Here is a 72,089-nt window from a genome sequence, read left to right on the forward strand (position 1 = left end):
TCACCCAGCATTTTTTCAGTGTAAGGTGACAACATAGAGTAAAATAACCATATAATTATATATTTATACTTAACATTTAAACCTTCAAACCATTTTTAAAGAAAAGGCATGATCATAAGTGATTTTGTATTTTATATACAGTATAATTGCCCTGAACAAAACAGCAGATGGGCTGAATAAAAATGCACTCTGACAGTAGGTGACATTAGAACAGCAGAAATAGAGAAGTTACCCCAGTACACAAAGCAGAACTGCACTAATGAACATACTTTATTTTAAACTTTATTCAGCATTATACAGAGGTATGAAGAAAAGAAAACACCACTGAAACTTTTCTCAAGACGGTCAATTCCCACATTTATATAAAACACCCCCTTCCAAATAATAATAATACTAAATTGCTTTATAATTGTACTGACATTCCATTTAATTTTGGGCAATGCTTCTTTTTATGAATCCGTGCAACTTTGGAATGGCCGAATCTCTTGCCACATTGATGGCATTGATACGGCTTCTCTCCAGTGTGAATTCTCTCATGTCCTTGAAGGCCTCCTAACTGCTTGAAACTCTTTCCACAAAATGAACACTTGTAAGGTCTTTCTCCAGTGTGGATCCTTTGGTGCACTTTTAACTGAGTGGCTGTAGTAAAGGCTTTACCACAATCGGAGCATAAATATTCTTTCAGACCAGTGTGTATTTTCTGATGGTCTTTAAATGGTCCCAGCCATGAAAACGCCTTTCCACAAACAGAACACAAGTAAGGCTTCTCTTTTGTGTGAACTTTCATGTGGTCCTTTAGGTCCGATTCCTTAACAAATTTCTTATCGCACTGATCACAATCAAATGGCTTTTCTCCAGAGTGAATGAACTTATGAACTCTTAGACTATTTGACCATTTGAAACTCTTTCCACACTGATCACATGTGAACGGTTTCTCTTCAGTGTGTATTTGCATGTGAATTTTAAGGTTTTTATAGCTCTTTCCACATTGAGGGCAGGTAAAAGATGTTTTGGCCTCTGCTCTTTGAGGTAGTTCTTGTCCTTTTTTTTCTCCTGTTCTGGCATCATGAAGATCCTGAATCTGATGTTTATTCTCCATTTCATTCAATTCTTCATTTTCCTCTTGCACTTTCATTAAGTCTAAAATGAAAATATAATTCATTTAGATGTGATTTTCAAATATCACTTCTGTTTGTTCTTGGCTTATAAACAATGCATTTAATGCCTTTATCTTTCACAACACCCGGGATCCTACGGTTCTGTTAATCTTACAGAAAATTAGTTACATTCATGTTTTTCAACAGACATTAATGAAGAATCAAGAATGGACACCAACCTCCTTGTTCCTCAGTATCTTCATCTTTCACTCTGCATGCTTCTCCATCTTTACAACAGCTTTCAGTTGTTACACCTACAGCCAGACTGAATCCAAGTTTGATAAATGGCAGTGGGAATGGCTTGAGCAGTAATTGCTATAAGGGTATGGAGGACCAGATCTGAAAAAAAAAAAAAAGCGATTACAATATACATTACTTCATTCAATTAATTCCACTTCATTTTTATTCAGTGATTCAGCATAAATTTAACACATTTTAAAGATTCTTAAATGGGACCACTGTGTCTGACACTGGACACAAAATGAAGTAATTGTAACATTTGGGTGTGTGATATGTATCTTCTACATATAGTAATTGTTTTAAAGATTTGGAAGCAGTGCCTTCATGTGCCTCGTAATCTTTAATCAAAATAACTTCCCCTTCCTCTTGCAGTGACATCTCTTCTCGTCTCTGATGACGTGTTTACTGGTGTGAGGGAGGGGCAACCTGTCACTCACATGAGATCGACCAATAGCAAACCACAACCATCCGATCAATTCCCCATGGACAAAATCAAGCCCTGCCCCACATTTGTTTTTGTCCGAGAAGCCGTTTGCAACTTCTGTTTCATGCCAGAAGTATTGCAACTTCTGTTTCATGCCAGCTTAAAGCAATACCACACAACTAAGTGTGCTGTTTTTTCCTGAATATCAGCACAATTGAAAATGTGATATTGATTTTATACAACAGTTACCACAGTATTGTGGTACATTTAAGACTTTTTTGCTCTATTTCACAAATGAAAATAGTTCTAAGACACACAGAACTGTTGTGGATCCCTGAGAAAAAGAACAAAACAAGTCCTCTGCACAGACCTATGACCAGCTGTATCTCCATGATGGTATGATGAATCTGATCCTCAAGCAAAACAAACTGGATGAAATATTTGAATGCTCCTGTGATCCACAATCTGAATTCTGACTTGTGATTCAACCTGAAACATATTACATAACAACTGAACTCTGTTTGCATCATTGAACAATTGTCCTGTTATCACTGTAAAGCTGCTTTGAAACAATCTGTATTGTATAAAGCACTAAATAAATTAAGGTGACTTGACACACTGTGGTTTTTCATTCCTGAAGGAGATTTAATAAGCACTTTTGAACAAATCAATGATTCGAGGCTTCAATTACACATACACTGTCAAAGGGGTAGTTTACCACTGGCAAAATGGGCTTTCAACTTGACTGCTTATGTGGTAGAATAGCAAAATTTTTAAATCGGTGCTACCTGATTAGAGAAAACAGAGAAAAAGGGCTTGTGTTTTCCCTTTTGCCAAATAGGTAAGAAATCTTCAACACCAATAATACACTGTGGAAGTGGAAGAGGGAATGGGATGGTAGTCAGGTTGATCTGGGTGTCTGGTGAGACTCAGAGTGGAGGCATCAGTGGAACATGACGGTTTTAAAACGCTGCTAAAAAACCATTGACCCCAGATACCAGATACCCAGCCGCAAGTACTTTGCAACTAAAGCTCTGCCAGAAATGTACATGGAGGTCAGACGAAAGCTTTCCAACCGGCTCGCAAAAGTCACTCATTTTGTGCTGACAACTGATATATGGTAAAGCAGGACATGTGAGCCATATATGAGTTTGACAATACATTTTATTGAAGACTGGGAAATGAAAACTGCATGTCTCCAGACCAGCTATTTTCCCCAAGACAACACCGGGGAGCATATAGCTGAAGTCCTGCAAGATGCACTTACGAACTGGAAGCTCAACGAAAAGGGACTGGTTGCTATAACGACCGACAATGCAACGGCAACGTTATCAAAGCGGTGGAACTGCAGAAGTGGCTGAGGATGCAGTGCTTTGGTCACTGACTTCATCTGGCCATTGGTAAGTGCTAAGTTTGTATTTGATTCGGGAAAAAAAAAATTTTAACTTGTGAAGCATATTGTGCAGGAAAATAATTGTTTGCAGTAGTAACTGCTTAGTATGCCTAACCAGTATAACAAAAAAAAATTTGAAATGTTAAAGCAACATTTAAACATGTAGTAGTTTTATCACACAAATCTATATTAAACACAGGTGATGATTGTGAATGAATTTTAATTAATCAACTATAATTAATTAACCTACATTTGTTTTTCTTGCAGGAACAACATTCATATGCTTTTAATGTTTCCAAACTCTTTGGGGAAAAACTTGTGACTGACTGTATGTGTCTATGGGTAAAAATAACAGTTTTGGGAAATGAAACTAGACAGTCTGTTAGAATCCTGTGATTAACAAATTAAGTCATTAGAACCTTGTGATAAGTAATCACAAGATCAAAGTTTGCTTTACCTAGTAACAGAGGGGTTTGCATATGAAAAACCAATCAAATAGTGGGGAAATTATGTAATGTAGCCTGACATTTATGTCATACCTCTATACTATAAAAACTGTTTATGTATATGTATTTTTCGGTGGGATTCTCAATGGAATTTGTCTGAGATCCTCCGGCCTTGCTTCTTGAGAGAGATTCCCTAAGAACTGCTCGGGAAGATCTCCTGGCCGTGATTAAAGCATTTAAAGGACATTTGCAGGTCTGTTTGTCTATTATTCCTGCGCAGAAAGCTAGTTTAGGGAAGCAAGTTAGTTAGAAACTCGGCCAGTTGTCGACTGAAGACGCAAGAGCTAGAGTATAAAGGTATTGGGTGTCGATTTGGAGACGCCCCAGTTAAAGGTATTGGTGTCGAGTGGAGACGCCAGAGATATTAAGATCAGTTGGGTGTCGAGAGCAGACGCCCCAGATAGTTAGGTTTAGGGAAAAATCTACCACATGATCTTCCTATTCAAATAAAAAAAAAAGTAAAGAAACAGATATTTATAACCTCTCACTTGCATATCTCTGATGTTTTCACTACTTTGTTAAATCAGATGTGCAAATGTAAATGTGTGACTACAAATGCACACACAACTGCTGTAATTGTTGTTTATAAACTGCTGTATAGCTCAATTAGTTATAAATTATTTGACCATAACATTACTATAGTTGATATAGATTGGTGTGCATTTCATACTTACCTCCAATGTTTGGTTGTTTTTTATTTTTCATTTTATTCATTTATTTCTTTTGCTTTAAGGGCATGGCATGAATGACAACCGCATCACACGGGCCATTTCTCTGTGTAAGAAAGTTGTCAGCAGCTTCTTCTATAGCTGGAGGAAGAGAAGAGAGCTAGCTGAAGTCCAGATTCAGCTGGGTCTGCCAGCTCACCAGCTCATCACTGAGTCAGCCACACGCTGGGGATCACGGCAGCAAATGACTGAGAGGTTCCTGGAGCAGCAGGGAGCAATCACAAAAGTCTTGTCTGCAAACAAAAAGTCCAGACATCTTGCTCCTACATGGCAGGACATTGAGGTCCTGGAGTCAATCCAAAAGTCTTCAGGACTTCACAGATGCTCTGTCAGGTGAGGAGTATGTCACCATGTCATATGTCTGACCTGTGCTTCACCTTTTCAACACAAGTCTCCTGGCACATGAAGAGGGTGACAGCGAGCTGTGCAAATCAATCAAGACCTGCATTGTTGATTATTTTAACGCAAATTATGCTGACCCAGCAACTAGTGACCTGTTGGACATGGCCTCACTTGTGGATGCACGGTTCAGGGACAAATACATACCAAGTGAAAAGATCAATGTGGTGAAAAAAGTTGTCTTAGAGGCAGAATCTTTGCTGGCCGATCAGGGCAGCTGTCAGCCTGACCCAGCTTTGCCCACTGTGGCTCCACCAGCAAAGAAGAAAAAGTCACTGGCTAGCTTCTTCAAGCAGAGCACAGCAACCACAATCAACAAAGCACTGACAAGGAGGGAGGCGATTGAAACAGAACTTTCAAGCTACTTGCAGTCAGTTTTTTACCTTAACCAAACAGCTTCAGAGTCATTGAAATGGTTATATGACATTTTTCGGGTTGAATGGTGGTCGTCTCGCACCCCCCCGAGCGCCTGTGAGCGGAAAAACCACACTTGCAACTTTGGGCCGGCGAGATGCCGGCCTCAACGTCAGGAAGTATCGCGTGATATCAGGTCTCGCGATGTAACAAATTGCTTTACGGCACTGCACACATACACTATCTACACATTTATTTGCTAGCCTTCTGTGTATCATACATACCTCAGTGGACATGGCTCCGTGCGTTCGCCGGCTTCTTTGAAAACAAATGCACATGACCAGAGGGAGAAGATGGGAGGGGGGAGAGTCGCCAACGAGTTTTGACGACAGTGTTGTCAAATATCTATTCTGAAGCTGTAGGGGGAGCTCTATAGAGAAACCCGCGAGCAAAAAGCGTGAAAACAGTGAAGAAATTGGCAAAGCTGCATAGTGCCATAGATATCATATAAAGGCTAGATGTCTCGTCTGCGCTGCTGGCCAATGGAGGTCGCCGTCCGCACACGGCGGCCATCTTACCACAGGGTGCTCGCTCACTTGTAACATGGTGCATGTACTTTTAAATAACCATAACTTGCTCAATTTTCTACCGATTTTCAAACGGTTTGGTTTGTTATAAACGTCAGAGATGTAGCTATGAAACTGCATACATATGAATAATTATACAAATGGACTTCCATATGAAAGAATTATAGCCACGGTAATGACGTTTGTAAGAAACCAAACCGTTTGTAAATCCGTCAAGATTTCACCGAGATAAGAGGATTTGTGTGCGTGCTGCTCACTCACCTTAATTCACAGAGCCCTGTGGTAAGATGGCCGCCGGTGATGCCGGAAGTGACTACGCCTTAAGACATCTAGCCTTTATATGATATCTATGCATAGTGCTGCTTTAATGCAGAGAGTGACACCGATCCTCTCAAATGGTGGAAGGAACATGAAACACTCTTTCCAGCACTAAGCCACCTGGCAAATAAGTATCTTTGGGTACCAGCCACCAGTTCCCCTTCTGAAAGGGTTTTCAGTTGCAGTGGTAACATTGTTACCTGCCACAGGGCATCTCTAAAGCCTGAAGCTGTTCATAGGCTAGTTCCCTATCAAGGCTACGGAACTCGACATTACGGATGTCGTATATGGGAACTCCTCTCATCCTTCACTTCCGCTGAAATCTTATAGGCTAACGCCAGCAGAGCTGGCCAATTGACGCAAATATGCAAATACTGAAACACTGTTGCAGTTATAAAGCAAGTGCAGCGTCAATTCCCTTCAGAATCTCTCTCTTCATGCTTAAATCGTGTGCTAGAAAGCTGATATTACAACTACTGGATTATATTCGCCGTCGTTGAAGTTGCGCCGGAGATACTCGCACTGTCTCCTGCATCCGATGGCAGCTACTTGCAACCTATGCTCGGCCCCCATCGCCCCCACTGACACGCACCTGTTCTGCATCGCGTGCTTGGGGCTGGCCCATGCTGAGTCAGCCCTCGGGGACGAAGGGTCCTGCGACCTCTGCGCGGACATGCCCCTTCGAGCCCTCAGAGCCAGGAGGGAGGAAGCTCGCGCAGTAGCGGGGATTGGGCCTACCGCCGCCTCTGAGCCGCTGGTAGCCCCCCCCCAACCGCAAAGTCGAGGTCCGCTCCCCGGTGAGCTTCCCCGACCCCACCTTTCAACCCCCGCGCGACGTCTCTGACTTCGTTTCCTTCGGGGCGAGAGAGGAGGACAACTCCATGTCGTTGTCGGCCTCCGAGATCGACTGGGGTGCGGAGCAGGCCGCGCCGCTGGCGGCCGCGGGGCTGGACGCCCCGGCGGACCTGCAGGACGAGCTCTTTCGTATCCTCTCGAAGGCCGTCGAGGAGCTCGACCTCGATTGGAAAGCTCCTGAGGAACCATCAAAGAGCAAACTGGATTCGTGGTTCCTCCAATCGAGCCGCCGTCAGGCCGCTTCGAAAAGAGGAACACCGTTTTTTCCCGACGTGCACGAGCACGTGGTGAAGTCTTGGGCAGCCCCGCAAGCGGCGCACACCCTCACTTCCACCCAGGCCATGTTTGCCCCCGTGGACGAGGCGGGGGACCACGGCTACCTCAGCATCCCCCCCGTCGAGGAGACCGTCGCCGCTCACCTCTGCCCGTCGGCTCCCGCCCTGGGCTCGGACCGCACCCTGCCGTCCCGAGCCTGCAGATTTACGGCCCACCAGGCTAACAAGGCCTTCGGTGCCGCGGGGGAGGCGGTATCCGCGCTGCATGCCATGGCCCTTCTCCAAGTGCTGCAGGCAAAGCAGCTGAAGTCTCTGGATGGCGCCGCCTCTATTGACGCTGACGCCATCCGGGATCTCCGTTCGGCCACGGACCTCGCGCTCCTGGCCACGAAGCGCTCGGCCCAGGCGATCGGCCGTTCTATGGGCTTCCTCGTGGTCCTCCACAGACATCTGTGGCTCACCCTGTCCGACGTGCAGGAAGCCGACAGGAAGACGCTCCTGAATGCGCCCATTTCCCCTGCAGGCCTGTTCGGTGACGCTATGGAGAAAGTCACCGAGCGTTACTCAGAGACGCAGAAAAAGGCCAAGGCTATGAGCCACGTCATTCCTCGAAGGGTGCCGCCGCCGCCACAGCCGCGCTCCCGTTCGTCCTCAGCCTCAGGCCGCCAACCCCAGGCTGCGGCCGGAAGACAGGCAGCGCCCCGCTCGGGACAGGACGCCCGTAGAGGCCGCAGCGGTCAGTGGCAAGGGGCAGGTAACAGGAGGACGCAGAGGAGCCCGCGCAGAAAGCCCACCGCATCGCCTGCGAGGCCCAAGCAGTCGTCCTGACCGCTCGGGCAAGAGGAGGAGAAAGCGCCAGGTCGGCCCCGCATCCAAGCGGCGCGCTCTAGTGCACTTGGTCCCTCAGAGTTCCATGAGCGACGCGTGCAGTTGTTTTGTGAATGCAAATGTTGTCAATGTTGTTTCAAAAATAAAGCAAATCACTACTTCACAAACAGAGCTTTTTTCTCCTCTTGCACCACACACTGTGTTACCCGCCCTGCCTTCGAGCAGCGCAGAGTCACGGTCAATAACTACCCCCAGCACTCACACAGCGGCCATGACCGCAGTGGCGATGACCGCAGGTTTAGATCAGCCCACGCTCAGTCGTTTTCAGGCAGCGTGGGAAGCTATTCCGGGCATTTCACCGTGGGTGTTGAATATAATTTGGCACGGGTACACACTTCAGTTCAAACGCAGACCACCCCGCTTCCGCGGCGTAATTCAGTCATTAACTTTGCCCCAAAACGCTCATGTGCTGAGGCAGGAAGTGTGCAGCTTGCACGAAAAGAAGGCTATAGAACCAGTTCCCCCGAGCGAGCGGGACAGTGGGTTCTACAGCCGCTACTTCGTTGTGCCGAAGAAGGGAGGGGTCTCCGCCCCATTCTGGATCTGAGACCTGTCAACAGAGCGCTTCACAAGCGTGCCTTCAGGATGACAACACTGAAGCAAATCCTGGCGCAAGTTCGCTTCAGTGGATTTAAAGAACGCTTACTTTCATATTCAGATAGTGAAGCGTCACAGACGATTCCTGAGGTTTGCGTTCGAGGATTCGGCGTACCAATATACGGTACTTCCGTTTGGACTGGCCCTAGCCCCCCGAACGTTTTCGAAATGCATAGACTTTCACCCCTCAGATCGAGCGGAATGCGCGTCTTGAACTATCTGGACGACTGGCTAGTTCTCGCTCAGTCGAGAGAAACGCTGATCAGCCATGTGAATGCCCTCCTTCGACACTTAGAGATGCTCGGTTTGAGGGTGAACGTCCAAAAAAGTGTGCTCACACCGAGCCAGACTACAACATTCCTGGGAGTGTGCTTGGATTCGGTGAGAATGAGAGCGCGCCTCTCCCCCGAGCGAGCGGAGGCTCTGAGTTCTTCTCTCGGTCTCTTCAGACCGGGCAGGCTCGTCCCACTGAAAGAGTTTCAGAGGCTACTGGGACAGATGGCAGCGGCTTCTTTGGTGTGTCATCTGGGGCTGATGCATATGAGACCGCTTCAACTCTGGCTGAAAGCGCGCGTTACGTGTACGTGGCTGCTATTGCCGCGTTTCACCCCCCTGTTGACGGACAGTCTATCGGTAGACATGCGTCGGTGACACGGTTCCTTAAGGGAGCTAGGAGATTGTGCCCTGCTAGGCCGCCTTCTGTGCCGCCGTGGGATTTAGCTTTGGTCTTGGAAGCTTTGTCACGACCGCCTTTCGAGCCCCTTGCCTCGATTGCCATTAAGGAGCTATCGGCTAAAACGGCTCTGCTTCTCGCTCTCGCCTCGGCGAAGCGGGTTGGGGATTTACAGGCTTTCTCTGTAAGTGAAGATTGTATTCGCTTTGGACCGGGAAACTGTAATGTTACTCTCAGACCGAGGCCGGGTTATGTTCCTAAGTCGCTCAATACCTCGTTCAGAGCGCAGATCGTTTCTCTGCCTGCCCTGTCCGCTGAGCCATCAACCTCTCAAGGTTCGGATGCTCAGAGTGCTATTTGCCCAGTCAGAACGCTCCGAGAATACATTTCTCGCTCGGCCGCATTTCGACAATCGGACCAGCTGTTTGTGTGCTTTGGTGGATGCAACAAGGGACGGGGGGTCTCAAAACAGAGGCTTGCTCACTGGATTGTGGACGCTATTGTTTTGGCTTATGATTGTCTGGGACAGGAATGTCCCCTGAACATCAAGGCTCATTCGACTAGGGCGATTGCCTCCTCGTGGGCTTGGACTAAGGGTATGTCTATTCAGGATTTATGTCTTGCGGCTGGCTGGTCTTCTCAGAACACGTTTGCCAGATTTTACAAGTTGGATTTGCCCTCTGTAGCGTCTCGAGTGCTTTCGGTGAGTTGATCACTTACACAGCATTAGAGAGCTGCTCTGCGCTTTGCTCATGAGTTGTTCTGTGTGCTATTGTGTGTTGTACTATTGTCACCGCTATGCATTGGCTTTCTCTGTTGTTGTTGCCCTGTTGGTCTACAGTGCAACCTTCCCCCATTTATACTTCTCGGGATATGCAAATTCCGGTAGTGTTTGTGAGCTTGTGATTGGTCCCTTTGGACCTATCGGAGGTTAGAGGTTCACTATTGGTCAATCTCGGCCTATCAGGCGCTTACATTCTGGGGGCGAGGTTTGTATTGGGTCTGTTTTCAGTGGTTTGCTGCCACGGCGGGATTCTATACAGTTCCCATATACGACATCCGTAATGTCGAGTTCCGTAGCCTTGATAGGGAACGTCTCCGGTTACTTTCGTAACCTCGGTTCCCTGAAAGGCAAGGAACGAGACATTACGCCGTGTTCGCTATTGATTTAGCGTTTGTTCGATTCTGAAGGGAATTGACGCTGCACTTGCAATTATAACTGCAACGGTGTTTCAGTATTTGCATATTTGCGTCAATTGGCCAGCTCTGCTGGCGTTAGCCTATAAGATTTCAGCGGAAGTGAAGGATGAGAGGAGTTCCCATATACGACATCCGTAATGTCTCGTTCCTTGCCTTTCAGGGAACTGAGGTTACGAAAGTAAGTTTCCTTGCACACAATCTTTAAGTGATATATACTATAAAATACTTTGTTCAGTAAAGAATGTTCTACCTCAAATAACCTACTTGTTCTGACTAAGTAGTTAAGTTTTCTACTGTTCTGTTTACATTATTTGCACATCAGAGCTGTGTATTTAGTTAAACAGGAGGAATTGTACTCTATTTAATTTAATCAGCTGTTTTTGCACATTTCCAGAGATAGATCTATGTTAGTTATGTAATATAGTTTTTTTTTAATTCACAGGTTTATATGTTGTGCATCTGTATAATTTCAAAAAGGGAGGAAAAACCTGTTTTGCATGTTATTTTGATCATAACTGCTTTAATAAAGGTGATTGTGACATCTCACATAAGGCTTTGACTTGCAAGTAAACATTTATTCCACATTGTAGAAAATACAGAGATATATATCGTATATCGCTATTTATCCCAAAAATACTGAGATATGAATTTTGGTCAATATCGCCCAGCCCTAGTAATGAGTCAATAGTAAGTAGATTTTACTTGATAATAACAGGTAGCCTAAGTTGTACAGCGCAGTAGCATTAAAATACTTAAAATGTTTTAGTGCAAATTGTTACGAGGAGTAAATCCTATAAGTAATTCTTCTCAGTGTGCTATTTAAAGAGTAGACAAAGTATGATATAATTTTCAGTGATAAAACCACTCTAAAGCCCGGTCTTGTGTTGTATACAATAACCTTTGATATTTGATATTGTTTTATCAACTTTATTAACAACTCTTAACTACATGTTCACTCACGTAACTATCATGACATCTTCTTGTTCTCATCCTAGTTCTTCACTACACCCGGTTCACACTGCCAGTGACACGCAGCAACTAAGCGACATGATCGCATATTTTTCAATGGAGAGCTGGCGATTTCCGGCTGTGACCGTTAGCGACAGGATGTAGGCGTGTCCAATAATGCGACAAAGTTGAGATAGGTTTAACTTTATACAACTGAAGGGTGACTTTCGAGAGCGACAACCAACAAGAGTGAAGCCAGTGTCTTCATATTTCAAGCAATTCAAAACCATTGTGGTGAACATTGCGCATCTGAAGTGTCTCAGCTTAAGGAAATAATCCATTATTTATCGGCTTTAATATATTGGCCAAATTTACTTATCGGGCTGATAACGATAACATTTAAAATGAACATATTTGCTGATAACGATATATTGGCCATCCCTATTCAATATCTAATGAATGTTTGAATACATCTGTAATGTTTTTATGACAGCCACCATTTAAATGTTTTTATTTAAAAAAACGAGTAGAAATATTATCATGTCAAGTCAAGTCACCTTTATTTATATAGTGCTTTTTACAATGCAGATTGTTTCAAAGCAGTGTTAAAGTGGAATCAGGAATATAATGCAACAAAGTTTGTTTCTGCTGTACAGCAGATCTAGAAGAAAATAGCATCATAGTCCAGCTTAAGTATGTTCAGTGTTGATTCATTTCTGTTGTAAAAAATTAATTATAAATTTAGTTCATTTATCTATACAGCACCTCTGGAAAAAACAGTGATGTCATCGTCCAGCTCAGTTCAGTTCTCATCCAATAGTCTCAGTGCAGTCAGATCAATAATATTGTTGAATATTAAGTTTCCCCAACTAAGCAAGCCAAAGGCGACAGTGGCAAGAATCCAAAACTCCATCAGTGACAGAATGGAGAAAAAAAAGCTTGGGAGAAACTTGACTCAGTCTGGGGGCCAGGTCTCCTCTGGCCAACATGTCATTAAAAATACAAATTACTACAACACTATTATAATAAAAACTTCCTTTTGTGTAATTTAAATGCAAGAATGCATTTTTTTTACTTTTAATATTTTAGTATAGTACCAACTGGGGTTCCCTGTATAGTTTAAAGCATTAGTTAAGAGATATTTTTTCCATGAGAATATTTTCCATGTACTGTACCCGATACACACCCCAATTAATCAATATCAAATCAGAATTTAATCGAATCGCAAGCTTATGAAATCGAAATCAAATCGAATCGTAAAATTTGTGTCAATACCCAGACCTAAACACAACTCACTCCAGACAATGTGGTCACCAAAGCAGCTTCCTGGCATTTGGCATCTGCTATTTTGACCAAATTAATATTACAGCAATTTTGCCAATATTATACAAACTATCATAGAGTGTTTTTATGCTTGGAAGGCTGATTCTCAGAGCTCTCGAGGTGTTGCAATGTCCACTTATAAGCGTTTTTGGGCTTGGCTCATTAAGCAATCCAGTTTATAGAATTAATAAAGGGGGCAATTGCGAGTATTCATTTATTTTATCTTATTTTCAAAATAAAGCATTGCAAACTATTTATGTTTATTATGGGCTTGTTCTTGTTTGTGGTTTTTAATAGCAAAATCGGTCAACACTCATGAGTCGAGGCTCGTACATCTTTCCCTCTGGTTTTCTTGCACTGCACACATACAGAAGAGAGACACAGATCTGAAGTGCATTTAAATATGTCAATACACTGCATAGAATTTTATAAATACATTTTTTAATTCGTAGAATGAGGTCATCGCTTCCATAAATTACTGAACTATGAACAGAACAGGATTGAGACTGAAAGGTGAATTTAGCTGCGGTAGGGCATGTGGCCCTAAAGGTGTGTTGCCGTTTGAATGAAGCGACTTGCCACCACCTGATGGTTTTAGCCCTTTTATTTAAAGTATAATTTAATTTTAACAAAAATAACCTCATATTTCAATCATCAATGTACAGTAGTCAACATTTGAAGTGGATCAAAACCTTTAATCAAAGTTGCATGAATTTTGAACAATACCCGTTCTTGTCTAAGGACAACTTTGATTAACTTTTTTGATCCACTTCAAATGTTGACTACTGTACTTTAAAAATATTAATCTTAAAATCTCTCACGTGCCATTTCTGCAGTGCTAATTTAATTTAATTGGTAACAGCCTTTATTTATCTAATTTAATTTATTAAGTCAATGTAAGAATTTGACATAAAAGATGATGCATGCATACAAGGATAAAAAAATGCCATTAAAGGTAAAATACCTTTTTTTTTTTTTTTTTTTTAAATCAACTGAAAGTGGCAAATAATGAAAAAGTAATTTCCGGTCATTGCTGTGTTATGACCAACTCACAGAAAATGAAAATCTTCAGAAGTCAGCCCTCCATGACAGCCAAGATACCAGAATTTTTTTTTCCAATTTATTGTTATCAAAAATTGTTTTGGTCAATATCACAACCACTGTAGAGTCTGCAGAGTTTGAAATTCAGAATTCTTTAGACTACAAAATGCAATATTGCATGTCACTCTTTAATTCAGCTGAAACAGTCCTCCAGTCCGAAATCTGTTTTGAGTTGCTATGAAAAAAATAAATTCAAACCGGAGTTATGAGATTTTCAGTTTCTGTGGGTGGAGTTTCCCAGAGATGCGCTCACTGAAATACATTTAATGACATAATTCACAGAGGTAATAGTTTTATCACCACGAGAACTTAGGCTATGGTTTACAATGAAAGCGTTGTTTACCTTCTTGTTGCAGTTTGGAATGTTTTATTAGTCTGCTCATTTTGTGCATGATTGAATGACAGAGATCACATCGTGTTACTGTTTTTGGTGTAATAGTCTACATATTTTCTGCTATTGGAAATTAATACAATCTAGCTGAAATCATACAGTTCATGACACTGAACTTATGATATAGTACTACGCGATACTTTAAGCCAAAATAAATTAGACTTGTATTTTATTTTATTATTGCTTCTAAGAAATATGAAGCTATCTACATAGCCTATATTTAAAATAATGTAGGCCATTTTTGTACTGGTAAAATCAGACATTTGGCATTATCAGGACCCACAAATATACATTATATTAAACAACACAACATATAGTAGTTTAATGTAGTACTATCACTGAAACTCTTTCATTTTCTTCTCACCCTCTCATGCAGTACATTCACACTTTCAATCAGCTGGGATGCATTATAGATCTAGAAGAAATAATGGGAAACAATGAAACTTCAGCAACATGTTTCAGAGGTGTAATGAGAACACATGGATCATCACACCAGTATAGGTTACACAAATATTATGTCTACGGATACATTCATACAGGTTTATTCCAGTTGTTATAGGCAGTGATGTATTCAATAAAGGATAACAAGTCCCAAACTCCCAGTTTTAAAACATCACAATGTACAAACATCATCACTTAGCCTAACTGAAACCAAGTTGAAAGCTACACGAAGTCAATTATGCAGGACTGCACAAACTGAGCAATACAACTTTATAAACTGCAACGACAAGGTAAACATTTTCATTGTAAAGCATAATTTCGCGAGACGCTGAAACTATACCTTTATAAAATAATTAATTAAACGTTCTGATACACAAGGAGCGCACATCTGGAAAACTCATGAATATGAGATTTCCAGGCAGCATTGAATCCATTTCAGAGACAATAAGACATTAAAATTGCTCCCAAGAAACAACGAGAACAATAACTTAATTGAACTACAACCAGCAGCACTTACAAAAAAGACCACAGGGCTGAAGAGTTCGAGTTGTTGTTGTTGTTGTCCTGCTTCTTCTTCTTCTTCTGTTATTATCGGCGGTTGGTAAAGACACTTAAGTTGAATTACCGCCCCCTACTGAATGTAGTGAAGAGCTTGGACTAGCCTAATCTGTAAAAATATGATGAATTTAGGGTCATATTTTTTCATATCATACGAACTAAGGTCCTTTGCACCATGGGTCCCACACGGGCCCCTAGTGTGTTAGCCCATGCGGGGCCCATAGCAGTTTTTCCCATTTGGGCCACCATTAGGATTTACTTCTTGTTTTTTTCTCACTTTAGATGCTGACACAAAAAACAGCCAGGCCGCAGCATCCGAAGGGGTTGATCCTGATCCTGTTAAATCATAATGCAAGAGACTGGGATGGTGGAAGGAGCAGAAGAACCAGAAGACTGGAGATCTGGCAAAGATCTTCTGGTATCCGACAGGATTTATTTATTTTATTAGAGGATTCATAATCCACCAATGTGTTGTGATGTGGTTTTATATGTTTTTTTTTTTTTACTTTTTTTTTTTTTTATTACTCAAAATCTATTTAAAATAAATGCTGCTCTTTTGACAGTTCTGTTTTTCATTTTTTTTTTTTTTTTTCACGATTTACATGCTGACGACTGGATGCTGGCTACTGAAAATTAATTTTTAACATCCCAGGAATAATTACTTTGTAAAATAGATTAAAACAGAAAACAGTTATTTTAAGTTGCAACAATATTTCAGAATATTACTCTTTTTAATGTATTTATTAAATAAATGCAGCTTTGATGAGATGAAAGGATTTCTTTCAAAAGTATGAAAAAGAATTTACTGACCCCAAACTTTTGAACGGTAATGTATTGTATTGTGTGTGTATATATATATAACTATATATATATATATATATATATATATATTTTACATGACTGTGAATAAATTAAATTATTTGAAACATATGACTTCTAATGTACTACTTCAACTTTCAACAAGTGCAATTATTTTGCATGTTGTGGCATATGCAAAGTACAACCAAACTAATATTGTTGCTTGTTAAGGCCACAGGTATATTACGACACATCTTTGCATTGTCCGCAGTATGCCCACATTTTTCCCAGTGCACCCACTGTATTCCCACACTTTTCCCAGTGTATCCACAGTATGCCCACACTTTTCCCAGTGTATCCACAGTATGCCCTCACTTAACCCAATGTACCCACAGTTTGCCCACACTTTTCCCAGTGTATCCACAGTATGCCCACACTTAACCCAATGTACCCACAGTATGCCCACACTTTGCCCACAGCGGAAATAATACAAAAAGCCTGTAAAAGTCCTGGCACTAATATTTTGTTGGTAGTACCAGTTCGCAACAATTATTAGTTAACACTAAGTTGTCAAAATTTCGGAAAAACTACCAACTAGTATTAGTTGGTACTACCAACAAAATATTAGTGCATTCCTGGAACTGGGCGTCGTTCCACTACATCCTTATGCATCGCTTTCTGCCAGGACTTTTACGGGCTTTTCTCAAATCAGTGAAGTGACCTTGACGTCCAGGTTAGCGGTAGCATAAGCCATCAGGAAAATGTTATTTAAATAAACTCCTAATGTACTTACAAACTTTCCAATGCCTCGTTTTATGAGTACAGAACCTATTTGTACTACTGTACAAGTTTGGTACCATTCTGGGCATTATTAGTGGGATAATTTACGAGATACAACCTTGGATCCATTAGCGCCTGCACTAAGCCATCTGGCTGATATCTCTAAATAAGCTCAAACTTTAATATTGTTCGACCAAGGGAAAAAAAGCTTCTGGGAGGTGTTTGGCTCGAGGTCATGGTGCAAAGGACCCTAGGTTGAAATTACTCCGAACCATCCCTTTAAATATCTCTCTATCGGCTGAGACTCTCGTTTTACGGCCATACCACTTTGAGAACGCCCGATCTCGTCTGATCCTGGAAGCTAATTTAGGTTAGTACTGATTTCTCCCAAGTTTTTTCTCCATTCTGTCACTGATGGAGTTTGGGTTCCTTGCCACTGTCGCCTTTTTCCATCTTTCTTCACTTTTGTTGCCATTGACTTTTGACTTGCTTAGTTGGGGACATTAAATTTAACATTTAATTTAATATTAAACAATAATATTGATCTGTCTGCTTTGACACCATTATATGAGAACTGAACTGAGTTGGACGATGACATCACGGTTTTCCCCAGAGCGGCTATATATATATAAATTAACTAAATGAAAGGGTTAGTTCACCCAAAAATGAAAATTCTGTCAGTAATTACTCACCCTCATGTTGTTCCAACCCTGTAAGAATTTAGAATTTAGACCAATTAAGATATTTTTTCTTAAATCTGAGAGCTGTCTCACTCCTCCATAGGCTTCTCTGTAATTGAAATTTGCCTGGCCTAGAAAGTTAGTAAAGACAATGTTTAAAATAGTCCAAGTGACTACAGTGGCTCAACCATAAGTTGATGACCATAAGAAGATGAACGAAAGTCTTACGAGGTTGGAACAACATGAGGGTGAGTAATTACTCACAGAATTTTCATTTTTGGGTGAACTAACCCTTTAATAACTTTTTTACAACAAAATTAAACATCACTGAACTTACTTAAGATGGACTGTGACGCTATTTTCTTCTAGAAACAAACTTTGTTGCAAACTGTTATCTCTGTAAAGCTGCTTTGAAACAATCTGTAGGCTTTTGTAAAAAGTGCTAAAGAAATGTGACTTTATTTTAATATAGGGCTGCGAGTATAGGGCCTATTGATATTATAATATCGTTTTAACTCTAATTGCACTGTAACAAATACTGTGCCCGTTTTACTCAATACAATTCAGGCAACTATTTGCATAAGCTTTTTAATATTTTGAACTCATTTTATTTGCGTTTATCCTATTAGACTTTACATGTTTTCAGCTTGGACTCTTAAGTAATGAGAACTCAATTTTATCAATTTACTCTCAGCCAGTTTACTTAAAGGTTTATGTTGGATAAACTTAAAACTAAGTAATGTTTAAACATTTCTCTTTGTTAGGCCCCACACATTTTAAGTTACCTTTTTTCCAAGTTACTTATATTTTTTAAATGTATTTAAATGTTTCAACATTTTTCTAAAAGTGCCATGAAACAGAAAACAAGCATCTCAATACAAAACGTTTATTCACTTTACAATGTTACAGTGCAACAATGCAAAATAAAGGACTTAATTTTTTCACCTTTACATAAAGTTGACTTTATGACTTTTTAAAAAAACTTTATGAGTACAACAAGAGGGTCGCAACAGTACTTATTTCAATGACCACTGGTCTGTTTAACCCGCTGAGAATAGTAATTCAGTTAGCTACCTAAAACATTGTTTTGACCAATATTAAAACATCAAATTCAATTCCATCATAAACATTACATCAGCAGATAAAAATGAATCACTTATAAAAGTGAACACAAATTTAATAATGCTACATGCTAGACAGGTGTGGAATGACATGAGGGTGACAGGGGAGATTCCAGGATTCCAGGGCACAGGGGGGACCAAGAACCAGTCTGGGGGGGGGCCCATGGGAAATCAGAAAATTCAACTGGAAATAAATACTTAGTGTATTAATAGTAATACTTAATATTAATATATTTAATTTATACACATAAATGTGTCTGCTTGAAAGAAGAAAGAATGATGTATGCAAGTTGTTATAAAGAAGGCATATATCATTAATTGAAAAGAAGACCGTGTTCTACTTTAGGAGAGGTGGTTTATTTAATTTTAAGATATTTTTTAATGTCACAGCAGTTAAATCTGTGTCTGTATAGTATGTTCAAACTTAAGAATCATTCATATTAACAGGTTAATAGATGTTTTCTCCAGGAGTATATAATGGGTTTGGAAATTAGAGAAATTCTTAATTAATGCACTACAATTATCTAAACCCATTAGATTTAAGTCGACTAAAATCATATTGTATTTCGTTGACTAAACCTAGACTAAAACTAAAACAATTCAGATGACTAAAATATGACTAAAACCAAATGGCATTTTAGTCATAAGACTATGACTAAAACTAAATCAAAATGTGTTGTCAAAATTGACAGTTGAGTCTTCAGCCTCAGAAGGCTCTAGGCCACCTCTTAGGCTCTGTTGCTGCGATCGGTAACTCGTCCTCCTCGCGAGCCCCAAATGATAAATTAAGCTAACCTTGGGCCGAGCCACCAAACTTATCCGGGAACTAAACTGGAAGACGTGCAAACATGGCCACGGGAACTAGGGGTGCTGCAGCACCCCCTGCCAACAGCTGTTTCACTACATTGGAATTTAAGATGACACGACTTAAAATAAAGTTTTGTTTTTCACCATGTTTTTATTTTTCCACTTTTATTTATAAAATTACTCTAAAGATTATTCTGTGTTTCTAAGTTGTCGAACATGGTTTTTGACTTTGAGAAATGAATATAGTCTATTTCATAAGCCGATCTTGCATGGATTGTGTGACGTGACTTCACTGGTAGAGGACCAGCATGTCTCAGAACTCATTTGACACTTATGCACGTTCACGCTGACATTGGTGAAAAACTATTGTCACGGGGTGACAAACAGCCCCGGAACAATTCCCCTTTGGAGAATTGTTCCCGTTGGGACGTCTTTAGCGCAACACCGTCCCCGGACCTGTATGAGTGTTTGTCGTCATGACAACTAAACGGCAGATTGGTGACAGGTGTAAGGACTTCACGCTGAGTGTTTGATTGAGACCACTCCCGCTTCTTGACAGGATAAAAACACACAAGGAAGAGAAGGCTGTGTTGTGCTGTGTGGTGTTGCGCTGTTCTTCTGCCCCGTTGATCTGGATTGTTCTTCCCCCTGATTGTTGGTGGCTTCTCTCCCGTGGGGATTTGTTTATGGAACTGCAGTTGAGGGGCTGTCTTGAAGGAAAAGGAGTGTTATTTGAGAGGACTCGGGGACGGTCAAGAGGAATGAAATTCGCTGACTGAGCTGGGGAAGAGAGAGATGAGTAGTTATCAAACTGAATCTCATAACTGCATGTGTTTTACACTAAATTGGGTATTGGATTGAAGTGTTTGGAGCATGTGTACACCCTTCACCGAGTGAAATGTTGATTCCTGTTGATTTCCTCATCTCCTCTCCCCGATTGGAGTCCAGCAGAGTGAAGTCCGTCTGTGACCGTGAAGACCTATCTCTCGAGTGATCTGTCCGCCCCTGGCGATCATCAGTCCAGTAGACCAGGATCTGTGGGTGAGTGCTGGCCTTATGCGCACTAGAAGAGTGGAATTGCAGTGTGTAAATTGACGTTTCTCCTCACGAATACATGTTTAGAGTTGGATTGCAGTGTGTGTGTGTGGAAGAATACCTGTTATTGCCCCGCAACTGCCCATGTGCCCTGGGGATCTACTATTTACCATGAGAGCTGAGTGAGATTGCTTACATCTACGTCCGGTGTTCAGAAAGAAGAACCTCTGTGAGATAACGTTCACCCTCTGTGAGAACTGTGTAATTGCTGTTGAGAACTGTACACTGCTGTTGAAGTTGATTCTGTCTGTCCTAGAGAAGCCCCGTTCGGCCTGCGACTGTGTCTGCTGCAGCCCTAAGCCTACCTGCATGGTGTGAAGTTATCTGTCCCCTGCAATACACGTGAGAACTGTACACTGCTGTTGAAGTTGATTCTGTCTTTCCTAGAAGAAGCCCCGTTCAGCCTGCGACTGTGAGTCTGCTGCAGCCCTAAGCCTACCTGCATGGTGTGAAGTTATCTGTCCCCTGCAACACACATGAGAACTGTACACTGCTGTTGAAGTTGATTCTGTCTGTCCTAGAGAAGCCCCGTTCAGCCTGCGACTGTGAGTCTGCTGCAGCCCTAAGCCTACCTGCATGGTGTGAAGTTATCTGTCCCCTGCAACACACGTGAGAACTGTACACTGCTGTTGAAGTTGATTCTGTCTGTCCTAGAGAAGCCCCGTTCAGCCTGTGACTGAGTCTGCTGCAGCCCTAAGCCTACCTGCATGGTGTGAAGTTATCTGTCCCCTGCAACACACGTGAGAACTGTACACTGCTGTTGAAGTTGATTCTGTCTGTCCTAGAGAAGCCCCGTTCAGCCTGTGACTGTGAGTCTGCTGCAGCCCTAAGCCTACCTGCATGGTGTGAAGTTATCTGTCCCCTGCAACACACGTGAGAACTGTGCACTGCTGTTGAAGTTGATTCTGTCTGTCCTAGTGAAGCCCCGTTTCGCTTGCGACTTGGAGTCTGCTGCAGCCGAGCCTTGATCACTCTACTCACCGGAGATACTCACCTGTCCAACGCTCTCCCACTGTGAGTCTGACGCCAGTCTGTGAAGGAAGTGATCTCCGTTCTCTTTACTCACCTGTGATACTCGCCTGTCTAACGCTCTTCCACTGCTCTCCCACCGTGAGTCTGGCATCCGTCTGTGAGGGAGCGAGCTGGGATTTCTCTACTCACCTGTGATATTCACCTGTCCAACGCTCTCCCACTGTGAGTCTGACGCCAGTCTGTGAAGGAAGTGATCTTCGTTCTCTCTACTCACCTGTGATACTCACCTGTCCAACGCTCTCCCACTGTGAGACTGACGCCAGTCTGTGAAGGAAGTGATCTCCGTTCTCTCTACTCACCTGTGATACTCACCTGTCCAACGCTCTCCCACTGTGAGTTTGACGCCAGTCTGTGGAGGAAGTGATCTCCGTTCTCCCTACTCACCCGTGATACTCCCCTGTCCAACGCTCTCCCACTGGGAGTCTCGCCGGTTCATACCCGCGGCGGTGCTGCTCTGGGTCCCTGGGAAGAAGAGGACAAGGAATTTTAGACTAGGACTTCTTAATTGCTTTTAATACAAAATAAAGTTGTTATTCCTTTTACTCCTGCCTCCTGCCTCCTCCTTTGATACGCTCCTCTGGGTGATAGTGGGTTAGGGGTGGGTGCAGTCTGGTTTGGCCCACCCCGACCTGTGACAGACATTTGGCGTAGTCGGCAGGGTTCACCTTGAGTTGAGCGGTCAGAGGCCGAGATGGCGGAGGGGGAAGAGCCTGGGAATCGGCAACCCGTCATGCCAATTTTCATGGGTGCTCCATGGGCCCCGAGGTATGGAGGTCCGGGGTCTGAAGTAAGTTTGTCCCTGTGGAAGACCCAGGTGGAATATCTGGCGGGGCTCCAAGGGTTGAGTGCCCTACAGAAGGTCCAGTTTGTTTTGAACTCCCTGGAGGGGGAGGCGAGAAGAGAAGTTCAGGCAGCACCGGAAGCCAACCGAGCGACGATCCAGGCCATTTTCGACTTTCTCACGGGGCAGTATGGAGATACCACCCCGGTAGCTGTTCTGAGGACGAAGTTCTTCAATTCTCGCCAAGGTCCTCGACAATCTGTGCGGGCCTTTGCCTTGCAACTGCGGGAGCAGTATTCTCGACTTACGGGGAGACAGGACCATGGCCTGGGGGGCGAGGAGGTGTTACTGCGAGATCAATTCTTGTTGGGGCTGCGAGAGGGTCCCGTACGCCAGAGCTTGCGGGTGCAGCTTAGGAGAGAACCAGACTTAACCTTTGAGGAGCTGAGACGAGAAGCCCTGGCCCTCGAGCGTGACCAGGCGGAGCATGTGGAAACTCCCAGCTGCCTAGCTGCCAACGTTGTTGACCCCCTCCCGGCCCCTCCGGCACCCGATTGGAAGCAGGCCCTGCGGGAAGAGTTGAAGCGAGATGTTCGGGAACAAATGTCCGAGTTGTCCAAGTCCGTCATAGAAGAGCTCCGTCGAGAGCGCCCACCGCCATCTTTTCATTCCCGAGAGCGGGCTTATTCTGATGGGAGTCGCCCTTCGGAACGCCGTCCTCCCCGGCCAGTGGGCTCCCGATTCCAGTGGGACGAACAGGGGCGGCCCATCTGTAATGGCTGTGGAGAGCCTGGGCACTACTTCCGCCAGTGTTCCGCTAGACGAGCATCACGAGGGGGTTTTTAGAGTTTCCGGCCACTGTGGGTCAAGTGGTCGGGACCCCCTTATCAGACCCCTCTCCTTCTGCATCCTCTCAGAATCATTTGATAGGCCGTTGTCCGGTGGTGGTGGCCCAAGTCAATGGTCAAGAAATACACAGTGTCTCTTGGACACTGGCTCCCAAGTGACCTTATTTGCTGAAAGTCTGGCCTATGAGCTGTTTGGCACCAATGGTAGGCCTCCTGCCGAAGCCCCCTGGTTGACGCTACGTGGGGCCAACGGGCTGGAAATACCGTATGTGGGGTACCTCGTGACTGATTTGAAGATCCATGGAGTTGTAGTGCCTCAGAAGGGGGTAGTAGTTGTCCGAGACCCGTGTCTGGGGTCCCATCGGGCCTTGATTGGGATGAATGTCATCTCGGAGTGCTGGGAGGAGCTATTCCGGAGCGGACCGGCGCAAGCAACCGTAACCCCAGCCAGTCGGGAGTGGGATCGCATCCGAGCCGATTGCCGCCGGATATGTCTGGCTGAACAACAGCACGATCGGGAGAGTACAGGAAGAGTGGCCTGTCGTTACGCCCTGTCGATCCCCGCTCAGAGTGAGGCTGTAATCTGGGCCAGACTGCCCCCTCGACGTTATACTCCGCAAGAATGGGTTATGGTGGAACCCCATGAAGAGGGTCCCAAGGTGGAGGTGGCTCGAGGACTGGCAACTGTTCAGGGAGGCCGAGTCTCGGTGAGAGTTAGGAACACGAGTCCCTTCCTTATTCACCTGTATCATCGTCAATGCTTGGCCCGGGTGACCTCAGTAAAGCCGCAGCAGGTTTGTGAGCAGGATGAAGTTAACTTCCAGCGGGTGGGTCCCACGGTGGTCGAAGTGGCCTTAGCCCGGGCCGGTCCCGGAGTGGAGGAGACCGGAGGACTGCCGGCTCACTTGAGGGGAGAGTCGTTACGAGGCGACGGACTACGGGAAGAGCAAGTGGGACAACTTCATGAATTCTTGAGGAAGTGGCAGCATCTGTTTTCCACTCACGAGGAAGACTATGGTCGCACCGATGTAGTGAAACACCAGATTCCAACCGGGGATGCCGCGCCGAGCCGAGAGCGCTACCGACCTGTACCCCCGACCCTGTACACTGAGATCCGCACTCTGTTGCGAGGAATGCTCGACAGAGGGATTATTCGTGAGAGCAGCAGCCCTTGGGCCGCACCGATAGTGTTAGTCCGCAAGAAGACAGGGTCTTGGAGGTTTTGTGTAGATTACCGTCGGTTGAACCAGGTAACCAAGAGGGATGCTTTCCCGCTGCCCCGAGTGGAAGACTCTTTGACGAGCCTTACTCAAGCTGCCTGGTATTCCACCCTCGACTTGGCCAGCGGCTATTGGCAGGTGCAGATGGACGAGCGGGACCGGGAGAAGACGGCATTTACCACCCCTTTCGGTCTCTATGAGTGGGACCGGATGCCGTTCGGCCTCTGCAACGCCCCCGCTACATTCCAGCGGCTGATGCAGCGCTGCTTGGGCAGCCAAGTGATGGATACCACCCTTGTCTATCTGGACGACATCATCACTTACTCTCCCGATTTCGAGTCCCACTTGGAGCATCTTGGGCGAGTCTTTCGCTCCCTAGAACGCTATGGACTAAAGCTACAGCCTGACAAATGCCAGCTCTTCAGGAAAGAGGTTAAGTTTTTGGGACACGTGGTCAGTGCGGCAGGGATCTCCGTTGACCCCGAAAAAGTGAGGGCAGTGCAAGAGTGGACAGCTCCCCAAACGGTGCGCCAAGTTCGGTCATTCCTGGGCTTTGTGGGCTACTATAGGCGATTCATCAAGAACTTCTCCAAAATCGCCAAGCCCATTAACCAGCTGTTGGGAGGTAGGGGTCGAGCACGGGGCCGAGGATCCCCTCCCATTCAGTGGGACCCAACCTGTGAAGCCGCGTTCCAACAGCTTAAACAGGAGCTTCTACAGGCCCCGATATTGGCATATGCCGACTTTAACCAGCCCTTCATCCTGTACACCGATGCTAGCCAGCTAGGGTTGGGAGCTGTCTTGGCTCAGAAGCAACAGGGGGAGGAGAAGGTGATTGCCTATGCGAGCCGAAGTTTACATCCTGCCGAGAATGACTCGAATTACAGCTCCTTTAAACTCGAGCTACTGGCCATGAAGTGGGCGATGGGCGAAAAGTTTAAAGACTACCTGTGGGGGACTAAGGTACAGGTGGTCACAGACAATAACCCGCTGGTACACCTACAAACAGCCAAACTGGGGGCAGTAGAGCAACGCTGGGTGGCACAACTGGCCAACTTTGATTACCAGATTCAGTATCGGCCAGGCAGAGAGCACACCAACGCTGACGTGCTATCCAGGTTACCGGGTGAGAGATCGGCCGGCTATATACCGACCCCAGGATCAGGGTCCGACGAGGGGCTGATGGTGGGAGTTGTTGAAGCACCGGGGCAGACACCTGAGGATCCCCCTCCCTGTTGGGGATGGGAACCACAACGCTGGAGGCTGTGGCAGGGCGAAGATGGAGATGTGCTGCGGGTGCGGACATGGGTAGAGCAGAGGATCTGGCCTGAGGGGGCAGAACGTCGAACTCAGCCTCGGAGTGTGCGAGGCCTGCTGGGACAGAGAGAAAGACTCTATCTGAGGGATGGGGTGCTCTGTAGGGCGCTTCAGGACCCAGGCCAAGGAGAGGAGGTCTGTCAGATCGTGGTCCCCGAAGGCCGAAGGCAGGCTTTGTTGGAGGCGTATCATGCTAGGATGGGACATCAGGGGCAGGAGAGGACATTGGCTTTGCTGAGGCGACATTTCTACTGGCCTGGGATGGAGGGTACCATCAGGACTTACCTTCAGGGATGCCCCCGTTGCACCTTGTTCAAGTCCAGGAAGGAAGCATGGGCGCCACTGGCCCCGATCCAGGCCAAGGCACCTCTGCATATGGTGGCAATGGACTTCCTCACTCTGGGACGAACGGTGGATCAGATCCAAAATATTCTTGTTGTCACCGACCTGTTCACTAAGTATGCTTGGGCCATTCCCACTGTGGATCAAACTGCCCTTACGACTGCCAACGCTCTCTGGAGGTATGTGATTCAGCCCTTCGGATGCCCGGAAATCCTCCATTCAGATCAAGGGGCCAACTTTGAGTCGAAGGTGATCCGTGAATTATGCCAACTGTACGGATGTAAGAAGACCCATACGACCCCGTATCACCCCCAAGGGAACGGAGGGTGTGAGAGGTTTAATCAGACCCTATTGGGCTTGCTGGGGACTCTGGAGGAAGAACAGCAGGGTCAGTGGGCAGATAGGCTCCCAGCAGTGATGCAGGCATATAATAACAGCATACACAGTACCACCGGTTATGCCCCTACCTACCTGATGTTCGGTCGACATGTGAGGCTCCCAATGGATATGCTCTTGGGGACCGCTGGGAAAGAAGAGGGAGGTAGTCTGTCCGATTGGGTAGCAAGTCACCATCAACGCCTCCAGTCCGCCTACGAACAAGTCGCCGGCCTGATTAATCAGGCAGCGCTAAAGAACAAGAGACTATACGATCGGACTGCCCGAGAAGCCCAGCTACTGCCCGGGGAGAGGGTGCTGCTGCGGGATAATAGCCGACAGGGGAAGGGAAAATTGAGCGACCGATGGGAGGCTCAGCCATACGTCGTTCAGCGACAACCCCATCCGGACCAACCTGTATATGCCTTACGGCCTGAAGGGAAGACGGGCCCCGAACGAGTTTTACATCGCAACCTGATCCGCCCCTGCCCGAATTATTCTAAGCCAGTGGTAGAGAACCCACAGGCCGAGACGACGTGGATGCCCCCACTGGTGGGATGGGCAGTGATCCCAAGGGGCCTAGGCCCAGGACCACGACCTGAAGCCCCCCGCTCTCCACTTCGACGTTCTCAGCGGGAGAATCGGGGCAAGCCTCCAGCCAGGTACGGAGACTGGGTGTTGGGAGACCGTTCTCGGGACTAGAACGGTTTGGCGGGGGGGTATGTCACGGGGTGACAAACAGCCCCGGAACAATTCCCCTTTGGAGAATTGTTCCCGTTGGGACGTCTTTAGCGCAACACCGTCCCCGGACCTGTATGAGTGTTTGTCGTCATGACAACTAAACGGCAGATTGGTGACAGGTGTAAGGACTTCACGCTGAGTGTTTGAGACCACTCCCGCTTCTTGACAGGATAAAAACACACAAGGAAGAGAAGGCTGTGTTGTGCTGTGTGGTGTTGCGCTGTTCTTCTGCCCCGTTGATCTGGATTGTTCTTCCCCCTGATTGTTGGTGGCTTCTCTCCCGTGGGGATTTGTTTATGGAACTGCAGTTGAGGGGCTGTCTTGAAGGAAAAGGAGTGTTATTTGAGAGGACTCGGGGACGGTCAAGAGGAATGAAATTCGCTGACTGAGCTGGGGAAGAGAGAGATGAGTAGTTATCAAACTGAATCTCATAACTGCATGTGTTTTACACTAAATTGGGTATTGGATTGAAGTGTTTGGAGCATGTGTACACCCTTCACCGAGTGAAATGTTGATTCCTGTTGATTTCCTCATCTCCTCTCCCCGATTGGAGTCCAGCAGAGTGAAGTCCGTCTGTGACCGTGAAGACCTATCTCTCGAGTGATCTGTCCGCCCCTGGCGATCATCAGTCCAGTAGACCAGGATCTGTGGGTGAGTGCTGGCCTTATGCGCACTAGAAGAGTGGAATTGCAGTGTGTAAATTGACGTTTCTCCTCACGAATACATGTTTAGAGTTGGATTGCAGTGTGTGTGTGGAAGAATACCTGTTATTGCCCCGCAACTGCCCATGTGCCCTGGGGATCTACTATTTACCATGAGAGCTGAGTGAGATTGCTTACATCTACGTGCGGTGTTCAGAAAGAAGAACCTCTGTGAGATAACGTTCACCCTCTGTGAGAACTGTGTAATTGCTGTTGAGAACTGTACACTGCTGTTGAAGTTGATTCTGTCTGTCCTAGAGAAGCCCCGTTTAGCCTGCGACTGTGAGTCTGCTGCAGCTCTAAGCCTACCTGCATGGTGTGAAGTTATCTGTCCCCTGCAATACACGTGAGAACTGTACACTGCTGTTGAAGTTGATTCTGTCTGTCCTAGAGAAGCCCCGTTCAGCCTGCGACTGTGAGTCTGCTGCAGCCCTAAGCCTACCTGCATGGTGTGAAGTTATCTGTCCCCTGCAACACACGTGAGAACTGTACACTGCTGTTGAAGTTGATTCTGTCTGTCCTAGAAGAAGCCCCGTTCAGCCTGCGACTGTGAGTCTGCTGCAGCCCTAAGCCTACCTGCATGGTGTGAAGTTATCTGTCCCCTGCAACACACGTGAGAACTGTACACTGCTGTTGAAGTTGATTCTGTCTGTCCTAGAGAAGCCCCGTTCAGCCTGCGACTGTGAGTCTGCTGCAGCCCTAAGCCTACCTGCATGGTGTGAAGTTATCTGTCCCCTGCAACACACGTGAGAACTGTACACTGCTGTTGAAGTTGATTCTGTCTGTCCTAGAGAAGCCCCGTTCAGCCTGCGACTGTGAGTCTGCTGCAGCCCTAAGCCTACCTGCATGGTGTGAAGTTATCTGTCCCCTGCAACACACGTGAGAACTGTACACTGCTGTTGAAGTTGATTCTGTCTGTCCTAGAGAAGCCCCGTTCAGCCTGTGACTGTGAGTCTGCTGCAGCCCTAAGCTTACCTGCATGGTGTGAAGTTATCTGTCCCCTGCAACACACGTGAGAACTGTGCACTGCTGTTGAAGTTGATTCTGTCTGTCCTAGTGAAGCCCCGTTTCACTTGCGACTTGGAGTCTGCTGCAGCCGAGCCTTGATCCCTCTACTCACCGGAGATACTCACCTGTCCAACGCTCTCCCACTGTGAGTCTGACGCCAGTCTGTGAAGGAAGTGATCTCCGTTCTCTTTACTCACCTGTGATACTCGCCTGTCTAACGCTCTTCCACTGCTCTCCCACCGTGAGTCTGGCATCCGTCTGTGAGGGAGCGAGCTGGGATTTCTCTACTCACCTGTGATATTCACCTGCCCAACGCTCTCCCACTGTGAGTCTGACGCCAGTCTGTGAAGGAAGTGATCTCCGTTCTCTCTACTCACCTGTGATACTCGCCTGTCCAACGCTCTCCCACTGTGAGTCTGACGCCAGTCTGTGAAGGAAGTGATCTTCGTTCTCTCTACTCACCTGTGATATTCACCTGTCCAACGCTCTCCCACTGTGAGTCTGACGCCAGTCTGTGAAGGAAGTGATCTCCGTTCTCTCTACTCACCTGTGATACTTGCCTGTCCAACGCTCTCCCACTGTGAGTCTGACGCCAGTCTGTGAAGGAAGTGATCTTTGTTCTCTCTACTCACCTGTGATACTCACCTGTCCAACGCTCTCCCACTGTGAGACTGACGCCAGTCTGTGAAGGAAGTGATCTCCGTTCTCTCTACTCACCTGTGATACTCACCTGTCCAACGCTCTCCCACTGTGAGTTTGACGCCAGTCTGTGGAGGAAGTGATCTCCGTTCTCCCTACTCACCCGTGATACTCCCCTGTCCAACGCTCTCCCACTGGGAGTCTCGCCGGTTCATACCCGCGGCGGTGCTGCTCTGGGTCCCTGGGAAGGAGAGGACAAGGAATTTTAGACTAGGACTTCTTAATTGCTTTTAATACAAAATAAAGTTGTTATTCCTTTTACTCCTGCCTCCTGCCTCCTCCTTTGATACGCTCCTCTGGGTGATAGTGGGTTAGGGGTGGGTGCAGTCTGGTTTGGCCCACCCCGACCTGTGACACTATATATAGTTTAATGCATTCATCGGCATTAGGGGCCGTTCACACAAAATGCATTTGTCCATTCCCCTGTGCTACTTTTCCATCGTTTTTCTATGTAAATGCACTAGGCAGACATGTTTAACCTTTGCACTTGCATCTCACGCATGACACAGTGTTTTTAAAAACGCAGCACTCAAATTAAAATAAGTTCAACTTCTAAAAAATGGATCTCGAGATCTTGCAATTTTTCTACATTTCACTGCCCGGTTCTTGCGTTTTTGCTTTCAGTGTGAATTGTAAAATATGTTCCTGTGGCTATGTGTGCGGATGGAGGAATGGGAGGCCCACGAGAACTGAGCTCTCCCACCGGATCTCCTTGCTCGCCCTCAGCGCATATCATCAAGGCCTCATACCCGGAAGTAGATGGACCAGGGCGGGAAGCAACTGAGGTGACTCTCAGTCTTTTGTAAAACAACGAGAGTCACGAGCACAGCGTGCACCTGTTCTCACAGTGAGGACATGAATCAGCCACAAACGATATCTCAACTTGAGCGTGGCACAAACACTGAAGACAAAGTTTGTTGCCAGCCGATGGACACATGAAACGACCACACTCAGAAGTACACGAACGGAAATGCATTTGGGAAAGACACATAATCTGCACAATCTTTTTGAGACCGCCACTGAAGCACCCAGGAAACTCTCTGCACTATTCTGTGCTGATGAAGGCGGAGAGAGACAGCTGACATCTTCTGTATGGTCCAGCCACGAGATGAATGTGAATGGAGTAACTTCTCTGTAGTAGAGACGCTGCATTTGGCTCCTTAGCTAACCTGAATGAGTGAAGCATGCTGGCCCTCTTTTATACTTGGATGTCAGGAGAGAGGCCAGACATGCAAATTTAATTCGCCAATTCCATTGGCCTCTTCTGAATACAATGAATAAACAGGTGTACCAAAATAGACTTTATTAACAATAATAGCAGCTCAGCTGCATTTTTACTTTTAAGGGCAAGGCATGACAAGGCAAGTTTATTTATATAACACATTTCATACACAATTCAAATTGCTTTACATAGAAGGATTTAAAATAATCAAAATAAATAAAAATATTTAAAAACTGAGAATAAAATAATGACTTCAGTTTTGTCTTTGTTTTACTGAAGATAGTTTTGGCAACTGTTAATTTCATCAATGCATTTGCACAGGAGTCAATGGGGGTGTAATTGTTAGGTGATAGGGCTAAGTAGATCTGGGTGTCATGTGCATAGCTGTGGTAAGCAATTTGGTTCTTTCTCATTATTTGGCTCAGTGGAAGCATATACAGGTTGAAAAAAAGCAGTGCAAGAATTGAGCCTTGAGGGACTCTGCATGTCATGGATGTCCACTTAGACTTGTGGTCTCCTATATTCACATAATAACCTTTCACTTATAAGTATGACCTGAACCATTTAAGGATCATCCCAGAAAGCCCGACCCAGTTTTCCAGCCCGTAAAGAAGTATGTGTTGCTGAATGTTTAATGCTGCAAAGAGTTGTTGATCACATGACAACTGTTAACTAATCAGATGTCTTAATGGATGAATCTGCTTGCACCTGTTGTTGAATTTGTTGTGTTGTGTTCGGCATGGGCCGAAGCTCCTATGACACCACGTCTGTCTTTGACAGACAGGTCGACCTGCGATATGCTCCGCCCCCACCTATATCACTTCAGGTTGATCCCCATCACCTCTGGGGGTGCCATTGCACTGCATGGCATGCCACCAAATGCCTATGAAGCCCCCTTACCACCTATTCTTCACCATAGACTTCCTCAGTTCCACAAAGTGCCTATTGTGCCCCCTCCCTAACCACCTAAACTTCACCATAGTCTTCCTCATTGTCCACAAAGGATAAGAGGTCCATATATCACTGTTTTCCATGTTCGTGGAGTTAGTTTTTGGAGTAAATATATAGGCTATAATCTGTGCGTTTTCACAGCCTTTTATAAATGGAGGGTGCTTGTGTTTCGCGTGCGTTTGTTTGGCCAATCAGCGTACACTAACGTCACAGATAGTTCCTATAGTGCTGGTTTAGACCCGACTCTGAATTGGGAGCTAAATTAGTTCCTCAAAAAGGGGAACTAAAATCGTTCCTAGTTCCTGCGGTGCGAACGCGCTGAAAACCGGGAACTTTCGCCAATAGTTCTAGAAACTATGAAAATGTTCCTCCGATGCGAAAGCCCCTTATATCTACCATAGTAAAACACATACTTGACATAATCCCAGGTTCTTTGATAACAGAGTGAGATGTTTTATGGTCAATTATGCACATGCAGGAAAAAACAAAGAAAGGAGAAAAACTCAGTCCTCTGCACAGTACATCCACGTGCAACAGAAGGAAGCTGCTGTGGGCAACTAGCCTGACTGAGCCTTAACTGGCTTGAGATTGGATGGGTAGAGTTTAATAGTGAAATTAACAGGGGTGTGGCACATGCTTTGCACCTTCATTTTCAAAGAAACTTGTAAAACAAAAATTTTTACTTTTCATTGTGTAAAGTTTTATTTTGATAGGAGTAAAGGAAGAAAATAGCCTCATTGGGGTGTATTGTTGTCTGGCCTTATTGGCACACATCTTGGATTGATGAGAATTTAACATATTTCCTCAACTAGGATTTCTGACTTTTAGTATGTTGTTCTGGGGCCGTATTCACAAAGAATTTTAAGGCTAAAAGTAGCTCCTAACTGGCGAATTTAGGAGCAACTCCTAAAAATAATGGGCGTGTCACTCGTAACTTTAGGACTCCTCATTTTTTTGACTAAGAGTAATTCACGAAGCATTTTAGCCCTAAAAGTAGCACCTAAGCCTGGAACAGCTTAAAAGAAGTCGAGAGGACTCCTAACTCACTAAGACCTATTCACAAACCACTTTTTGTGGCATTTCACGTTGCGATGTTTTGAAATGCGTATGCGACGGCTACAGGAGCTTCCAATCGTGAGGGAACAATTTTGCATTGTAGGCATAACTAGGGATGCAATAACGCCACCAACAACCAAAACTAGGCTACTCATTGCATGTAAACTAATTGTAACGTATCATTGTGAATCAAATTAAAATGTTCTTCTCTTTGCAAACGTAGGCAGAGGCATATAGTAACAGATTAATTCAATAATGTTGCAAAGATATTGCATCAATCTATATGTTTCATTAGGCTACTAGGCTATTTGTTTTGCCTTACTCTTTATTCATTTAGGCTATTTATTCAGTTATTCATCATCTTCCGTCCTTTGCACTACTTGTGTAGCGCACGCATTCTCAGACCTGTCACCTGTCACTCATCACCGTAGGGGAGGTGTTTGGAATCATTCCCGCGTTACAATCGTCAGCCAATCAAGGTGGTCACTTCAGTCAAGCTCGTGCATGAGTAATGACGTCATCCATAGCAACGAAGACTCACTCTTAGTTTAGGAGTTGTCATTTTTCTTTACTAAGAGTAGGTCTGAAAGGCGTTGTGAATAACTTTTAAGAGAAAACTCCTAGCTAAAATCTTTTAGTGCGATTTAGGAGTACTCCTAGTGGTAAGATAAAATGCTTTGTGAATACGGCCCCTGGACACCTCATAGAAATGATCTAAGCTGCAAAAAAATATTTTACAATTAGTCTGTTGTAAAACGCTACTTTGCCTGGACTATTATGGAACCACAGAAATAGAGCGGTTACCCCAGTACACAAAGCAGAACTGCACTTATAAATGTACTTTATTATAAACTTTATTCAGCATTATTCAGAGGTATTAATAAAAGAAAACACCATCGAGACTCTTCTGAAGACAGCCAATTACCACATTTTTACAAAAATAATAAAATGCTTTATAATTGTACTGACATTCCATTTAATTTTGGGCAATTCTTCTTTCTGTGAATCTGTGCACTTCTGGAATGGCTGAATCTCTTGCCACATTGATGGCACTGATACGGCTTCTCTCCAGTGTGAATTCTCTCGTGTCCTTGAAGGCCTCCTAACTGTTTGAAACTCTTTCCACAATATGAACACTTGTAAGGTCTTTCTCCAGTGTGGATCCTTTGGTGCACTTTCAACTGAGTGGCTGTAGTAAAGGCTTTACCACAATCAGAGCACAAATATTCTTTCAGACCAATGTGTATTTTCTGATGCTCTTTAAAACGTCCCCTCCATGAAAACGTCTTTCCACAAATAGAACACAAGTAAGGCTTCTCTTTTGTGTGAACTCTTATATGGCCCTTTAAATCTGATTCCTGAAAAAACTTCTTATCGCACTGATCACAATCAAATAGCTTTTCTCCAGAGTGAATGAGCTTATGAATTTGAAGACTTTTTGGCCATTTAAAACACTTTCCACACTGATCACATGTGAACGGCTTCTCTTCAGAGTGAATTCGCATGTGACTATTAAAGGCTCCTTTCTGTGAGAAACTCTTGCCACACTGAGGGCACGTGAACGGCTTCACACCAGTGTGAAGTCTTTGGTGAATCCGAATGGCTGATTTATGTTTGAAACTCTTTCCACATTGATCACATGTAAATGGCTTCTCTTCATTGTGAATTTGCATGTGACCACTAAGGTTTCCTTTATTTATGAAACTCTTTCCACACTGAGGGCATGTGAACGGCCTTTCACCTGTGTGACGTCTTGTATGAACAATAAAGACTGAATTACATGAGAAGCCTTTTCCACATTGAGAGCAGGTAAAACATTGTTTGGCTTTTGCTCTTTGAGATTTTTTTGTCCTTTTTTTTGTCCAGTTCTGGGATCATGAAGGTTCTGAATCGGATGTTTCATCTCGATTTCATTCGATTCTTTACTTTCCTCTTGCACATTTATCAAGTCTGAAAAGAAAATATAAAACATTTTTAGATGCGATTTTTAATCACACTTCTGTTTGTCCTATGTTATTTTTTTTGCTTCTATGAATCCTTATCAACTATCTTCAATTCTGTTACGCCGCCTTCACACTGGCAGTTGAAATCAGCTCCGTAATACGCAGTACGCCCCCAGCGGACATCGTACTACACCGTTGAAAAGCACAAAACAAAAATGGCAGAAATTAGAACGGTTGATTTTGTCAGTGTCAAGTCAAGTCAAGTATATTTGTATAGCGCTTTTCACAATACAGATTGTATCAAAGCAGCTTCACAGTATTAAATTAAAATAATACAACAAGGTGTGTTTCTAGTGGAATTTATTGATTGATAAAATTAAATTAAATATCCCCAAAATATCCCCAACTGAGCAAACCAAAGGCAACAGTGGCAAGGAACCGAAAAACTCCAAGTGACCTAATGGTGACCTGAAACTCCATCAGGGGCCGTATTCACAAAGAATTTTAAGGCTAAAAGTAGCTCCTAACTGGCGAATTTAGGAGCAACTCCTAAAAATAATGGGCGTGTCACTCGTAACTTTAGGACTCCTCATTTTTTTTTACTAAGAGTAATTCACGAAGCATTTTAGCCCTAAAAGTAGCACCTAAGCCTGGAACAGCTTAAAAGAAGTCGAGAGGACTCCTAACTCACTAAGACCTATTCACAAACCGGTTTTTGTAGCATTTCACGTTGCGATGTTTTGAAATGCGTATGCGGCGGCTACAGGAGCTTCCAATCGTGAGGGAACAATTTTGCATTGTAGGCATAACTAGGGATGCAATAACGCCACCAACAACAACCAAAACTAGGCTACTCATTGCATGTAAACTAATTGTAACGTATCATTGTGAATCAAATTAAAATGTTCTTCTCTTTGCAAACGTAGGCAGATGCATATAGTGACAGATTAATTCAATAATGTTGCAAATATATTGCATCAATCCATATGTTTCATTAGGCTACTAGGCTATTTGTTTTGCCTTACTCTTTATTCATTTAGGCTATTTATTCAGTTATTCATCATCTTCTGTCCTTCGCACTACTTGTGTAGCGCACGCATTCTCAGACCTGTCACCTGTCACTCATCATCGTAGGGGAGGTGTTTGGAATCATTCCCGTGTTACAATCATCAGCCAATCAAGGTGGTCACTTCAGTCAAGCTCGTGCATGAGTAATGACGTCATCCATAGCAACGAAGACTCGCTCTTATTTTAGGAGTTGTCATTTTTCTTTACTAAGAGTAGGTCTGAAAGGCGTTGTGAATAACTTTTAAGAGAAAATTCCTAGCTAAAATATTTTAGTGCGATTTAGGAGTACTCCTAGTGGTAAGATAAAATGCTTTGTGAATACGGCCCCAGGTCTTTTACTGTAGAGGATAAAGTAACAGGACATCCTACTATGTTAAAGTTGTATTGTGAGAGGTTTTGTGGGCGTTTTGTGGGCACACTCTGTCAATTTGGATAATTTAGCGTTTTCATCCGGCCGTGATGAAATATATATTTGAGTGTCATCAGCATAACAATGGAAACTAATTCCATGTTTCCTTATAATATTTCCAAGTGGCAGCATATATATTGAGAATAATAGAGGGCCTAACACAGATCCTTGCGGCACTCCATAGTTTACTGGAGTTATGATCTGTATGATCTCTCTGATGATCTCTCTGATGAGGGTTATAGAGACATAAATCGGAAGGCTGCTGCGTGGAGGAAAGTTGCCCAGGACGTTGACATGTCAGGTCGGCTATGTGATATAGTGGTATATAGGGCTGCGACAATGAATCGATAAAATCAATAAAAATCGATTATTAAAAGAGTTGGATCATGAAAATAAAAAAATGACAACTTATCTTTATAAAATCATTATTTTATTAAAAGTTAAGAATTCAGGTTTGTTTATCAGTACCAAATCAACGCTAACTTCCGCTAGAATTGTCGGATAGGAACCGTCCGTAGCCTTTCGCATCCGGATGACCAACTGACACGATTTTTTTTCGCACCGCACTCGTTCGGACCCGGTTCGGACCCATTCGCATGCGGTCTGCGAATCTCCAAAGGAAATGAATGACTTCCGGTCGGTTCGAAGCCGTATCGAAGCTGATTTCAACTTCCAGTGTGAAGGCGGCATAATCTATAAGAAAATGTTTTTCAGACATCATTAATGAAGAATCAAGAATGGACACCAACCTCTTTGTTCCTCTGTATCTTTATCTTTCACTCCACATGCTTCTGAATTTCTCATATTATCATTGTCCCCTTTAATAACCTCCATCTTTACATCAGCTTTCATTTGGGAATGGCTTGGATGAAGGTGTGAGCAGTGATTGTTATGAGGTATGGAGGACCAGATCTGAAAAAAAGTACAGTACAGACATTACATAAATTCCATTTCAACTTTATTCAATGATTCAACATGTAACACTCCATTTAAACAACCGAGTGCCCACTATAAATTGGAACGATTTTTCCCATTGTCTAGTCCACATACAAATCAGATTCACAAGAGATCACAAAGAAATTAGTTTAGCAAACAACCTCAGTGTATTATAACTTCACAGAACATAAATAACAAACCCATATACCACACAGATAATATAGACAGCTTTGATTATGTGTGTGTGTGTGTGTGTTTTCTCAAACTGCCTTATATTCCAGCGTGTATATACAAAGTTAGGATCAGCCTCACCGGTAATAATGTCAAGTCTGAGAGTGTGATCAATGAAGTGGAAAACTGTCCTAAGTCCTCCGAACAAAGTAATCCTGGCAGCGAGCCCACTGAAATACTCCCAGGAGGAGCGGCGACCCGGCGCTTCCAAGACAGTCAACCACGGGATAATCCACATAGACACCGTCAGGTTTGTGAATGAGAAGACGCTTCTCCCGAAGACCGGCATACCAGTTCCTTTTATGGCAAAACTCATAGTCATTTCCTGTTTACCAGGCAAACCCCACATGATGAGAAGTCACACGTGAACAATAATGAGGTTCCCAATACACAATAGTAGTATACAGAATACAGAGGAAAGCTGACAAGGTAATACCTAAAATGACACAACATAATTTGTTATATGGCACTTGCCTTATTTAAAAACTTCCCTTTATGTGGCCACGCTACAATGTGTCCCTGCCTGATATACAACCACTGATAAACATAATCGGCGCTTGGCAAAAGTTCTGCCACTGGACCATTTAAATACACACTTGAAATTGTCGGATCTATTTATTTATTCCACGTGAAAATTCTCAGCACTAACAACATGGGGGGAATTTTTGTGATTTTCTTTTCTTTTTCCCAGATTTTTCCCCCCTCCCATCCAGGGGCGATTCCAGAATTTTATAAATGGGGGGGCACAGGGGGGAACAAGAACCAGTGAGTTTCCAGTGATTACCCATGGGGGCCCATGGGAAATCAGAAAATTCAACTGGAAATAAATACTTGTTTAGAAAACATTAAGCACGATTTCAAAAATATTTGCAATGCCCTGTGCCCTAATATAGATGGTATTAAATGTGGCACTGCATTTATTGGACCACACAGTTTTTATAATAAGTGCTCTACTCCAGTGCTGGGATCTGAAAGTCCCGGTAGAAAGATAACGATTTAGAAACAGAAATAAACTCCTGCAAGATAACATACTTTTATGTAAAACCATAGACCCTTTTGACTCCAGGGCCCGTATTCATAAAGATTCTAAGAATCCTCTCAGAAAACTCTTAATTTAGCTTAAAAACTTTTACGTAGGAGTCTTAGCTTAAGAGCGATTCGGGACCGATCTGAGAGCAACTCTGAGTAAGGAAAAGACAAAAACTTTTATCTTAGTGAGGAGGCGGGGTTGACCCCGTTGCTATGTATGACACAGTCTTTTGAAGACTGTGATTGGTTGGTTGTCCAAGAAGGGGAAAAAAGTGATTTTAAGTATAGGGTCTATTCTAAGCCTTCACTTTGAAATTACATGCGTAATTTTTTCCTGTTTGACCGTTCTCACACACACACATTATATATATAAATCCTTATTTTATTAACCATGCTGTTAATTTCCTATAAGGTATTTGCTTGGCTTAGAATGATAAAAAATGTTCCACTCTTTCCAATTACACTGATTGCTGGCATGTCTATTTAAGTGGTGGTTTGAATGTTGGTTTTAATGTATCAAACATGGAATTTTCCCAGTTGCCAAATATCGTAATGTAGTGATTACTTTCATTTCAGGCGCTATGGCATTTCTGCGCTGTGTCGGAGATATTAGCGTGTCTCTAAAAAGATCAGTCACAAACATGATCCCTGCACGATCTAATCTATAGCGTCTTATTAACTCACTGTCATCCATTGTCTGCAACACATTTCTTCTCCCTCTTCGTCTTTCTGCCATTTTCTCCTCTGCTAAAGAAACTCTTAAGCCTCTTAAAAGTCCTCGTCCGTGCTCCTAACAATTTTGACCTTAAGACCTCTTTTAAGGGTTAAGATGCTTTCTGAATTACTTTTTTCTTTACTAGGATTTTTTCTTTAAATTTAAGAGTAAACGCCCACATTTCTAAGAATTTTCTTAGAATTTTGTCACTAGGAGCTACTCTTTGCATTAAGATTCTTTATGAATACGGGCCCAGGACCGGAATCTTTTTCAGGACACTTTTTTTGCTTCCCGTAGTGACGCTCTTGCTGTGTTTGCATACTTTACCACAGCTAAAGTGAAATAAATGCAATATTTATCAAATGCTTTCAGATACTTTTCGATTAGATACTTTTCGATTTAATACTTTATGGACTGCTTAATACAGCATCTGTTTGTACAAGAATAAAGTTCAACATAAGCCTATATAATATCAATGAAAGGGGGTCCAAGTTCTTTTATAATCAGTTTTATTTTGATAAACATGACAATATAACATCGCAACTACATAAAGACTGTTTACTGTTATAAAAAACAGTATGTCCCATCCAGTACTGGAGTGGGAAAGCAGCTTTTTTTGCTTTTTCTAAAAAAAACGGAATTGACACCCCTAGAGGAGAGATGAGTTTCCATTAACTTTAACGACTTAAATGTTCATTTGTACCTCACATTAAAGCAACACTAAGGAACTTTTCCTCTTCGGTCGCCCTATAGGTTGGAAGCGGAATTTTCCATTACCGCCGTCGTAAATAATTTCGTTGCACGCACACTCGCTGTTTATCCAGCACCGGCTTTGGAATGAACGATGTTCACTGACAAGGTAGAGTATGTTGCATGATTAGGGCTGGGTATCGTTCAAAATCTTTCGATCCGGTGCCATTTTCGATACCGGATCCTAACGATACTTTTTTCGATACCAATTTTATGAAATCCATTTTAACAAGATTACATAACACATTACCTCAGAAAATGTTGGTTTTATTTTTTCAGTTTGACTCATGCTCCTTAGCCAGTGCACAAAGGAACAAAAAAGCACAACTGAACAAAAAATGTTTTATAAAGCGCTCATGCTCTCCAAAGCTGAATTTTTTTTTAAATAAAAAATACAGTAAAACTTGTAATATTGTGAAATAGTATTACAATTTAAAATCTTATTTGAATATATTTCAAAATGTATATATTTTTTTTGTGATGTCAAAGCTGAATTTTCCAAATCATTACTTCAGTGACATGATCCTACAGAAATATGAAAACAGTTTGCTGCTTAATATTTTGGAAACTATGATAATTGTTTTCATGATTCTTTGATGAATAAAAATGTCAAAAGAACAGCATTTATTTTAAAATGAAATATGTTGTAACATTACACGTTTTAATGTCACTTTTGATAACTTTAATGCATCCTTACTGAAAAAAAAAAAATTCTGACTAACCAACACATTTTTGAACGGCAGTGTACACTCAGTAGGTTATTATTGCAATATAAACGCTGTCAGAGTGATCAACAAGTTACCTCTTCATTTACGAGTCGAAGGCGAAGTAAGTTTCTGCTATTATGTTTACTCCGTGGCCGTGCACTCTCAAGGTCTTCATCATATTTGTCGTGGTATCGGTCTTTGCAGCAATTATTTTACCGCAAATACTGCATCGCGCGCTGTTGGCATCGAGCCTGGAGAAATGTACACTTTTGATCGACTTTTCCACATCTTTAAGGTATTATGTGTGTGTGCTCGCGTCTCATGAATATGTTCGCGGAGAGATTGTGTGTGTGTGCCCGCGTCTCATTGAGTATGTGCGCGAGTTTTGTGTGTGTGCTGCTCGCGTCTCGTATGCGCGTGGAGAGTTTGTGCGTGCGCGCGCGTCTCATATGAGTATGTGCATTTCATATGCATTTCGTTGTGCATTTCATTTGTATTTGTTTGAGCACTGACGTTGACGAGTTAACCCCTTAGGTATCGAAATCTGGTAACGAACAACATTTCATTTTTCGATAGCTACTCGATGGTATCGAGGCAATTCGATCGGTACCTAAAAAGTATCGAAACTCTGTACCCAGCCCTATGCATGATTTCATGAAAATATGATGTATTGCAACATCAGAAACAAAGGAAAACTTAATAATGACTATTGTAATGCTTGACGTAAGGCAAGTCAAATTTGTAGTTTTCTTATGTCTCATTTGAACTACAGAAACGCAACCCGGTTTGGCAAACTTGCATGGTGTGGTTCTAGCAGATATAGAGCTGCAAAGCGAATCCAGAAGTGCCTTTCATCCTGTTACGACTTGAACCACTGATACGATTTTGGAAACATTATTTTAAGCTATCGAATGGTTTCAGATGTCTTGGAATATAGTGCATGAAAATGTTGAATATGGTGCTTTACAATGTTTTTCTCGTAAACCAAAGTAAAGATCCGCACACCGGAGAGCTCCCATCTATAAATGTATTATATGACGTTTCGGGCCTCTCACGGCCCTTCCTCAGACTGAGGCCTCATGTCTGAGGAAGGGCCGTGAGAGGCCTGAAACGTCATATAATAAATTTATAAATGGGAGCTCTCCGGTGTGCGGATCTTTACTTTGGTTTACGTGTATGATATATTGGATCCAGCACCCGTATTTGATTTGGGATGTGCGTGATTATACTGCTCTTGGTGTTACAATGTTTTTCTGCCTTTAGTGAGGCTTAACAAAAACACAGAATTGTACGTACAATATCGGACGTAACTGAGAAACGACTTATATTCAGGTGCGACTTATATATCAAAATTAATTCAGACTGAGATGAACCAAGAGAAAACATTACCGTCTACAGCCGCGAGAGGGTGCTCTAGTTGGCGGAGTTATTCAGAAGCGACACCATATGAAGAAAATTCAATGGATTCAGTGATGTGGAATGAGATCGCGGGAGCTTGGTGAACTTGTTTACTGGTAACTTGCTTGTTGGACTCCCTGGCTTATGTTAATTTAGCCTATTCCGCCTCCCAGGTATATGTTCTTTATGCTATTGTGTAACTTAGCTGAATAACTGTTAATGTGTTGCGTTAACATACCGGACACCTACTCAGCCTGTTGTTCTGTGTGCTACTGTGTAACGTTAGTTAAATAACTTGCCTTTCCAGATTAAATGTCTGTTCTTGGTCTTGGATTTTGTGAAATAAATTTCTAAATAAATGCGACTTATACTCCAGTGCGACTTATATATGTTTTTTTCCTCTTCATGACGCATTTTTTGACTGATGCGACTTATACTCCGGAGCGACTTATAGTCCGGAAAATACGGTATTTATTTTTCCATCTGAATCATATCAGTGATCTTTTGTGGGGGTTTAACACATGCGCAGTAATGTGAATTCAGCGTTTTCATGCGTTTTTCAAAAGTTTCTCATCCACACTGAAACGTCCGAAAACGCTAGTGTGGACGGAGAGCGTTTATAAACGAAAACGCTGTTTTCAAATGTATCCGGATTAATGTAGACGTAGCATAAAGGCCCGTACACACCGGGACGAATATCGGCACGCGTTATTTGCCAGCGTTTTTCAAGGCGTTTTTTGTGTTCACACCCAAGCGATTTTCGCTGACGATGAGCCGAGTGAACATGCAAATTCATTCCCTGACATTAGATGGCGCTTAATACCACTCCATAACAGTTCTCTTTTATCAAGATTTTTGTAGTCGCTGTCGCGTTTGTCATATAGTTCTTTATGTTCCGACACCAACGAGACCAGCAGCTCTACATTCATCTTGCCTTGCATCTTCCTCGTCTTATTTCTTCCCAGCAGTGTTTAGACGCTACTCGGCATATATCTTCTTCGCCGTAACGTATGTGTGCTCGGCAAGACCGTTTTGTGTTTGAGCGCCCCCAAGTTGTGTTTTACTGTAACTTCAGAAGCTCCAGACACGTGAGCAAAAGCGCCAATCTCATTGGTCGGATAGTTTTTGACGCGGCCCGTCAAACCAAAAAAAAAAACGCGTGGCGTTTTTCACGTCGGTGTGCACCAGGGGGGCAGCGTTTCATATTATGTTGAAGCTTCCCCGGGCGCCGCCATTGGCTAGCAGACCATCACCTGCTGTTAGCATCCCATTGACTCCCATTCATTTTGACGTCACTTTGACAGCGAATAACTTTACATCTGAGGCGTTTAAAGACTCCATTTGTCTATTATTTATTTCTAAAGAAACACGAAAATGTATAAAAGGCTCCATTACCTTGTATCTTACGTTATGGCCCCGTAGAAGCAGTTTTTGTAAAAATAGGCTAACGATTGCGTCATACCCACGCGACTCTCTGTCGCACAGTAGAGAGATTACCGTATGGACAGGAGGAGAAGCTTGCGCGCTATCGGGGGGACGTGGAGGCAAAATGGCAAAGTAATTAATCAGAACACTTAGCAAAAGTTTCTCCTGCTCTTATCTCATGGACACCTCCTACTCACGCTCTCCGTCTCTGCAAGTTTCGGAAGGGAATGATTCAGATTTCGCTTGGCACAGCTACTAGAAGACAGACGGGTTGCTCACGTCACATCTACGTCGTCAAGCTCAGTTTGAGTCTGCGCAGTACGCTCGACCATCAGGAAGTTAGTGCTTCTAATTGACTTCACTTTCCTCCGTTGAATCCAATGGGGTCGCTGTGTCCAGTTTATATACTGTCTATGGTGTGCACACTCACATTGGCGCCCTTTGTTTAGTCACGAGGCGTTAAACGTCGGCGTCCCGGTGTGAACAGGCCTTAAGTCAGAACAATTCTTTAACTGAGATCTTGAAGGATTTGCTATCCTGTGGCTCCCTCTAGTGGACAACATTGGCATTATGCCCTTCATCTCTGAATTGCATTGATATTTGCTTGATAATTTTTTTTTTAATGACTACAAGTTTTTAATGATTATCTGATAATAAGATGCACCGATCGACCGGCCAGTGACCGGAACAGGACGATTTTTCCGCATGATCGGCCCGGACCGATCAGTCTCACTTCTTTCTGATTCAGAGCCGGTCTGTTTTGTTGCCAATACATTACAGGCAGTGATGTCAGCTGTGTGTTCTCGTTGTCTTAAATCTGACCGTGACACACACCCGTCTCCTCTCACTTACTAGTCTCATTCGCTCCGGTTCAATAGTGCTTGTATTTTAACAGTGAATTGGATCCTGCATAAGCTCTTAAAGTGACAGAAGTTCAATATTCCTGCTGCTGTCTTTCAAGTTAATAAAATAACAAAAGACAAGACAATCACTCTCTGCTCTTGACTGAATAAGGTTTATAACTTTAATTTTAAGCATTAGCCTATTCTGCATTTAATTTTTACAATAAAGACTATACAGTTTTATTTTATATTTGATTAATTTCATTTCTGTAGTATTTCTTGAATACTAACTACTGTTAGCCATGTTTATTTCATATCTCCCTTTTTTCTATTGCAATTCATGCTGTTGTTTGCAAGTTGTTTATTTGTTCTAATTTTATTACTGCCTTTTTACTTGTGGGTTTTTTTTTTTAAATGAAAATAAAACTTTGCATTGAAGAAAAGCAGATTTTTGTTTATAAATACTGTCAATTATAGTTCTTAGAAAGAATATCGGGGAAAAAATCGTTATCGGCAGGTGAACACTTACAAACAAGTAATAAAAACTCAGTGAGTGTTTTAGCGCAATTTTCTGACGTCATGGGATCACAACACTAAGAGATAGTAAATCTTTTTATGTTGTTTTTTTTTTTTTTTTTGTGCGTTCCCGAGATTAGACCTTCCTTAACATAATGCCGAAAACCCGAAGTCTCTAGGTGGTCTGGTTGAGGAGGAGATAGAAGTGCAAGATTGGTGCGCACAGACAGAACAGAAATCATGAGTTAACAATCGCAATTTTGTCCGTTGGAAAATTGCGCTAAAAAATCGGAATCGGCCAAGAAAATTGCAATGTACTGATATACCAACATTAAACTCAAATTGAATGATTATTGGTACCTTATTTCATGCTTTAACAGTTTAATTTTCAACTTCCATGTTTTAGTTAGGCAGTTATGATACATTACTCGCCAAATGGTTATTTATCAATTACATTCAGTCCCCCTGCATTAACAGTGTGATTTAGTTTGTTAGCGCCACCACTGAGTGAGTGAGACAGAGATAATGCTGCATGGAGATTGAACAGGTAATGTATTTGTTTACGGTTATAATTTACAGACGTGTCTGTCGGTGTTTGAGTATGAAATGGCCTTAAAAGTTTCTGTCAGAAAACTCCAGCCTTATAGCATTCTAACAAGCTCTTTCGGAAAGTACATTTGCAAACATTAGCAAAATATGAAGGAAGTGTCATTCATTCTTACTTGTGTTGGGTCTGAAGCACGAAGCGTTGGTAATGACCCTCTTTTCAAAGACAACTTTTTAGCAAATCCCGCGTTGAACTGACCCTCGTTTGTGAAGCAGTCCGGCGTAAAATGATTTGCGCAAATAAATAATATTTTGACGACTTTCTCTGGCACATTCCCTTCATAAATGAAATGTATCCACTGCATCCTCAGTTGCTCAGATTCCGGGAGTTTATGGAGACTTTTATATTCGTTTGTGCACCCAATAACAGAACATTTATGTTTATAAATGTTTACATTTATGAACCTTAATGAACAATACTTCTTCAGCATTTATTAATCTTAGTTAATATTAATTTCAACGTTTAGCCTACGTTATTAAAATCAAAGGTTGTATTTGTTAACATTAGTTGCACTGTGAACTAACACAAACAATGAAAATTTTTATTATTGTATTATTGTTTATTGTATTTTTATTAACTAACATTTACAAAGATTAATAAATACTGTAACAAATGTATTGCGCATTGTTAGTTCATGTTAGTAAATACATTAACTAATGTTAACTAATTAAGCTTATTGTAAAGTTTTAGCTATGTGTTCAATTGTTTCCTCCTGTTATTCATTACATAGTCCTGTCGGGTGTTTTCCTATTACATGAAGAGTTTTGTTTAGCTTGCGATGTCCAATCCTCAGTCTACTTATTATGACTTGTTCCTTCCTATTATTTCCCTTTTTACTTTCCATACCTATCATATTTTGTATCATGTAGATGCTGTTTGCTGGAGATGAGTTAAAATGTGCCTTAAAAGTGCCTTCATGAGTATTAGGCTGCCGGTATTATATAGAGTAATAATAAATAAGTAAATAAATGAATGAAAAGGAGCAGGGCAGCGGGCCAAATCAGTCGCTAGGTACATGTAGAGGCACCCCCAATTGGATTAAAATGCACAATAATATTATATTTAGAGCTCGATTAATTAATATCAGATGGCCAGGTGCGAACTGACCATCTGCCGCTGCCACTCACACAGCAAGGTATGTATTTTAGCAGGGCTGAGTGAGGTGTAACAGTGACTGACAGGACGATGGACGCTCAAGATAACTTTTAATAAAACTTGCATTTCTTCGTTTAATATACGTGAGATTGTCTTCGTTTTATCATAGTATTTTCATTAAAAATAACAATGAACCTATGAGCTAGTCCTAGATTTTTAGCTCAACCTTAACGAAACTACTGCAGTGTAAATCTCTGGACTTTCTAGAGCAATAATTATCAAATGTTGAACTTAACCATTTAGATAGCTACTATTTAACTGGCTTATTTAGAAAATGGATGTGGCCAAATGTACCCAAACACCTTTAAATACTAAAGGCTTGAAGGCATTGTTAAATGCTGCTTGCAGAAATATTTAAATATTGTCATCCCTGTGATATTCAATACTATTCTTTGGGGAATGTTCCATATGTGCACTATCAAACATCCTGAGTGTGTGATTGTGCCTGAACTGCTATGCCTTGATTAAGGAGTAGATAAATTATGTGCAAATGGCTCCAGGTAAACAGATTGAAAAGATGTACACTACTTAATATACATTAATATTCATTGATGTTTGTACATTTTCAGGAAATGGTCCCCCCCTTCCCTGGATTGTGACAGTTTCAATTAAATGGACATGCAAGCTTTGCTCATATAGTTCATCGAATCAACGCACAATAACAAGGCATTATACACTAAAGCACAGACTACGATTGTAGTATGATTGCACTAATGATTGTGTTTGTACGTTCAAAAGACAAATTGACCTGAAAAGGCATTTGAGGCAGCATGGGCCATCACAAAATTCATCAGAACCACTGACTGTTCAGATACTCAGTGACTTATGTGGTTTTTCAGAACCCTGCCACCTTCGCCAGTATTTGGCACATTTACGCTGCCATCTTAAATATAAGGAAGCTGTGAAATGCCCTTATCGGCAGTGTTCATTCCGTTCTAACGTGTACTCCACATTTACAGCACATCATAGTCGTTTTCACAGTTCAGGTAGCATAAAGGACTTTCGACCAGAGTTGTTTTGTGAGAACTATTCTAGTTTGGATGAAGACAATCAAGGTAGGGTTGAATTGGATGAGTCCATTTCTGATGTTGAAGAACATGCTGATGCCAATGATGAGGTGTATCTGCAGCGAAAACTGGCATCCCTTTTTTTGCGAATGCAAACACTATTGCATGTTTCAAAGTCAGCCACTCAAGAAATAATTGATGGGTTTTATGAGGTCAGTGTCCTCACAGGAGAACTAATCAAGAAATTAATAGAACAAATTCTGCTGCAACACAATATGAATCTAGAAACATCAACACTGATCAAAACTTTAAGGTTGTAAAAAGGAGTCACTTGCGCTTTAGCCTGGTTGGTGCTCACGGAACAGGACACAAAAATCAGCAAGAGAGACCCAAGGACCAACTAGGACCAAGGAATGGACCGGAGCACTCAACGTTTTAAATAATTTATTTAATGGTACAAAACGACTGTTATTTATAGACGTGCAACACAGACACGCTGCGCAAAAACACTAGGAGCCCCAGAGAGAAGGAAATGAATAGTGGAATAAAGTCGTTATTTTTGTTTGTTTTTGCGCACAAAAAGTATTCTCGACGCTTGATAAACTTAAGATTGAGCCACTGATGTCACATGGACTACTTTGATGATGTCTGTATTGCCTTTCTGGACGTGAACAGTGACACGTCCATTGACTTTAATGGAGGAACAGAAAGCTCTCGGACTAAATCTAAAATATCTTAAACTGTGTTCCGAAGATGAACGGAGGTCTTACGGGCTTGGAACGACGTGAGGGCGAGTCATTAATGACATAATTTTCATTTTTGGGTGAACTAACCCTTTAAGATTAAATATTTATCAACTTATTCAAGCAATCAAATGGATTAAGATAACTTACAAATTTAAGTTCACTCAACTTAATATATGAACAAACTATTTTAAGTTCACTCAACTTAATCTTAACTACTTATAGAGTTTGTTGTAACAATTAACTAAGAAGTTTACACGGTTGCCTTAAAATTAAGTTAATTGAGTTAAGTCAACTTCAACACAACTTAACATGACAAAAGCTTTTTTGTTACAACAAATTCTGGAATAGCAGAGCACAAATAAACTAACTTTAACATTTATTAAAACATTCACAAAAATATTAATTCATTGAATTGTCTGACAAGTATATCTTAGTATAAATGAGTATGACAATTACCTGTTGCTTGAAAAACAAAACATTAAAACACATTAAAGCAACAGGATACAAGCGGCTGCTATAAATGTCAAGCATGTGTGAGAATAAACAAATGTCAGTGTGATGACATTAACATCAGCTTGAATTAAGTGCAATAGAATTATGTGTTTTGTTTGCACAAAAAAAAAATGTGAATGTGCGTTGGAGATTGATAGATTAATATTTTGTAAATATTTTTATTTTTGCACTAAGCACTCACATCGCTTCATAAACTTGAGGTTAAACCACTGGAGTCACATGGATTACTTCAATGATGTCTTTATTACATTTCTGGGGCTTGAAAGTGGTAGTTGCATAGGCTGTCAATGGATGGACAAAAAGCTCTCAGGTTTCATTAAAAATACCTTAATTTGTGTTCCAAAGACAAATTAATGTCTGACAGGTTTGGAACGACATAAGGGTGAGTAATGACAAATTTAATTTTTGGGTGAACTAACCCTTTAAAACTAACCCTGCGAAACAGGTTTCTTCATCTATTCCACATTTGTAAAGGCTTAATGTGAATGGATGAGCGAGTGCAATGAAAGAAGAAAAAATAAACACTTACATTGATGCTGCATATCTTTGAACAAAATGATTTTCTCCTTTTCATTAGAGCTAGCAAAGAGTTATATTTGTTTCTGAGATTTTGTCTTCAAATTTGATGAATAAAAACATCAAGTCAGAATGTCAGTGAGTGCGAAAAGGGGAGAGTAAGATCCTCTTCCACTAAACACTGAACATTTTGTTCCTTATTCCATTAACTCTGGCCGAACATGCCTCGCCACCAATTTTCATGAGCACTTTTTGGAGTAATGCAAATGTATATTTGACCTCCTTGGGGTAAGTGATATTCAGAGCATAAAGAAGCCCCATTAGTACAGCAAAGGCATTTGACGCGTCCTGTAAGCCATCAAGCACAATCTCTTCCTCTGCGACCACTAAGAGTCCAACATTCATCCCCTTCACCACCTCTTCCTCATCAGTTGGCTAATAAGAGAAAAAGGAAATTACTATGAATCATAAAATTACAAAATTACAAAGCATTTGTAGGTTAACAATGAATGAGTTTTAAACGGAGACGAGCCTGCATAGTCCATTGAATCTATAGTATAATTAATGGTAAATGTTCTTTAATGTTTTAATTATTTTAAACCAATAATGCTTTAATAAGTTTAGGTCTTGGCTACGTCAGTTTAAAATAGCTTAAAATTATTTCATTTACTCCAAAAAACTTTACATTCTACATGGGGTAGACCCCCTCCCCTGAAAAAAAAAGAAAAGGCATTGAGAAAAGCCCCCCCCCACACACACACACACACGCATCGATACTATGATATGTGTATCTTAACTCGTCCAAGATGGCAGCACTGTGTCTGTCTTGTCTGATCTGCAAGTCTTCTCCCATACGTTTAAATGTTTTGTGTTTTATTTCAAGAAGGCGTTTTAAAATCGGGCTCTATCTTGCATTGAGTCTGGATTAAAGTCAGACCTGTTTTAACGGACTTTTAGTTACCTACAAACTGTTTTGCGTTGGGTGAAGCGTTCTTACCTGTTGCACTACCCCGGGTCGCCATCCATCACCACGTTTTCGCTTTGGAAAGCGTTTGCGTTAACAACGGCGATCGGAAAGTCACGGCTGTTCCTTGAAGAACCCCCCAGATACTAAACTAACTGGAGCTTACAGATCATCGTGGCGGCGGGGATACTTGCAGTTAAGGTCGGTGATGTTTTCTCGCCTTGTCTGAACTCTCCAGCTGTTGTTCGCCCATAAACGAGGCCTACATCTTCCATCTACAAACTGTTCCCACAAAGTTGGGAGAGTGAAATTGTCCAAATTGTCTTGGTTACGCTAAAGCATTAGGAGTTCCTTTCACTGGACGTAAGGGGCAAAGCCCAACCCCTGAAAAACAACCCCACACCATAATCCCCCCTCCACCAAACAACCCCAAACCATAATCCCCCCTCTACAAAACTTTACACTTGGTACAATGCAGTCAGGCAAGTACCGTTTTCCTGGCAACCGCCAAACCCAGACTCGTCCATTGGATTGCCAGTCAGAGAAGCGTGATTGGTCACTCCAGAGTCCAGTGGCGGCGTGCTTTACACCACTGCATCCCACGCTTTGCATCGCACTTAGTGATGTAAGGCTTGGAAGCGGCTGCTCAGCCATGGAAACCCATTCCATGAAGCTCTCTACAAAGTTTGGAGGTCTGTAGCTATTAACTCTGCAGAAAGTTGGTGACTTCTGTGCGCCTCAGCATGTACTGACCCCACTCTGTGGCCTAGTTGCTGTTGTTCCCAATTGCTTCCACTTTGTTATAATACCACTAACAGTTGACCGTGGAATATTTTGTAGTGAGGAAATTTCACGAATGGACTTATTGCACAGGTGGCAACCTATCACCAAGCTTGAATTCACTGAGCTCTTGAAAGTGTTTGTTGAAGCGTCTGTATGCATAGGTTCTTGATTTTATTCAACTGTGGCCATGGAAGTGATTGGAACACCTGAATTCAGTGATTTGGAGGGGTGTCCCAATACTTTTGTCAATATACAGTATGGGGATGATTAGGATACATGAAGTACATGATATGACATGACGCACTACATGATACAAATCTATGTCTGTATCAAATCAAATATATTGATGTTTTTCCCTTTTTACTTTTTACTCTTTTTACTCCCTTTTTTTTATTTATTTTATTTTTGTATTGCTCTCTGAGGATTGTATAATGATAATTTTCTCTATGATTCTTTACCATTGTTGCACAACGTTGCCCTTAGGCAACAAAAAAATATTTTGGGGTGGGGGGGTTGGGGGAGGGACATTTTTCAATAAATCAATAAAATGTTCCCAAATGAGCCAGGAAATTATGTGAAATAATTTTTCTCATGTGTCATCAAAATGCATGCATTAGAGAGTTCAATCAAATTTGCATGCAACTGTTCGTAAATCAGTTTCTCTCCCTAAACAGTTTGAGTTTTTGGCTATCGACCTGGAATATGGAAAGGATTGTCATTTATGTATAGTTGGCTGCTATAGACCACCGGCAGCTATCAGTGATGCTCTCACCTCACGGTCAGCTGTTTTAATTGACTTGCTTTCTTGTATTATTGGGTGATTTGAATTGGTATTGGTTGACATCAAACTCAGATCAGTTCAAAGCATATTGTGATTCTGTGAATCTTACTCAACTTATTGAATCACCTACACGACCTAATCATCAGGGTTTTTCCTGATGATGTCAGTGATCATTGTACTGTAGTCGCTATAAGGAATTGTAAAATTCCCAAAGTAAAACCTAGAATTATTTAAAAAAGGAGCTTTAAATGGTTTGATACTCAAGGGTTTCTGCATGAGTTGTTTGCATCTGACTTGGATAGACTGTTTTTAAAACCTGATGTGACCACTGCATAGCAGCATTTTCACACTTAATTTTTGAAGATCGTGAATAGGCATGCACCTGTTAGGATATTCAGAGTAAAAGGCTGTGATAATCCATGATTCTCAAATGAATTATCTGAACTCCTTCATGAAAGAAACTTGGCTTGGGCCACAGCGAGGAAATCGGATACAGAAAGAGATTGGGTAGCATTTAGAATATTGAGAAACAAATGTACAGCTCTTATACGCAGATCAAAATCTGAATATTATCTTACGTTATCTAATGATTTTCCTGATAAAATTTTAGTAAAAAATAGTCTTATTACTAATAGGACGGATATGGTAAATAGCTTTAATAAGCATTTCATTTCTTCAGGTTCTATTTTTAACGAAATTTCTGTGAGTGATATACCAAATCCATCTCTTCTTCTGAGAGAAGATAGCCCTACTTTTAGTTTTTCTCCAATCTTAAGAAGTGAAGTTTTAAAGGCCTTAAAAAACCTGGACATTAAGTCTGCAGGGCCTGATGAAGTTGAGCCATATTTTTTGAAAGTAGTTGCTGAGATCATTGCTGGCCCACTAGCTTATATTCGGTTGGATTAGGAGCTACTTAAAGAATAGGTGCCAAAGGGTGCAAATTAAGGGGTCTCTTTCTGATAGGCTCAGTATTGAATCTGGTGTGCCACAGGGGTCCATTTTGGGTCCCTGTTATTTACATTATATTTTAACAATATTGGTGATAACCTATCAGACGCAAGTATTCATTTATATGCAGATGACACCATAATTTATTGTTTTGAATCCTCCATTGATAGTTGCATTTCAAAGTTGCAGGAAGCATTTGTAATAGTTCAGCGCAACCTCCTCTCTTTAAAGCAGCACTAGGTAACTTTTCAACCTTCATAATATATTTCCAAGACTCTTGTGATGGTACATCGACTTACAATAGGTTGAATGACATGTCTGCCATAGCCTGACGGGGTCTGTATCGTTTTTAATCGTACTTTTAAACTTCGGGGTTCGGGTAGTAACACCCACGCACAAAAAGAACTACAAAATTCGACTGCTTTACGGCATAGGCTACCTCACTTCCCCCAACACGTCCTCACATGCTGTTGGAATTGTAAGTATATTGCTTATATTGTATATCACTCGGACAAGCTTTCACTCGTTGGTGTGAGCTAAAAAGCACCTGGCGTTCTTGTTGATGGATTAGTAACTTAGACATCTTCGGAGGCTAGCTCGATGTTCGATGTCCGACGATTTGAAACACGTTGTGTTTATTACCCAATCGAACTCGTGTAACTGTCTGTCACACGTTTTACCGTCCACAGCATTACTTGATAGACAAAAATAGGACAAGAATGAGCATCAAACAGAAACAATCCGCTTACGGAATGTTCGAGGCGCACATACAATACAGACTGCCGAAAGTTAAACAGGGCGCGCGCAGCTCTTAAAGGGGACACATCTTATTTCCACTCGTTACAGCTTCCATCCGACTGAACAGGGACCGGTATACAGGGGGGAGGGTATCAGGTCGTGAGTGAAGAGACTGCTCTGCGTGAGTGGTATTTACGACAGTAACGTTAAATACAAGTAGTCCACAGCGACTCTAGGGGTCGTTGTTTGACCAAAACGGAATTCCTAGTGTGGCTTTAAAACTAGTTCTGAATGATAAGAAAACAAAATGCATGGTCTTTTCTAGGAAACATAAGTGTGAATCTTTTCCACCACCTCTTTACACTCTGCAGGGTAACTCTATAGAACTGGTCTCCACCTACAAATACCTAGGCTTTGTGTTGGAGGAGGACTTATCTAAGTTACATGTTAAACAATTGCTATCTAAGTTAAGGTTACAGCTGGGGTTTTATTTTCAGAATAGTGTCTGTTTTTTACAGTCAGCCAAGAGAAAGTTGGTGGAAGCTACCTTCTTACCTGTCTTAGATTATGGAGATGGTTTTTTTTTTACAGAAATACCACTAAGGCTCTTTTACAATCATTAGACTCTGTTTATCACTCTGCTCTAAGACTAGGGATGCGCCGATCCGATATTCAGTATCGGTATCGGCTCCGATACTGCCATTTTGGCCGGATCGGGTATCGATCAGATGAAGCCGATCCAAATCCGATATTGTGCGTATTACTATTCTGTCATTGTTAGGCCCCACAAAAGGCACAAATGTATAATAAAGCACTATAAAGTTTTCGTGCACTATATTATAAGTGTTCAGAAGCCATTTAATAGTCTAATATGAGATAGAAATGAATATTTAAGTCGTTAAATTCAAGTTCACGTAAACTCTTTCCTCCGCTGCAGCCAGCATTCAAACAGCGCGTTCGGTTACGTCAGTCTACGCGATGAAACTCTCAACAAGATGATTCAATGTTAATATTATTGTACTTGATCTGTAGATAAAGTTCTATGGTTTCACATAAAATGACTTTATCTTGCTGGTCTGTATTGCTGTACCTTAATCATGTTACTTTCTACCGGGTGTCTGTTGGATCTCAATGGAGTAGAGCACTATGACTGTTCTTCACGCGCACAGTAACTGAAATTTAAAACTGTTAAAAGAAAAGGCTGAATAAACTATTGCAAAGATAGATACTGTATAATACACTACGCATCAATATGTATTTCCTCAGTGGTGCTTTGAACTGTGTTTAATGTGGACTCGACACGCTGCGCGCTGTGACTCGTGTTGCTTCGAGCGCATCATTCTGCACACGGGTTGTGCATAAGCGCTTTGTGCCGCACTGTATTGGAGCCTTTCGTATTATAATACTTTTGCGCAATGAAAGATTATTAATAGACTTTCTTGTTCTGCCCTATCTTTTATGTTGCTGCTTCAGCTGCGCTATAAAAAAAATCTTATTTTATAGTAGGCTAGCCTACATTTTTAAAATCTTTTTGATCTTGTTTTTCATGAATGTATTTTACAACAATACAAATTGCAATGTCTAAAGTTTTACCAGATTTATTACTACACTTGTGATTTTTCTAGAATAAATTTTACTGATGAATTATCCACTAATCTAGTTTATAATAGCATGTTTGTCATAGATTATGATCATACATTTTTATTTGTTTTTCTTTATAACTAAGTTGTCTAGTCTGTATTAAGTAGATTGTGTTTAACAAAAAATAGTGATTATCAGTTCAACACAGAGTTACAGAAATTCTACTTGATTTAAAAAAAAAACTGCACTGGTATCGGATCGGTATTGGTATCGGTCGATACTCAGAATTTTTGGTATCGGAGCATCCCTATCTAAGACTTAGAACTTGTACAAATTATTATACTCATCACTGTGCACTGTATGAAATGGTAGGTTGGCCTTCACTTCACTTAAGAAGGTACAAGCATTGGCTTATACTTGTGTACAAGGCCATAGTTGGCCAGCTTCCTCTGTATATGATTAGTCTATTAACTGTCGGGTAAAATCGGATCTTGAACAGTCAATATCAATATCCCATGGGATAAGTCACATTTGGGAAAGAGAAAGAAAAATGAAAACATTAGAATCCAAATAAATTAAATTCAAACAACCTCAATTCACACCTTCATGCAAATGCATAACCAAAAATCACAATCCACACAATAAACAAACAAAAGTATAAATGGATTCAATAAATCCTCCCAATCCCAGCAGCTAATAGTGGTGGTTGTAAAGGAATTGACAGTAGATAAGAGCAGTGGCTAACCACCCACAGTACTCAAGAACACAATTAACAAACACCAAAAAAAAAAAAGAAAAAAGAAAAATCAATTAAATCAACCAATATAACAAATAAATAATTCAATACCCAATCATCTCAGCACACGCACACAATTCCATACACACAAACACGCGTTCAACACTGAGCTCACTCAAACACACGCTCACCTCAAAACACACTCATATAAAGACTCGTTCACATAAAACGTGCTCACACAAACATGCGATCGCACCAACACACCCTTCACATAAAACCCCGCTCACACAACCGTGCGCTTCTAAATCACGGTAGTCCATGGGATTTGAGCGCGCAGCCTCTCCAGTCTCCACAGCACCGCACCACGGGTCGCAGTAACGAGCCGCCACACAGCAGCAAAACAACAGCAGGCAGATTTCTATAAAATAATTACTTAATTTGGTCATTAACCACGCATATACTATATCTAAAATTACATCTCTAGTTAGCAAACAACTTAAATACATTTAAACTTACCTGCAGCACAATTGACCAGAGGTGGGTAGAGTATCCAAAAACTGTACTCAAGTAAAAGTACTTATAGAAATATTTACTCAAAGTCAAGTCAAGTCATCTTCATTTATATAGCGCTTTTAACAATGTAGATTGTCTCAAAGCAGCTTTACAGAGATAAGCGTATAATTTAAGGTAACAGAGATTGTTTCGGCTTTACAGCAGAGTTAAGTTATTTCCATCTAAAGTTAGTTTTAATTGATTTGGTTCCGTCGCAATGATCATTTGTTATTAAATTAGGGGCCGCTAAGACGACACCATTCTCTCTACACAGACTTTAAACGCGAACCTGTGAGAAACGCTGATGGCGGTCACATGCGCATTTAGAATGGGTTCTATAGTTATGTGCGTAAGAATATACGCAGGTTTGGAATTCCCTACAAGCCAAGCCTAAACAAAATACTTGTCTTTCCTTATAAATTTTGATAAGGAATTTTATTTTATTAGTTGCTTTGGGGTAGGACCGCAAGACGAATTTTCCCGACAACGCCTTATCTGTAGAGTGGTAGTGGGATCCTCCATAGGGAGAGACTAGTTGGCACTTCAGCACTGCGCTGTCATCGGTCCAGGTGAAGGTCCTTCGTCAGATCTGGATACGGCCTGGATCCGGCAGGCTGCAGGAAAAACCTTGGGATAAACACAGACACTAAAATTAGCGTAGATGCCAATCTTCTCGTGATGTAACGAGTACATCAGGATTTTTGGGAACTGTTCCCGGTTCCGGCTGACCTAATCTATGCAGCATAACATTAAATTATAGAAGTCTATAATGTATTATGTGAAAGCTAGGTCAAAGAGATGTGTCTTTAATCTGGCTTTGAACTGACAGAGTGTGTCTGCTTCCCGGACAATGGTAGGAAGACTGTTCCAGAGTTTTGGTGCTAAATAGGAAAAGGATCTACCGCCAGCAGTCGATTTTGATATTCTAGGTATAATCAACTGGCCGGAATTTTGAGATCGTAATAGACGTGACGGACTATAATGCGTTAAGAGCTCGCTCAAGTACTGCGGAGCTAAACCATTCAGTGCTTTGTAAGTAATCAGCAATATTTTAAAATTTATGCGATGTTTAATAGGGAGCCAGTGCAGTTTTGACAGAACCGGGCTAATATGGTCATACTTCCTGGTTCTGGTAAGAACTCGAGCTGCTGCGTTTTGGACCAGCTGTAGTTTGTTTATTAAGCGTGCAGGGCAACCACCCAGTAGAGCATTACAATAATCTAGCCTTGAGGTCATGAACGCATGAACTAATTGTTCCGCATTTGTCAATGAGAGCATATGACGTAATTTAGATATATTTTTAAGATGGAAAAATGCAGTTTTACAGATACTAGACACGTGACTTTCAAATGAAAGATTGGTATCAAAGAGCACACCCAGGTTCCTAACCGACGACGAAGACTTAACAGAGCAGCCATCAAGTGTTAGACAGTATTCTAGATTATTACGTGAGGAAGTTTTTTGTCCAATAATTAGAAACTCTGTTTTTTCAGAATTTAGAAGTAGGAAATTACAAGTCATCCAATTTTTTATATCCGCTATGCATTCCGTTAATTTTGTGAATTGATAAGTTTCGTTAGGTTTTGAAGAAATATAGAGCTGAGTATCGTCAGCATAACAGTGAAAGCTAATTCCATGTTTCCTAATGATATCTCCTAAGGGTAGCATGTACAGAGTGAACAGCAGCGGTCCTAATACTGAGCCTTGTGGTACGCCATACTTAACCTGTGATCGATGAGACATCTCATCATTTACTGCTACAAACTGATAACGGTCAGATAAGTATGATTTAAACCATGCTAGTGCATTTCCTGTAATGCCAACATAATGTTCTAATCTATTTAAAAGAACGTTGTGGTCGATGGTGTCAAATGCAGCGCTAAGATCGAGTAACACTAATAGAGAGATACAACCACGATCGGATGATAAGAGCAAATCATTTGTGACTCTAACGAGAGCTGTTTCGGTACTATGGTACGGTCTAAATCCGGACTGGAAATCCTCGCAGATATCATTTCTTTCAAGAAAGGAACACAGTTGTGAGGATACTGCCTTTTCTAATATCTTTGACAGAAAAGGTAGATTCGAGATCGGCCTGTAATTGACTAATTCTGAAGGATCAAGTTGCGTTTTTTTAACAAGCGGTTTAATCAAAGCCAGCTTAAAGTTTTTTGGTACGTATCCTAGAGACAAAGACGAATTAATGATATTAAGAAGAGGATCTATGACCTCTGGAAGTATTTCTTTCAGTAGCTTAGTCGGTATAGGGTCTAACATACATGTTGTAGATTTAGATGATTTAATGAGTTTAGTAAATTCTTCCTCTCCTATAGCAACGAATGAATCAAATTTTTCCTCAGGGAGACTACAATGCACTGCCTGATGCGATACTGTAGTAGACGGTTGCATAGTTATAATTTTGTCCCTGATATTATCAATCTTATAAGTGAAGAAGTTCATAAAGTCATTACTGCTGTGTTGCTTGGAAACTTCGGTGCTTGAAGCTTTATTTTTCGTTAGTTTAGCCACCGTTTCAAATAAATACCTAGGATTATGTTTATTTTCTTCTAATAGGGTTGAAAAATAAGCAGATCTAGCAGCTTTTAAAGCCTCTCTGTAAGTAATTGAGCTCTCTTTCCATGAAATGCGAAATACCTCTAGTTTTGTTTTCTTCCAGTTGCGCTCCATTTTTCTGGCTGCTCTCTTAAGGGCCCGAGTGTGCTCGTTGTACCACGGCGTTGGACTATTTTCTTTAATCTTCTTTAAGCGCAACGGAGCAACTGTGTCTAAAGTGCTGGAAAAGAGAGAGTTAAACGTTTCTGTTGTAATATCTAGTTCTTCTAAGCTATCTGAGATGCTGAGATGATGAAACTGATTAGGAAGATTATTAATAAAGCAATCTTTAGTAGCAGAAGTGATAGGTCTCACATATTTGAAACACGGAGTCGGCTTTGCAGCCTTGGCTAAATGCAAATTACACGAGACTAGATAATGATCTGAGATGTCATCGCTCTGCTGCAGAATTTCAACGGCATCCACATCTATTCCGTGTGATAATATTAGATCTAGAGTATGATTACGACGATGAGTAGGTCCTGACACGTGTTGTCTAACTCCAATTGAATTTACAATGTCTTTAAATGCCAATCCCAATGCATCTTTTTCATTATCGATGTGTATATTAAAATCACCAACAATTAGTACTTTATCTGCAGTCAATATTAATTCTGATAGAAAGTCCGCAAATTCTTTGATAAAGTCTGTATGGTGCCCTGGTGGCCTGTATACAGTAGCCAGCACAAATCTCAAACGTGATTTATCGTTTACACTATATATTTTTACATTAAGCACCAATGCTTCAAAAGAATTATATTTAAAACTTGATTTCTTAGTGGTTTTGAAACTATTACTATAGATTACAGCAACACCACCCCCTTTGCGTTTCAGACGAGGCTCATGTTTATAACAGTAATCTTGCGGGGTTGATTCATTTAAAGTAATGTAATCGTTTGGTTTTAGCCAGGTTTCTGTCAAACACAGCACATCTAGGTTATTATCTGAAATCATATCATTAACAATGAGTGCTTTTGAAGTAAGCGATCGAATATTCAGCAACCCAAGCTTTAGCATTTGCTCATCTGTATTATAGCTGTTTTTTATTTGTTGAACATCAATTAAATTTTTAACCTTAGTTGGGTTTAAACGTTTTTTGGATTTCCAAATTCGGGGAACAGACACAGTCTCTATATGATGATATCTAGGTGAAAGAGGCTCTATGTGATGGGATTTATCTGACCTTGGTGACGAGAGGCCGCTAGCAGACAGTCGGTTTAGCCAGTCTGTCTGCTTCCTGACCTGAGCCCCAGATTGTCATGTTTGAGCTCTAAGACTATGAGCCATATTACTAGAGAGAAGAGCAGCACCATCCCAGGAGGGATGAATACCATCTCTTTTCAACAGGTCAGGTTTGCCCCAAAAACTTTTCCAATTGTCTATGAATTCTATATTATTAAGCGGACACCACTTAGACAGCCAACCATTAAGCGAACACAATCTACTAACTATCTCATCACTCCTGCGAACAGGAAGGGGGCCAGAGCAAATTACAGTCCTTGACATCGTACTTGCAAGTTCACACACCTCTTTAATATTAATTTTGGTGATCTCCGACTGGCGGAGTCGAACATCATTAGTGCCGACATGAATAATGATCTTAGAGAATTTACGATTAGCATTAGCCAGCACTTTTAAATTTGCTTTGATGTCAGGCGCTCTGGCTCCCGGCAAACATGTGACTATGGTGGTTGGTGTCTCTATTTTCACGTTCCGTGTAATAGAATCGCCAATAACTAGGGCACAATCATTCTCAGTGGGTGTTTCACTGAGCGGGGCAAATCGATTTGTTATGGTAATCGGAACGGAAGAGTGGTTTTTAGATCCGCGACTAGAGCGATCCCTCACTGTCACCCATTTGCCCGGCTGCACAGGCTCTACTTCAGCCAGAACCGACTCATGTAAAGTGTGCACTATTCTATGCGCATCCAAAACATCTAAAGCACTAGCACTCTTACTATCCTCAATTAAAGTTTGGATGCGTGTTTCTAATTCTGAAAGTAAAAGTAATAATCTTAATAGTTACTTGAGTAAGAGTAAAAAAGTATCCAATGAAAAAACTACTCAAGTAGCGAGTTACTAGTTACTTCGGATCATATATATATATCATATATCATATACATATACATACTTCATGATGCAAAAGCCTCTGAGTGCCATCTGAAATTCTCTTTTCTAAAAGAGCATTTTTATCAAGCTTGTATATTTAAGTTCAGTAATTTCACTTTAATGACAATTGATTTAGGTACTTTTCATTGTCATTTAAGTGAAATAACAACAAACATACTAGCTTGATAAAAATGCTCTTTTAGAAGAAAATTTCAGATGGTACTTAGAGGCTTTTGCCTTTTGAAGTCATCATATATATAAAATGAGTTTATTTAGTTTTTTTTTATTTATTTAAATTACTATTATTATAAGTAGCTATCTTTGCAACAAAAACAGAAGAGAGGCGTAAGCATTCTGCCATCTGTATAGCCTGAAAATCATTGCCTGTCCGTTGGTTTGTATAATAGTAATTTGTACAACTACATTTGGATTATTAGACAATGTCGAAATAAAGTGAATCTCCAGAGTGTTGCATTCAAAGGCATGTAACTGAGAGAAGGAACAGTTAAAACTCTTCACATGTGCTCGCGCTCATGACTGCTACTTAACATCTGAACACAAAAAAACAAACAAAAGTACATAGACGGATCTTCTTCTGTCTGTTCTCCAAAATATAGTCAAATGTATATTTCTGCAAGCATGTTTAAACTGGTTAACTGTGCAGCAGGCAAAGGCATTCGCTTTCAAGTCGAGTTCGCACGCCACTGCGCAACAATACACACAAACTACCGCGGGATGCCGGGTGAAGGAACTGTATTATAATGGGAATGGTTCAGGTGAAGTGAGGGTTTGGTGAGCAAATAGTCTCAGTTTGAAGACATCAGATGATATGGAGTGATGATGGAAGCAAGGAGAAGGGCAAGGTTTATTGCAACACCAGTAGTAGTTTATTGTTACGGTTGTCTTTAGTTGAGATGCATGGTTTGTGTGCTGCCGAATTAAATATAAAAAGAGATAACAATTAATAATTAATTGACAGTTGTCAATCCACATAAGTTAAACAATACAAACAAACAAAAGAGATATGAGTTTACTAATCACAACTAAACAGGCTGTTAAAACATGAATCAAACAAACAATCGTCCCACATGGTTCATGGCACATGTCTGGCAAACAAAGAAATCAACCAACAGTGCACATGTTAACAGTTGACAGTAAATCATAAAAAAGACATGTGCCATGGAAACAAATTAACTCACGTTAACTGATGAAGACACACACAGTATACATCAGAGTGCCAAGAGAAAGTGCAAAGAGTGAGCCAAGAGGTGCAGAAGCAATTTATAGACAACAGGTGAGGTGGGCGTGGTCAGGTGGCAAGTGGGAAAGTATCTTGTAAAGAGTGAAATGGAGTAGAAAGGGAATGGAATGGCCGGAATGGAGTGGAGTGGAATGGAGTCTTTTCAGCGGGTGTTCATAAACTGTGAACAATGGTAGCTTATTTAATGTATAAATGAATGTATATGTCCAAAAAACGGGTAATGTCATACTTTCTAGTAGTGCTATCGTGGCCTAATAATCTGTTTGGTTGTAAAATGTATTACCTGAGTGAAATGAAATCAATCCAGACAGCAACATAGTATCAGCCCAGATCTGGCCCAAATCTGGTTGAATGTGGATTTCACACGGCCCAGATGTGGGCCGGATCTGGGTCGACACTATGTTGCTGTCTGGGGAATATATCGTCCTGTGGAATCATTCATTCACAGACAGCTTACGAAGATGTTCAAATAATAAAGATCTTCATCGCTGGCAAACAATATGGTGCATTTGAAGATTTGCTCTCACTTGACTGTACTGTAGGTCCACGGCCACTTCATCTAACGCTCTTGATGTCCTTAAATCTTCCTGTTACGACTCCGAGTCGAGTGTGAATTGAGAGCGCTTCAGACGATTCAGTGCGTGCAGAAACTGAACAGAACATTCAGACTGATTTGCGAACCGATTTAGACAGATCTAACTTGTTGTTTGATGAAGTCTTTGAACAGAATCGACTCAAAAGAGTGATTTATTTGTGAATTGAGCATCGCTCAAGCCCAGAAAAAAAAGATACAGCGCGCTTGGAATAAACTACGCATTTAACAACACATATTGCATTAAAATAAAGTAACGAGAGGAACGTCACCCAACGTAACGAAGTAAAAGTACAGTTTTTTCATTAGAAATGTACTCGAGTTAAAGTAAAAGTACCCACATTTAAATCTACTCTTAAAAGTACAATTTTTCCAAAAAAGTACTCAAGTAAATGTAACAAAGTAAATGTACTTCGTTACTACCCACCTCTGCAATTGACTGGCCCTCGGTAAGAACAGTGAACAAATCACCAATACTGCCTTGATCACACTATGTAAACGAGTCATCATTAAAAACGGCACTATTAAAGAATAATTGCAACAACATATCAATGCAGTAATTTAAATATGTTAATGCAGTTGAACATCCACGGCAAAAGTTAAAAGGGGATTTCCAACTTATGCAGGTCTACAACACTTAATACGCGCTCAATGCTTGATGCATAATAGATTGCTCTTGCGACACAAAAGAAAGCAGCCTGCATACCATACCGGAGGGAAAAAGGAAGTAAAAGGAAATCTCCACGTTTTTAAAGGGGCCATGAGCTTAACTTCCGCCCAGCTCCATCCACCCACACAGAACGGTAAAACCCAAAAAGGGTCACCCCATTACATCTGCAATAAAAATCATTGTTTTAAATAAAAAATAGTAGTCATAAGCCACTTTTCCACTGTCAGGCCAGTGCAAGCCAGGGCAAACAGTGTGCCGGGAGAGGGCCAATAGCCTCGGACCTCGAGCACCGAGGCCAAAATCAAGTTGTGTTTCCACGTTCACCCCAGTATCTCCGCAGTGATTCCCTAACACCCACCCTTTACATGGCTCCATAGAACAACATCAGACAACCCCACCCTTTCACCAGCTGACTGAAAACTAGCTACTGTAGATTGCAAAATGAGCATGACAGATGCAAACGTTTGGTCTTTACTTAAAGACTTCAGATTCTAGCATAGATAATTGACCAATGTTTTACAATAAAAATGTTACAGTGACATTAACTTATTAATTTGTGTCAGGAGTGCTTATCAATCATGCTAAATAAAACTGGTATTTCTCATTTCATATAAAGGAGCAACACATACCTATTCGGTTGCACCTGCTTCCATGCATTTGCGGTCACTGGACTTAAAAGCCCTAATAGAGTTGTTTTAGTCTAGTAGCCAACTAGGTGAACCCGGAAATGTTGAGTACACCAAAGTTTTTTTGCAGAAATGTGAAGTATGGGTCCCCAGCATGCAGAAACTGCCGGATGCTAATTCGCATATGTTGAGCAATTTGCATAATTAGCATAATTAGCATTATTAGCTTAATCGTCCATTTTTAGCAGATATTTTACACTGTATGGCCAATTTCTACAATATGTGAGTGGTTTTAGAGGTTTTAGAGGATGCTGATTTCATTTTTGCCATTTTCAGATTTCAAAGAGCTAATTTTATTACATATTTTGATTTATTTAGGCAAATTCTGATAACTTTCAGTTATAATTTTAGGTTATTTTTATGGTATACAAAATAACTTACATTTCAGAATCTTGAGTGCTCTTGTGAATATTGATGCATTGTTTAGGGTGTGGTGAGGCTGAATCCCCTCCTGACACTTTTGAAGATTCAAAATTGCTTTTTGGATAAACGATGAATCTTTGTTAGGCTGAATGTTATGCATTTCTGGAGGGAAAAGCAATGCAGGTATTTGACATAACTTGGATCCTGCAACTGTACGATACATATTAATGGTGTAGCTCTTTAAGACACCCAATGAGATGACATCACCTAAGCCCATCACCATGTGTGATCAACAAACTATGTACAAATATTCACTGTATACATGCCATTCAAGACAGGCCACGCAAGTCGCTAGGGCAACTCCCGAATGGCAGAGGGGCTGTCCAGGTTGGTCCGCAAGTCGCAAGATCCAACGGGGACCCAGTTAAAACTCGCCAGATGCAAGAGTTAAAACTGAGTCAACCTGGGTCAGCCTGCCACACCAAAAGCTAACCAAGAGGGCCTCACCTCCGCACCACACAAAGCACACACTGGCTACCACCTTCAGGCAAACTACTATGCCTCACAATTAATTAACAAAAGGCAGCCTTATCATCTTCACTATCCTCGTCTGTCCTGGTGAGTCGAGCAATGGTCAAAATACACTTATATTCTTCATTTTAGACACACCTTTATCACTGTGACGATCTTGCACAACATTGTAGGCTGACCAGTCCAGGGGAAGAGGAGTAGAATGGAAGCATCATCCCTCCTCTGTGCTCTAGAAGCCCTCTCTCTCGGATGCTCTCTTGGACAGTAGCTGTTCTTGGCACTTCTTTCAGAGCAGGTGGAGTCAGCTTCTTAGGGCCTGTATAATGTTCAATGGCAAGACTGCTGTTAGCTACCAGACAGAAGTTCTCAGCTTGGAGCTTTGTCAGACGGGGAACTTTTAGTTACGTAATCCCACCGTCTGGAGTCGCCACTCCAGGGAACAGGATCCCTGCAGGATTTTGCGCAAACTGAGTGGCCATGGCATGTCTTGTGCGGCAACCATTGGGTGTGAAGACTACAAGATCAAAGTTATCACCCCAACTGTGAATAGGGCCAATGCACCTCTTCAGTCCATACCCAACTTAATCAATTTTAGTTCAACTTAACACATTTGTTTAAATGTAGGTAAAATAAATTGAATGCAACCACTTACGATAAAAAAATTGATTAAATTGCTTATGATGAAGTTTTACAGCTAGCCCCAAAGTTGTGTGATTCCAGCTTTTACGGATGTGCTGATGCATTGAGCAAGTGTGAGTGCTGGTTTGGTCACCGTTTCTACTCTGGACACAAGACTGGAGACAAGTCTTAGGAGAGTTGGACTTGTATATTGAATGACCCTTTCATGCCTAAAGCTGCCAAGGTCGTATTCACGAGGCATTGGAATATTCTGGACCTCTCCCTGCACTTTTCTGACAAACTTGTCAACATCATCATTGTCACCATTGAAGAGGCCAGTTTGTCCTACTAATTTGAGTTATTTAGCAATGTACGGCCTAAAGCCAACAATCGTCTGACATCCTTCAACTCTCAGTACAATAACGGCATCACCATAATAATCACACAGGTGCGCTAGCATTTGTTTCCGGCACAAACTCTCAGAGTTCGCTACAAAAACATCATGTAATTTGGAGACAGTCCAAGTCACTGACTTGTTTGCACTCATGTGGTCTATGACCGAAGCTAGGCAGCTGTCAATTGGTTTACTAGCAGTTGCATTAGAGTCAATAGGTACCTTCCTGAAAGCATTGTAACATTTGGAGTGATACTGAGCATCAGCTGCAGGTAGGTCAATGATGCCATTCACCCGTAGCTTCACAACTTCTGCCCAATCATCCTGCTGTTCATTAGCCTGGAAAGCCAGACCTACATCATGATGTTAGGTCTGGCAACTCACCATTGGCACGGCTCAATCCGAGGGGTGGGATAAATGGTTGTCTTTCAAATCCCCTCTTCACGCAATAGGATAGTGCTACAACCAACCAGAGTGTTTGCCCACCAGCGGAGCTAGTTGATAGATTCAACTTTTGCCGTATCTGGTCGGCAAAACTACAAACACATCTTCCTTTTTTAAGAATGACTTAAGTGTCGTACTTTGTTCTTTTCTCAAAGAAAAGCTTAACTCCAAGTCCTCCAGAGTCGCAGCCAAAGCCGATTGGAAAGACCGCTGTTCGCCAGCAGCAGCCGCCATTCTTTGTTTTCCAAGTAGCAGGGAATTCACACAGAACCATCACAACTCTGCCGTCATTGTTAAGCCCGCCCACCGACTCTGTACATGATTTGATTGGCCTGACTAGAGTTTGGTTTTTCCAGCTCGAAAGTCAACGGAGAGTTGCTAGACTACATTGGCTGCAAAATAAATTTTGCTGCCACTAGGGTGCATCTAGATTTCTAGGCTAGCCGTTCATCACATTTAGACGAAATCACATCTTTCAAGGGTGGAAGGCCTGGCCTATCTAAAGTCTGACATTTTTTTACTGGATTCCACCTGTTAGGATTTTTAGAGTCTTTTTCTTCACAAATAAGACCACAGAACAAGCACTGTTTTGAATACTCAAAGGCAGAGAGTTGAGAATGAATGATTCGCTTTCCTGGCTGACTCTGACATGAGTCTGACTTGCGTTTGCTCACGTTTCTAGAGCTAGTAGTATATGAGCTGTAGCAAGATTTGTGACAATAGCACAGAAGCTGATGAAGCACCTTCAGTAGCAATAATGTTTGACAAAGTCTCATGTATGGCTGTGTCTCCGAGCTCTTAATTAGCATAGTAGCGATTCCTTTGAACCCAGATATTTTAAAGTTGCCAACTTTTCCACTGCATGGAGCAAACAGACACTTCTTTCCCGACATTTCGACCTGATCAAACCATCTCTCTTTGTTTTGAAAGTACTTAACCCTAGAGTTGGATGGTTAAATAATCCTCCACAACAACTTGAGAAAGCAGCAATAACACTGAATATCGACTGTTTTTAATCATTTCCTTATCAATCTTCCTACACAAGAAGTCTGAATTAAAAAAAAAAGAAGAATCCGAAATTTTTAAATAATGGTAACTAATTTTAGAACACCAGATTCACCCACAAAATGGATCTGACTAGAAATTTACAATGTATTGAACAATACTGTCACTATAACTCTGTCCACCTTTTATCTTAATGTGAAAACATAAGTAATAACAACATTAAAATGTCAACATTAAATCCCTTGACTGACTTTTACGAATATTAAGGTGATATAAGAAAAAAATATTTGCAAGGTGAATTTCGACTTTAAAACTAGACTATGCTCCCTTGCTTTACAACATACTTATTACAACTACACCAGCTAGCTGCAACAGCTTATTTGCATAAAAACATAACTGGACCTCAAGAAATGTAAACAAATTTAGGTTAGCAACATTCACATCAAAGAGCAAGAGCTCTTGTGATTCTGAAATGTGAGATTATTGTGTTTACCATGAAAATAACCAAAAATTTTGGCCGAAATTAATAAAAAATGTCTAAATTTATCCAAATTTGTTATAGAATTACCATTTTGTAGTCTGAAAGTGCCAGAAATGAAATCAGCATCCTCTAAAACCTCTAAAACCACTCACACATTGTAGAAATTGCCCATACAGTGCAAATTATGTGGTCAAAATGGACGATTGAGCTAATAATGCTAATTATGCTAATTATGCAAATTGCTCAACATATGTAAATTAGCATCCATCAGTTTCTGTATGCTGGGGACCCATACTTCACATTTCTGCAATAAAACTGTGGTGTACTCAACATTTCCGGGTTCACAATGGGGCTCTATGGGCTGGCTACTAGACTATTTTGTTCATTCCTAAAGCTTACACATTTAGAAAAATATTGAGAAAAGATCATATGTTTACGTCACATTTCTTTAGAAAGAAAGAGCATTTCTATTAATTTTCCACAAAATTATGAGATCTGAGGTGGTAGAGATCCTTTCAGCTAGAGCAAGAAGGAGCTCAAGGCCAGAAAACAGGAGTTATTAGCTATACAAGACTCCCGGAGTAAGTGTGCGTTTTTATGACATAGGCTATAGAGCTGGTAAGTCCCGCCCATCCGTAAAACCCCACTGGACCTCTAGGTTGAAAAATCGTCAATGTAAGTGAATGGGAGAAAATAATTATTTTCTGGTCCCGTTTGAATTGTGCCATGAATGCGAATGAATTCACATGTGTTGTCTGTGAATTTTTTATATAATTTTTCATGTTACGAGTTTGACAGTATATGGTATGATTCTTCGGCTAGCAGTTGTGGAAAAGACATAACGAGAAAGACTACAGCTGTGTCCCAAAGTGAAGGCTGCGTCCTTCAAAGGCCGGATGGCTGTATTTGAAGGCCGATTGCGTCACCGCGGCTCGATGAAGGCTGTCCCAATTCAATTCTGCATCCTTCGAAGGCCGCATTCGAAGGACGGTTGCGTCATCGCGCCGCAACGAAGACTACTCTGATTCAAAAGCAACGCCAAATGCACCCTTCATTTCCCCGTGAAAGGAAGGATACATAAATGGACACTTAGCGGCCTATTCTACCCCATAAATCATTGCGCGCTGTTGACGACAGCATTTATTTTTTTATTTTTAAAGGTGGCCGAGACTAGAGATCGGTGGTGGACAGCAAATTCAAATTTAAATGTAAGTATTATGTTTTCATTTAATCAAATAGCTAGCGAAACCAGAGTTAAAGTTTCTTATAAACTTCTTCGTAACTTCGTCACCATTGTGTGGCTACATTTATCAGGTAGTTTTAGGCAAAACTTGTGGTAATAACGTTATTAGTTTAACGACCTATTTGTAATATTTGTACTTGTGTATTATAAGAAATATCACTCACCCAATAAAGCCCAAAAGCAGTAGATAAGGCAATGGGGTTTCACTTTTTATGTGTTTTTGTAGTGCTGTCATGCAAGCTATGTGGTTTAGTATATTTTGTATGCATGTCTTGATGTGTCATATTTTGCAGTGTTAACAATGCACTTAAGATTGCTCCCCTGTGTTAAGTACCCTTTTCTGCTTTTTTAGAACAATTCAGGAAAAAATGGGTCTGGGGAAGGTAACACCCATACAGGCAAATTTGCTCTGCCTTTAGGATTGCAAGTGTCCTGGGACAGGTGACGGTGTGAGTGGGAAACCCACTGCTGAAACTTGGCCCTGGTTTGTACTCATGGATGAGGTGTTGGGACAGAGGCATTGCACCCCCTGTCCTCATTGCCTCAATCCCTGAGGACACACCAGGGCCGAGTTCGGCAGTGGGTACCCATGGTGAGGAGGAGCCAGGGGCAGCAGCAGCACCAGCAGCACCAGTAGCAGCACCAGCAGGAGCAGCACCAGCACCAGCACGATGGCGGCGAGACAGGACGAGTTTTTGGACTTGATCAGAGAAGAAATGCAACTAGAGAGGGAGGCAGAGGCAGAGGCGATGAGAGCACAGGAGAGTAGGGAGAGGATGGACAGGCTGTTTTCTCTTCTTGAGAGAATGATTGAAAATATATATATATTTTCTACATATTCCTGTAATAACTTTTTTCACTTTTATTTTTTAAAAGAAAAAGTATGTACATTATTTTTATGCAACTTTAAATGTGTAAATAAAATAGAATGAATTGTTCTGGACATTGTTTATTTTTGTAATGACAGTAATACTTTCTACATGAAACAAATTCTATACCTTTTTATTTTTTCAAATAAAATTGGTAAATGAAAATCATTTCAATCAATCAATCAATCAACTTTTATTCAAGACACAGAGGTCCATAGAGACAACACAGTACAGATATATATATATATATAAATATAAAACAATACAAAACAAGAATGATGCAGATGAGGCATCATTAAAACATATACAGGCTTCGGGTCCAATGTTTCCAAAAGCAAGATGTGTACCTTGTGTCACTCTTAGAAACATCAGCTATGGACACAATGATCATATTCTTAGACCCTGTCAGTCTGCACATGAATCTATGCATAAAATTTCTTAAAACAGCGTTAAAAGTGGGCACATTATTAGACACAAACATATTTATTCTATAGGCTACATTAAAGTACTTTTTCGAACTATTTACAAAATATGTTAAACATATCAAAATCAACATAAACATTTAAATTTACAATACATAAAATAAGAAAAAAATGATGTAGACTCTTATTGAGCTGAGCTGCTGGACCGGGATGGGCTGCCCCTGGTAATGCCTCCTGCTGGTGGGACATCATCTGGGATGGTCTCCAGAGTGTTTAAGTGCATATTTCCACTATCCACTAAGTTGTCTACCAACAGGTTTGCAGGGCTGATTCAATCGACGGCTTTCTGAAAAAAGTACTTTTAAAAACTACTGCATTTATATTAGGCTACTACTGCATTACTGCGTTGGCTATGTTGCATTTTACTTCTGTATATTTTCAATATACAGTAATATCTAGTTGTTACATTATATACTTTTGTGTAGTTTAATGTAATCATTGTGATGTGAGGGAAAAAAGTACTTCAGTAGGTTACTTCACATCTGTAAGTGAATACTTAACGAAATATGCAGTTCCGAAAATTAAAGTAACAAAATGTAGACTTTTTGTCACAATATTAACAAATTGTTGCTAACTACAGTTGCGTCCTATATCAAAGGGCACGCTCGGACCGGTCTAGCCTACGGAGGATTGTTCTTGTCGCCTGGCAACCGTGACAGCTGCAGATGACGAGCGCGAGAAACACTGGACTTTTTATATTCAATTGGGTTTTATATTCAAACGGATAAACCGAAAATACATGACCTGGCAGTGCCAGGGCTAAAACATCCTCACCATGTACTCCAGTAAAATATAAAAACTTAAAAATGACAATAGCCAATTCTGGCTCCATAGCTGTTTACTCAGTTATCAAATGAATTATCAGGATCGCAGCAGTCCTCTCGCACCGTTGCTTGGCGCCAGGAGCGGTGATCGGGAACACTTGGTTGCACAATTAGGAAATCCTAGGAAGGCTACATGGTGCGTCCTTCGAAGGATGCATAGGCTGCATCCTTGAAGTCTGCGTCCTTCGAAGGATGCAGCCTTCACTTTGGGACACAGTTTACATGTCGCCTATGTGACGTCACCCCATAAAGTTGACTTACCCGTGGTTTTCGCCAACCTCAACGATTTTGTCCTCTCCCTGAAAGAAGGCAGTGAAGTGCACCAAAGACACAGCCATGTTTAGCGGGATCCGTGAGCTAGTGTCCGTGTGCGAGTGG

The 72,089-nt window shown here is 41.7% G+C and overlaps 1 long non-coding RNA gene across 1 annotated transcript; it reads right to left on the reverse strand.

Moving 5' to 3' along the window:
- Positions 1-252: 252 nt before the first annotated feature.
- LOC308695331 lies at positions 253-15,391 on the reverse strand. The gene is made up of 3 exons (XR_014030690.1): positions 15,316-15,391; positions 1,337-1,496; positions 253-1,140 (listed from the first exon to the last, which is right to left on the reverse strand). It is a non-coding gene; the product is annotated as an uncharacterized lncRNA (long non-coding RNA).
- Between the last annotated feature and the right edge of the window lie 56,698 nt (positions 15,392-72,089).

Source organism: Scardinius erythrophthalmus, assembly GCF_964197995.2.
Source record: "Scardinius erythrophthalmus genome assembly, chromosome: 9".
Classification (NCBI taxonomy): Eukaryota; Metazoa; Chordata; class Actinopteri; order Cypriniformes; family Leuciscidae; genus Scardinius; species Scardinius erythrophthalmus.